At 36.8% G+C, this 72,089-nt stretch overlaps 1 protein-coding gene across 1 annotated transcript; it reads right to left on the minus strand.

Moving 5' to 3' along the window:
- Window positions 1–1,231: 1,231 nt before the first annotated feature.
- On the minus strand, window positions 1,232–48,447 carry LOC110457291. Its single transcript, XM_021508496.1, has 3 exons — window positions 48,217–48,447; window positions 41,389–41,424; window positions 1,232–6,710 (listed from the first exon to the last, which is right to left on the minus strand). Exon 3 carries the CDS (start codon window positions 6,519–6,521, stop codon window positions 2,787–2,789), a length of 3,735 nt encoding a protein of 1,244 aa, XP_021364171.1. The 5' UTR covers window positions 6,522–6,710; window positions 41,389–41,424; window positions 48,217–48,447; the 3' UTR covers window positions 1,232–2,786.
- Between the last annotated feature and the right edge of the window lie 23,642 nt (window positions 48,448–72,089).

The raw sequence follows: 72,089 nt of genomic DNA on the forward strand, positions 1-72,089 counted from the left end.
TTTACGACATAGAGTTGTCTCCTCTCTCAACACAATTTCTCCTCTTAGACAAAATATAAAATATTATTCGTTTAATCCGAAAGTTTTTCATTATTTCTGTTATAGGTTGTTTTAGCTGATGGAACCACAACTCCTAGGTCCAATCGATTTCAAATGATTTTAAAATTTTAAATCAATATTTTATTCTGAATTTTATTCTATCGGTCAGATAATAATGGATTTTTTTTTTTAAACTTTCGGACCTAGAAGCTACAGTTACCGCAACTAAGATTGTTTATTACATTTCAGATTATTTCCTTTATACTTTGTGAATATATGCACACAAAGTAATCATTGCAGAGAATACATTTAAAATTAACTTCACAAAAATTTAACAAAAAATCTCTGTTAAACAAAATCGAAAGTAAATATTTTACCTACATCGATTTCATATTGGATGGAATTCTGAAAAAAAATTATACAAAACCATTATTGTTTTTAATGGAAAAATTGAGGTCAAGAAATGTGAACCGTATAACCACATGTTCACATGATGCACCGAAATTAGTATCAAGTATGACATTAATATAATGTGCATGTGCAGCAAAAATTTGTATTAAAAAATCAACCATTAACTCATTCACCCCTGCAGACACATTTGGACCCTTCCAATTCAAAGGTTGGAATAGTCCATTATGAAACTTCAGGGGAGAATGAGTTAAGACTGCATTATATTTACATTTGTGTATCCTCCGTTCATGTATAAACGGAAAAATAACAAAACCAGAAACAAGAAAAAAATGACAAGAACTGCGATGGGAATGTATTAAGATTGATGACATATGGCACCTGTCTACTATAAAGTAATTCTGACATGATTTTGATTCCATTTGATTAGAAGGTATGTATGCCACACATGGTCGGCAAAGATAAAGGTTTAGAGGTGAGAGGGAGGCGAAAACCAGATGAGTACTTTTTTATTCAATTCTATAAATTGAATCATTGTGTTGCTAATTCTGGGTTAGTTGGTCAAATAGGTTGGGGGATGGAAGGAGGAGGAAGAGGAGGGGAAGGGGGAGAGATGAAGGAGAAGGAAGGAAAAGGAAAAGGAAGGAGAAGGGAGGGTTGGGTGGGGAAGGAGAGAGAGAGGGAGAGGATGTGGGGAAGTTGGACATATACTTATCATCACATACCTACAGAAGGAATGTAAAAACCAAACTAACTAATACTGGTACTTACTCCCAACATCTCGTTTTATTACTTACATGCATGATTAGATATTCTCATGACAGTCCATTTATGATAAAGATAGGACAAAAAAGGGGCACGGCTAGGAAGGGGCAGGGAGTCAGGAAGGGGCAGGGAGTTAGGAAGGGGCATGGCTAGGAAGAAAGAACCAGGTAGTTAGGAAGGGGCAGGGTAAGGCTATATTTGTATGTTACATGTATTAAGAAAGAAGACGGCATATTCAGTACTGCAGATAAACCAATCATGTTGTATTTTGCCTTGTTACATATTATGCATAAAGTAATACAGAATCCTTGCCACTTAGCATTGAGATTGATACTTGAACAGATCGGTTGATTAAAACAATTTTTTTTATTTTCCTTTTGGAGCTTCTTGAACTAATAAAAAAAATGCTAACTCACATCAAAGGAAAAAGAAATTAATTAATCAAAATGTCAGGAGATTACATCTGCATATGTTGCTATGGCAACCATTTCAGGTGATCTGTAATTAGATGTAACTGCAGGGGATTAATTACTGGCAGCCATGTTGGATTCTGTTTAGAAGCAAGTATTATTAGATGACCTGGTACCAGATCCCTCTCTGTTACGACTGTGAAGGTTCAGTCTATATAATACTTCTGTATAGTTAATGTTTGTTACGACACGACTTAAATGTAATTTAATGTACCAAATTATGAGAAATGACAATGAAAGAATTGATCGACTTTTTATGATGGCCTCTTGACCTGTTAATTAATCGATGGAATCTGAAACAAATGACGCCTATTCCCTCTCAAAGGTAGTCTGTCATCACTGTGATTATGGTCCTACATATACTTTATAATCATGATTAGATTTGAAAAATACTCTATCAACATTTGTTACACAAAATAATCATATTCAATATTGCAAAAAGGCCCCAATTATCAGCTTTGTAGATAATCTCAAGATCTGATCATAATTACAGAAATTATCAGTCAAACGTGTATCTACTTGAAGAAAACATTCTATAAATACCAATTTCTTCATCTTATTTTTTTTTTATCTGAATAAGCTTTCTTACTTTTTCATCAAAACAAAAAATTTAAAGTTTTAAATTGTAATAATTTCTCTGAATTTAAGAAGAAAAACATCAATATCATTGAATCACGAAAAATGTAATCCAACAAAACACTTATACCAGAGAAAGAAGTCACTTGAACATGCCCAGTACCCTAGGTTACCTGTAATAAGACCACGCTCAGTATAATCCATCCTTCCCCGTGTCCAACCAACTTAACAAATAACGGTGATTTCTGTTTTCATTCTGGATACAGAGCAGGATCTAGGATTAAGCCCAGTATACCCTGCCCACACTCAATTCATTCACCCCTGAAGACACATTTGAACTCTTCCAATTTAACGGTTGGAATAGTCCATTATGAAATTTCAGGGGTGAATGAGTTGACATCTTTCTAAGGACTAAGGCACCTGGCCTTACCACAGGTAAGAACGGTAATAAGCCTAGATTTCTTCCTCCATATGTTTGCCAAGAAGCTTTTTGATTGGATCAAGAGAATATCCACCGACTGTTTCGTGCTATGAAGTGTAAATATTGGCCTTAAATCGGTCTAAACAGTCTGAGTCTGTTGACGCATGTCTGCTCATACGTTTTTTTATCAAGGGTTTACGTGTGGGCGAGGTCGGAGAACGAGGAGCCTCAGGTGACGATGAAAGATTTGAGCTCATATCTAGTGAGACCTGATTCATATCAACTGGCAAACTGTCACGCCTTTGGTCTGATTGGTTGGCATACGAGTCATGACTAGGTGATTGGTTGACAAGAAGTCGGCTCTCGGCATTGCTTTCCAGTGGAGATAGTGGTACAACATTGGGAAGACTTTTAACACTACTTGTGTCACTTTCTACAAAACTACGTTCATACACTCTATCAAACTCCCACTCCATACTGGCAGCGAGATTGAGCGCAGACATGGGGCGCATCGTATCGGTGCCCGTGGTCCCTATACTGGTCCTTTCTAGGTCCATGCTGTTTTTGTACTGGTCATAACACTGACCACTGACCGATCCCTGATGTTTCTTATTATTGTTATTGTGAGCCTCGTTCTCAGTTCTGTAAAAACCACCATTGAGAACTCCTCGTGGAATCGCCCCATTTCCTAAAGCTTCCCCATTTAAGGCAGTACTCCTCATAGCACTTCCATTGACGAGGTCGGGAAGACTCGTTGCCAGTTCTGAATCACAATAATTCAATTCTTCCTCACTACGAAATCGTACCAGGCCATCTTCTATCACAAGGTGAGACGGAGTCTCTGAAACCTGTCGATGAAAGTGTCCGTTTAAGTGAGGAGCATATGTCACATGTGGTTTCAGCATTGTTTCTGATTTCACACCCTCGTCACCTTTATCATAATATTTCATGTTTTTCTGTAAATCTTTCTGGGTGTCTGACATTACATGCCCGTCGGAATTTGTTGAGGTTTCGGTATTATCGTTTGACCCCTGACCACCACAGCTACAAAAAATACGCTTTAAAGGCATCATTAACAACCAGCACGTGGTCTCCTTGTCCCGTCGCCGGTACTTCAGTGGCTGAGATGCCACATACACCATAGTGGCACACATAAGTAACTCCATAAGCCGAAGCAAGAACTTGTAGGTATACCAGGGCCAGGCTTCCGGAGTGTGGCCCGTCTTTAACAATTTAAACACACCAAAAATTCCATACAATTCCAAAGCAACACACATTAATCCAAAGATGGCCGCCACAAAGGTCACTTTAATGGAAAGACTGATTGTGTATTTTGATGACAGTTTCTTTTTCGTGCGTTCTGTGACAGATGAAGTGCTGGTGGACAGCGTCTGTTGAAGCATGTTTTTCTGTCGCTTGATTGCGGCACTATACAGCCGCCGGAATAGGTAGAAATATCCCACAAATAGTACGATGCCCCATACCACATAAAAGAACTGACACACCAATAGCAACACACGAGCTTCCGAGAATATTCCCACTATAACATCGGTGACCAGGGACAGGGCGAAATGAAACAATATAATTCCAATAAGCACTGATAGTTTCTGGATCTTGGGCGAAATCACCTGCATCTTTGTGGCGATCAGCAACGCATAAAACAGAATACTGAACGCGGATGTGAGGCATGGAAACGCTGTACTGTAGAGGAAGTAGTCCACAATATTGTGGAAAGTGTTATTGATATTGTGAGCATCCACCAGCAGGTACGATCCACGCAATGTACACTTGATGATGATTAGGATGTTGAGTGTGACAAAATAGTTCTTACTGAGGAGTTGGTTCATGCCCCAGAGCCGGATCACACTCAGGAGACTGAACAAGGCCAACACCAGAAACATGATCCCGAAGAAGTAGATGAAGAAATACCAGCCCCACTGCCACAATTCCATTGCAGCCTCCCAGTCTGGTCTGGGTTCAGAAAACACTGATGGCTCACCTTCTGGTTCACTTTCTGGTTCAGGCTCAGAAGTGGAGTTTGTAGGCTCTGAGCCTGGTTCAGCTGTTTCTGGCTCTACAGTGGCATTAGGTTCAGGAGAAGTAGAAGGCTCAGGTGAGGCAGAGGGTTCTGGTGTGACAGAGGGTTCAGGTGTGACAGAAGGTTCTGGTGAGGCAGAGGGTTCTGGTGTGACAGAGGGTTCTGGTGTGACAGAGGGTTCAGGTGTGACAGAGGGTTCAGGTGAGGCAGAGGGTTCTGGTGTAACAGGTTCAGATGTGACAGAGGGTTCAGGTGTAGCAGATGGTTCTGGTGTGGGAGAGGGTTCTGGTGAGGCAGGATAAAGAGTGATACTTGGTTCTGGAGTTGTGGTAGGTTCTGGAGTTGTGGTAGGTTCTGGAGTTGGGGTGCGTTCTGGGGTTGTGGTGGGTTCTGTAGTTGTGGGTTTTGGAGGTGTGGTGGGTTCTGGAGTTGTGGTAGGTTCTGGAGTTGGGGTGCGTTCTGGGGTTGTGGTGGGTTCTGTAGTTGTGGGTTCTGGAGTTGTGGTGGGTTCTGGAGTTGTGGTGGGTTCTGGAGTTGTGGTAGGTTCTGGAGCTGGGGTGGGGTCTGGAGTTGTGGTGGGGTCTGGAGGTGTAGTGGGGTCTGGGGTTGTGGGGGGTTCTGGGGTTGTGGTAGGTTCTGGAGTTGGGCTGCGTTCTGGGGTTGTGGTGGGTGCTGTAGTTGTGGGTTTTGGAGGGGTGGTGGGGTCTGGAGTTGTGGTGGGTTTTTGAGTTGTTGTGGGTTTTGGAGGGGTGGTGGGGTCTGGAGTTGGGGGGGGTTCTGGGGTTGTGGTAGGTTCTGGGGTTGTGGTGGGTTCTGTAGGTGTGGGTTTTTGAGGTGTGGTGGGTTCTGGAGTTGTGGTAGGTTCTGGAGTTGGGGTGGGTTCTGGAGTTGGGGTGGGTTCTGGAGTTGTAGTGGGTTCTGGAGTTGTGGTGGGTTTTTGAGTTGTTGTGGGTTTTGGAGTTGTGGGATTTGAGGTTATGATAGGTTTTGGAGTTGTTGTGGATGATGGAGATGTGAAGGGCTTTGCTGTTGTGGAGGACTGTGTTGATGTACTGGGGTCTGCAGTTATAGGCTGTGGTATTGTAGTAATCTCTAGTGTGGTTATAGGTTTCATTGAGGTTGTAAGACCTGACAATGATTCTGGGGTAGTGTTGATGACAGTACCTGAACCTTCTGAACCAATCAAATCATACGTCTCATTCACTGTCTGCTGATTGGTTGAACCACCAAAGCTGTTTGAAGTCATGTCCCCTAATACACTATCCAGTGTTGTAGCTTGTGGTTGATTTGGGACAATGTTAGATGGAGTTACCTCCCCTACGTCTCTAACCACACGTTTCTTTCTCTTATTAGCTTCCCTGGTGACCTGTTGACCCGTAAGTGAATCAATATGAGGCTCTGTCCCCAGAAATAATCTTAGGATGTCTATTTCCGCAGCTAATTGAGTTTTCGTCCCTGCCGTCTGCTGGGAGCTCTTCACTCCACTTACCGCCTCATCCATTACTTTAACGCCTTTTGATTTCTCAGTGTAATCTTTTTTCATCCATTTCAGCCTCCTCCAGGTATCCTTTCCAACGTTTTTCTTGTGTAACTTAGAAAACGACATTGGCTCTGAAGCTGATTTCTCCCGGATTAAATTATCACTCCCATCAAGCCACTGAAAATGGACTTGCGATGGTTGGTATGTCCAAGCATTTTCCTCTTCATATTTAAATTTGGTGGGCTGCCTTGATGACACTAGCACACACAAGATGGCTACGATCACGGCTTTGGTCACGTTTATCTGGATACAATGAAGTTCCATGATATTAAAATTAAAAGGCTCATATTTGAAACACAGGCGACATCAATGTGTTCTTCTATTACTGCAAAACATTCACATGATGCTGATCAGTCTGTCGTCCTGTCTGTGGATTGGTTTCCATTCTGGCTACATTTCTGGCTATTTCAAATTCGTCCTAAGTTGGTCGAAATTGTGTTCATCACTTAGAGCCTGTAAAACAAAAAGAAAAGAAATTAAAGAATCCATCATGATTATTGATTCTAACACAGTTTTCTTTATTACTTTCACACCTTATGTAAATGTCCAACTATGTAATAAAATTTGGAACAGACAATAATTTTGTGTATCAGTACATCCGAGAGCTACAGCGCAATCCGTTGAAAGTGAGAACAAATCCACCTGTCTGCCAAAAATTCAATTACTAGGTCAAGCTTGTAATCTTTCAATCAATACAACTTCCAAACCTTTCCTGAACAGAACTGAATCCTCTAAATGTTTTGATCCTGACCATAACAACTACTGGTCTACAAGCATCCAGACAGTGTTATATATAAACACTATTTTGACCATTACAAAGACTGTTTATTGGGGTGTCCCCTTATAAGAACAGGCTATACTCTTTATTTAGAATATAGTTTGCATCTTCCTATAGGAGTCCATCATCTCTAAACACGATATTTGTTGTATGTTAACGAGGTGTGCGACACCTGAGTTAACTTTATTACAGAAGTCATAACATCAGACGAAATCTTTCACAAAGTCCCACGACAATCAAACATACATGCATGAGTACATCTGTAACTTCTGATCCTGAAGATAAACAATGGTTCAGTGCAATCAGAAATTCGTGCCACACCCACACAACAGCGTAACATCTCTTTAAACATTGCAAAAGTTCTCATGACTAGAATTTCTAAATTGAATATTGGCGTCTTCAAAAACATGAAAACATATTATCAGAGTTCTGGATTTAAATGAAGAGCATCTTTAAGCATGCAATCGGAATTCATCAACTTCAAATAATTACAAGTTCAAAACGAGTTATTCCAGGTTCTATCCAATGAGGGGGAATTTATTACACAGTTCTCTTTGAAATATTTCATATAAAAATTGTGCATGATAATATATTTGGCTTCCCACATTGCAAATCACAGCAAGACTTCTATATTGATTTCTGAAGAAAGATAATGATTTAAAATGCTGCAGCTGTACATGTGCTTGCATTCCTATTTAATCTTTAATATCCAGCTACAATATCCAATCAAATGAAAATGGGTATAAAACTATAAATCACAATGTATCGCCTCTCTAAACCAAATGTTGCATCATCACGAAACCGGTATACCAAACACTGTATAATCTAGAAGATCATCTAAACCAGACCTTCACGTAGAAAACTATATATCTATGTAACCCTGTATAATCTGGACACCTGTATAAACCAGACCTTCACCTAGAAACTGTGTATATATGTAACCCTTTATAATCTGGACACCTGTATAAACTAGACTTTCACCTAGAACTGTGTATCTATGTAACCCTGTATAATCTGGACACCTGTATAAACCAGACCTTTACCTAGAAACTGTATCTATGTAACCCTGTATAATCTGGACACCTGTAAAAACCAGACCTTCACCTAGAAAACTATATATCTATGTAACCCTGTATAATTTGGACATCTGTATAAACTAGACCTTCACCTAGAAACTGTGTATCTATGTAACAACCAGACCTTCACCTAGAAACTGTGTATCTATGTAACCCTGTATAATCTGGACACCTGTATAAACCAGACCTTCACCTAGAACTGTGTATCTATGTAACCCTGTATAATCTGAACACCTGTATAAACCAGACCTTCACCTAGAAACTGTATCTATGTAACCCTGTATAATATGGACACCTGTATAAACCAGACCTTTACCTAGAATTGTGTATCTATGTAACCCTGTATAATCTGGACACCTGTATAAACTGACATTTATGTAGGTGCCATAGTATGTATGTTTGTGTTAAGAAATCTATTAATTTTAAACAAAAACATCACATTTTATATCCCCAAAACTCAAATTCGAAATCAGTTAGAACAGTCACATTAAAACTTCTTCAGAAATCAAAGAGAAACAAATCCATCAGTTTCTGTGTGTGTCTGCTGTCAGCATTGATCTTTTTAAGTTGAGGAGTACTACTGTATCAGTTATAATCGTGAAGAAGAGTTTGACTCGGAATTATTTTGGCTTATAGAGTAACTTCCCTGTAAAATTGTTCATATGCTCTGTGGTCGATATAGATTGTACAGACATTTTGATGCTGTGCTGGTAAACCATGACTCTGTCTGAACCTTAAAATCCTGGATTCATACATCAACAAAATCACCATCATTGCAGTCATGCAACCTCCAATCCCTGATTCATAGTTAATATGTACTAACCTCGAATCAATCGTTTGATACTGTTATAACGCTATGGATGTACAAACTTTAATTTCGTTCGGAAATTCCATGTTTAATAAAATCCTTGATTCACAAATCCATTAAAAACTTTGATTCACATAATTCAACACATTCATTCCAGTTGTGCCAATCCAAAGTCTTTGATTCACATATAGATCAATATCCTTGATTCACATATCACATTTAATACAGCTGTGATATTCAACAAATTCGTCCCAGTTGTAAATTCTCCAATCCTTTAGCAGCAATACTGACTAAAACAAGGGTTCTGTGAATAACAAATTGACTATTCCCCGAAAGTTGACAGCTGGAGAGAAATGTTACGCTGCATGCAATGTAAACAATTACACTTCAATGTCAAGCTGCTGTGGTGACCTTTCACCTCGACAGAATCATTGCAGCGGTACAAGGAAAGTGCATCCAGTACACCTAGAATGTAGGCTAAGCCAGTGAATGTTATTTTGAATACATTCCACAGAATGACACGGTGACCGACATCTGGACTACAACTGACCAGACACATGTACATAATGTTAATTACAGCTAGCTCCCTCCAGGCTAGGAAAGTATCAGCAGTGCTTACACTTGAGGTGGGTCTAGGGCCATGTAGTGGTATAGTGCCCTAAGTGATGAGATGGGTCCCTGGGGAGCCTAAAGGCTTGTAGGTAATGAATTTGTGTACTACATTTGTTTCACATCGATACACAATTGGTAAGATTTGTATACACTAACTTATCATTATAAAATGTTTTTTCGTGTCATTAGAATGCCGATCAGCACCTTTGTTTCATACAAAATACTTCTGCACTTTCCTTGGCAATATAGTAATGCATTCCCCAAATGTAAAACATACCTCCAACAAATAGGTAAAACATTCTTTGGGATTATTAACTTTTAAATATATATACAATATTACCTGTCTATAACACAACCTTGTATAATCCAGAAACCTATGTAATATGGAACCTTCGAAAACATGACATTAAAACAGATCACCTTGTATAGTTCTATTTACTGAATATGTGCAAACGTGTTTAACATGTTGAACATACTAGTTCCTGCTGTGGTCAGTTAAGACAGGTTTCATTGTTAAGATGTGTACTGGTTCTACAGTTGGTCAGTTTAAACAGGTTTCTTTGTTAGGAGAAATACTGGTTTCACTGGTCAGTTTTGATTGGTGTCATTTTTAAGAGAAATACTGGTTCAAATGGTGGTCAGTTTTGAACATGCAGGTTTCAACATGAATAGAAATGCTGATTCAAGTGATGGTCAGTTTAGACAGATATTGTTGTTTAGAGGTTGTCCCAGTGTATCTCAAAAATACAGTGAAACCTGACTTTACCGACATCACAGAAACCAAAAGTGATCAGATGTACATAAAACAGCACACTGTATTTGTGAAGTTTCTCTTTTTATAGAGGAAGACTAGATTTTTCACCCTCATTACTGACTATTGAAGTCAGCAGAATTTTGTAGGTTTTTGGTCAGTGTCTGCAGTAAAGCACCAAAGTCCATTATAGTCTCCACTACGCTGTTCCAACTGACCAGGAAGTTTTGTACAGGAAGGCTGAAGTGTATTGCCTCGTTCTGTTATAGTTATGTCTGTCTGTCAGCCATCACTGTCTGGTGCAGCGTTTATGGTGGTGATTTACGAGCAGGGAAAAAATACAAGATTTATGTGTGTACTGGTCATCTTTAATTAATCACAGTGCCCGTCTCATACCTATGTTCAGCAATGCTGAGAGTCACACAATGTATATACCTGATTGTGTTACCTTCGTCCTCTCTCCATCATAAAGTTTTTCCTTCCAAAATTGACATCAATGACATCATATGGGAGGGGTGGTAATTACAGAACGAGTTCTTGGCCTCATGAAAATAGTTTTTCTCAGAGAGGCAGAAGGATAGGGGATCAAATGTAGAGGTCAGTGAACAAAGGCTTCTAAAGAAGTCCCCACCCTTTTGTTGTCACCGACAGCCAGACAAAATATAGCAAAGACACTTCTTATTTTCAACAAGGCGACTATATAAACCTCACAGTATAAGGTATAAAGCATCATGTTGTTTCAAGGAAATGATTGCTCGCTCTGTGCTACTTTTCCTTTTCTGCAATCTTGATGTTTTAATGAAATTGCTAAAATGATCATCCTAGGCTATATAACAGTGATACATAACAAGCTGACAACACATAGCCCATTTTGTTACAACAGATCGTAGTACACATGCAATGTAAACAACTTTTTTTTCTTCTCATACATCTCACAAAATCTCCTAAACACATAAACCAATATTCAATCAAAATGAATACCTCACATAGATATTTACTGATATTTCACACAAATAAATTTCTTAACGAAATCTATGTGATTTAAAACCATGAGAGATCTATATGTCTCACTCAATGTAAGATGTAACCATCAACAATTCCACGATAGAAAAACATTGACATGCTGCCTGTCAACTCCAATACAAGGCTGGCGGTGATGGAGCATTGTTAACCAGATGTAAAAAGTAAGAAAAAAACTGCATGACACGCACAGTACTGCGAGTTTTCGTTAATGAAGAGGACTAGATAGAGACAGTAAACATCCAGCTACCTAATCTCGTCTGATGTGTCGAAACAGTGCCACATAATGTATCACAAAAGAAACTTCGATGAATAAAATCCATAAATTACAGCCTCTGTGTAACTCCTATTCTCCGAACTGTCTCCCTCGCTTACCATTAAAAGTTCTACCCAAGCATCGCTAGTTCTTCCTCCATTGTAAAACACACAAAACCTACAGCAACATTTCTATCAGAATATCAATATGTCTAAAGAAACTCAGAAACCTTTCTGCATTAGTAAACTGTTATTTCTCATAAAACCATAGAATTTGTTATGTTTTTAATCATGTTTAAAGTTCTAAATGATAAACAAATCGCTGGAATTTATAAATGCCTGTAATGACAGTTTTATAGAAGTTTTAGGGTGCTCTAATGCACGACAGCTTTTAATAAACGTTTCAAATGATCTAATCTTCGACAGTTTTAATGTACTAATGCTTTGAAATTAAGGTATGAATTCCATGATGAAAATTTGATGTCTTGTAGAATTTGAGATGCCTTGTAAAAACTCAATGCTCTGAGAACCGTTTAAACTATGAAAGTGTTCACTGTTTTGTGAAATCGGGATCTTTGTGAGAACTTAAAAGACGTTTTTAATTTTAAAACACGTGGCTTCCCTTAATGGAAAATTTGAAAGGATGTCAGCTGAAGTATAAGGAAACTGTAGAAGGAATGTTATCAGAAAACTTGTTGTAGCAAATTGGACCTTTTTGTTCAGGTGATGAAGAAAAAGGTGTCGTTTTTTGGGGTTTTTTTAAAGATGCAATGTCACATCTTTAGTGAATGATGTAAAATTGTCAGTACCAGTAGATGCATTTACACATGTCAAGTGAACCAGTCGTTAAGACTTTTAAAACATAAAATTTTACGGAATAGACACTTGTATATAGCTATCGTTATGGTACATAATTGATCAGGTATATGTAATGTTGTCATGGAGATTCTTAATTGACATGCACATGGTTTGTATTCCCTTGCCTCGTCAGTCAGAGCAGACGGTCGCCGCCGCAGGGGGAATTAGCTGTCTGAGAGTTAATCAGTAGGATTGGAACTAGAAACGGGATAACCATCTCCAAGGATTGCCGCGAAATATGTAACGTCACTGAATGTCCCTGAAACCGTAATTATGTGACAAGGTTTTTAATTCTGTACCCTTTAAGGTGTCAATACAGATAAGTCTTTTTATTTATTTATTTTTTTACAAATTTTCACAATTGCTGATATATCATGTTGTTCGGGGTATTTGCGAAAAATGTTGTTCAAGAGACTAGACAAATATTGATGTTGTTTTTTCCCTTTTTTTGAGACTGGTATTTTTAGCAAATACCCCTTAATTTACGTTGATTTACGGCTGATTTACGTTCTTGTATTCTGATCATTGCATGGGGTCTGAGGGGCACTGCCTAATTGGGCATGTGAGGAATATTTCAGCCATGTGACAGAGAAACAGACAGACGAAAAACGGCAAATACCCTATGAACGGCAACCATTGGAAATATTCAATGTTGCCTGCTTTACCAATCCAAGCTACTTGCTTATTATACCCAGTAAATAGTATTGAAACAGTAATATTCTTGTCCTAGTATCTTTTGACAAAATGTTTAACCCTGTGCTGAAACTGCCCTCTTAAAAAGGGAAAATTTCCCATTTTACATTGAGCACATCAACACTTATTTACAGGTTCAAGAGACATTGTTAATAAAAACATTGAAATTAGTGAAATGTAATACATGTACTTCATTTTTCTGATAGATGATTATTTCTACAGAATCTTCAATCTTCTTGCCTCAGCTTGTCAGCCTTTATCCTACACATTTCCCTTTTCGTTTTCCTGACCATAAGTGACTTAAATCCGACCAAAAATACCAGAACTGACATTGTATATATGAGCTAGTGTACAATATCAGAGAAAACTGGAGAAGTTTAAATTTCTCACCATTACGTCATTGCCAGTCATCAACAGGTAAGTTCACTCACCTGTGAAAAATGTACCTGTGGTACAAACGGCCCACCCAAACAACAACACCGGTATACCTATATCCTATTGCAATTAGCCATCCATCACGCCCATCAAATTTTCACTTTAAAAGATTTCAAATAAAAGATTAGAGTGTATATTTATACCTGTGAAAACACATAAAGTCATCAACACTCGATTTATCATCATCACACTCTACGAGACCTCGAAAACAGTTCTATTTTTACCAACACAGAACCATAAAATAGACAACTGTACAACTAAATGTCATTATCAAATCCTCTCCCCTAGTTTACCTGTATATCGCCCTGTACCTATAACCTTTCAAATATTTACCTGCAGAAAGATGTACCTGTAACACATTTTTAACAAAAGCTTAGATAATCCAATAACCAGCAAGGTTGATGTACATTTCACGCTTATATCTTCGTCAGTTTATAAAATTTTGAAGGAGCATGTCTACTACCTGTGTGCAATTTACCTGGTTATTCACCTCTCCAGTAGATTGAGTGTGAATTTTGTCATCACATGATTACTGTTAAAGGGATTAGAAATGTGCCATTAATTCACCTGTGACATTTTGATCAATTTGAGCCACACCATGGAGCTAAAGCCGTTACAATGAATCCTTTAGCTTGTCAAATTTGCAAAACCTAGACATGTGCACCTATCATTCCCCTTATCACTGCTATGCAATGATACTTGCATACTTGAACAACATCAACTGTTTACTAGCCGATCATCTCTCACAGAGTCGACTAATTTCAATGACCTGGTGGGTCTTCATGAGACTTATCAATATTACCAGTAAGATATATGATAAACACTCGCTTTATTATCCTCTGATATTTTTTTACATGTGAGCACAAGTACTATTACTAAAACTTATCTTTCACCAGCTTCACACAAAATTCACTAAAAAATTCAAAATGAAATATCTTGTTAAATATCAATGAACATAGAAATGTTTTCAGGTCTGTTTTCTTTCAAATAATATTTTGAAAATTAAAAAAAATGTCATTGATCAATTAAAATACTAGAGAAGTATTTAGGAGTTTAAATTTTCAAAAGTCTAGCTCTTATTTAAATCTGACCAGACATCAGACACAGGGGAAGGCACTTGCTATGGTAATTATGGAGTAATTACCGAACACAAATAGTTGATCCTTGTACATAATAAACCAGACAACCCTTCACAATATCTTCCATTAAACTAGGTCAAATTTGAATACATATACTTCACAAGGTATAAAGATTGTGTGATGGGTTCTATAAGTATAACTGTCCCTGATTGAACATGCCAGTATACCAGTTGCTAAGTTACTATAACTTACCTTATTAGAACTCCTTAAAAATTTACTATTTCTGTGTAAATTTGTAAATCCAAGTTTCCATAATAATTAAAGTCCAGCTGACTCACTTTTCCACACTCATTTATCTTCTTTTTAGTATTTAATCCAGAAAATGAAGTTCATACCCAGAGCAACCAATTCAGTGCCCAGACACCAGGAAATTCTGAATGTTGTGCTACGTATGTTGTTAATTCTTGTACAATTTCTGTCACTAAATGATAAAATTTACTCAATTTTATCACATAAACTAAATAATTGATCCTCACCTTTCAGGTAATCGGGTACCTTAACACTCTCACATACACATGTATAATCCACAGGTTATTTCAACTGTCAGTATCCCTTCAATCCGAACACTTATAATCCTGTTCTGATTTTGAACTCCTGATCTGTATATTTGCCTGTTTCTTCCTCCATCAGGTCACAAGTACACTGCCAGGTATTATTCACCTAATAAATAGGAGGAATCTCATAATTCTACACGATTTTCTCTATTATTACATATCCCACACAAAATATGTACACTCCCAAGAAAAACCGCTGTGAGATTGGTTAAGCGTGACCGTTATTGCACCTGAAGAGTTTATCAGTAACGCTGTGACTACTAGTGACGAATCCACTATCATACCTCAGGCCGCCTCTATAAACCACAGCGCGTAACACATATTCGTGAATCTCTTTGTTACACAGACATCGAAGGCTCGAGTTTCCATCTTAGTGCACACGTTCGCCTCTAAGTGCTCCTGTGTACCTCCGTGGTTGTCTACAGGGGCAGTTATCAATGTTTCAACACTCAGACAGTAGATACCAATCTGTCGACACTGTTAAATACTATTTAGTCACGACTGTAACTAACGGGGAAAGAATCACATTTGTAGAAACAAAATATCACTATGGTCTTTTACCATGACACAGGAGAATTTCAGTGACCACAATGACGAAGGAGATTTTAAATGACCTGACATAAATATTTACTTACACAGGATAAAGTTAAAATGACTGTTTAATTGTGTAGCAAAATACACAGCAATTTACACTTTACTGTTATTTCAGAAACACTCTGTTCACAGACTTAAGTGGTGGGAACAGACTTTAAAAGTGACCATCAGGTCCTTTGACTTATTTACAAAGCTGATCACTTTTGTAAACAAAAATATGTTGCTCTGAAAATCACTTAATTTGAGTTCATGTTAGGCTAGTCCTTTTCTGGTAACAATGTCATTTATCTTGAAATCCAGTTCTTTTGTGTGAGAAAGTGAAATATCATCTTAACTCAAAGTGGACAGAAATTATTTTATAAATAACAAACAGGAATCGAGGAGACAACGAAACAAAAGGAAAGACAATATAAACAATATACAAAACCTTGTAAGGATTTTAACATTTTAAATTTTGTTTTTCATTCAAGCTACCCAGTACAAACATCAGATCTAGGGTTGGAACTCTCCACTTAGAAGGTAAATAAATGACAATTAGATGAACCGGTAGATAACTTTGAAACATTTATTTACCAACAGTAATACGCATAATGGAGCTCGCTCCACTTTGAAGGTAAATATACAACAATTAGATGTAGCGCTGGATAACCTTGAAACTATCAACATTCCAACTGTTTTCAATCAATCTACAACCTAAGATCTGATACAACACTTGGCAGAAAACTGTTATCTAGTTCATTCAAACCCCCACACCTATCTCGTATTTTGACCTGTAAAACTCTTTGAACTAAGATATATTATCACAGTTTGGAGGGAAGATATTTCAGGATTTGATACAACCGTGGTCTAATTTTGGATTACCTGGTACTTAGAGGAACATGGATCCTGTGAACTTCAACAAGCGAAAGTGTTCTTTCCTGTGAGGATGTTATATATATATTAACTATTTCCTTCTATGCAGAGCTGAATTTCTCAGGAAATCATAAAACATATTTTGACACATTAAATAACACCTCCTCAAATGTGTAAACAAATTTATCAGTTGAACATTACAAGAATTGGGTTTTCTACAAAAAGTGATAAAATCCTTTGAAATAAGCCATCAACCTCCAAATCNGCAATTACCTCAACAATGAGATATAGCACCTGAAACTACTGACTTTAACATGAAACATCACATGACATTTCTGTTATCGCTTCTATATAATGATTTAAATCAATGAAGCGAGCTATATGAAACATTTCGAATCATGTGTAAGACGTCAATTACTGTATTCAGTCATGTAAAACTTACTACGATTATAAAATTTTAAACTATTATTCCTTATTACATGTACCAGTTTGAAGAAAAGTAATTACGGGGACAATACCTGTCAGTATGATAATTAAGGCCTTTAGGTTGTATATATAACTGTTTTCCAGACATCTGGTTTTGATAGATCTCACTGAAATGTCAATTTCACAGACAGACACTTGACTCTGACCTGGCCACTACCCCATACAAAACCTTGGCCCAGTTTGAAAGAAAACGGTGAAATCAGAAATAACATTCCTCCACTTCGTTTTTTCTTTTATTCCAGCTTGTTTGTTAATCATTGAAATTTTATCAGGGACAGTGAAGTGTTGTTATGCTGGTTGAGCAAAAGGCATAGTAGGCCTGCACATGGCAAACTGATAAAAAAGGTTGTTTTGTGCCAGATATAAACATCAATGGTAAATATGATCAGTGCAAACTAAATTAAATACAAATCACCTGAGAGAATATCTCCATACCTCCATACAATCCTGAGTTGATAGCATGTCAGATCAAGATATTGGAAGAAATTTCATTTAGTGATTATTGTAAACACCTATTCAATTTGGTAATAGGAAGTTGAGTAACTCTGCACCATACAGTCCTTTTGTCCTTCTAGAACTCATTGGTGATCGTAGAGGCCAAAAAGTTGGAAATCCAAATTGTTAAACATGATTAACACTAAAACACAGACTGAAGTCAAAGTTCGCGTTAGTTTTACTATGTCACTGAGATAAAGACTCGGAGATCACCATGCTTTGTCATATACATTTTTTCACTTCTTGCTTTTCTTCCTGAACAAATCTCATACTTGTATGTTGTATCTGGAGAGTAGTGTGTCTAGAAACACTTATACCATCTATTTCTGGAGTGCTACATGAAAAAAACACCTGTTTCTCCCAACATTTGACATGTATGGTGCAAGTAAGCCCGCCCCAGATTCCTACATCCCCTCGATCACCTACTCACAACAAGTAAACAGGTCATAAAAACAGGTGCACCCAAACTTACACACAGCAGGGGGTCTAAATCTATGTCACTGAAATGCTTGAGAGCGAACCGAACCCGGTGGATATGTTTTGATGGAAATCAGCAAATGTATGATGTAATAAATCTATTTTTAGCGATATACATGTTTGCTTCTTTCCTACATCAAAATTTAATTACAAGACTTCTTAGTGCAATTTTTACAAACATTCTCCAGCGTGCACCTTAAGCATACAACATTACATCACGCCACTTCATTACATATGTATTACATTTTGATAATGACATGCCAAGAGTCAATCAAACTCCTGGATATTTGTTAATGACATGCAGGGTTAGAGATTTTAAGAAAACAAACTGCTATTAATCTTCCTAGTCACATATCATACATGTATCATGTATGTTTAAACAGACGTCATATTGTGCATAAAACTGGGAAGAATTTATCATCTCAAAAGATATCTTCAGCTTTGTATAAGACCACTATATGGGTGTGGTGGTATCCTATAACAACGTGGCATGCTTCTCATTAATCTACAAGTCTGGGATGATTACACCAGTCTGATAATGGAACAGACTGATCTTGTTGAAAAATAGGTTGATGCAACCATGCAAGACTGCTTCAGGATGAAAAAGGAGTGTTTCCCATTAACTGGTTGAATTGGTTCTATCAAGGCCACTCCAAAATGGTTTGAAGACAGCAGAATCCCTGCCATTAAATTGTTCAAAGCATTAGGATCAGCCTATTTTTAACAACACTTTTCATGATTGTTTATTAACCCTTCAACATTACACAACTTTTATAATTTTGTAATTCTATTTTACCTTAAAAATGAAAGTACAGGGGTTTCAGCTGATTTCATTATCACTGGAAACAGATGAATTGAAAAAAATTAAAGTTCCTAAAGCAAAGAGAAGCCCAGGAAAGAACATGAAAAAAAGACTCTCCTTCTAAGAAACAGCAACTGTTGGCTCTCTGGCTGACATCTTATTCTTTTGGTTGCAATCAATGCTTTCTGAGAAATAGTGATAACAAATTATAAATGTCAAATCCAAGATGGCCTAGCTTCTATAAGCCATCTTATTCTTACGATCAGTCGCAAAATTAAACCTGCACAACTAAGTACCAAGTTGAATCTACATATGAAAATTGGGAAACATCCATCGCGATCCATGCTCCCATCTTAAGAAATAGGATAAACAATCTTTCATTGTGAAAATCCATGATGGCTGCCTGGCAGACATTTTATTTTAGCGTTCAGTCCAAAAATGACACCTCTCATATGTAAGCTCCCCATGGTATAGTTAATATATGTTTAATTTAGCGTCAGGTACGAAAAATCAAGATGAGAATTAAGATATTGTAACAACAAATAAACTCATTATATGATTTGGTATTCAGTAAAGCAGATAATATATTCTAACCCTTTCAACACTGTAGACCATAATGGACTCATCCGGATCAATTTATGGTAGAGTTCATTATAGTTACATAGGAGTGAAAGGGTTAAACCAAAAAATATAGATGTGCGTAAACAGTTTTCACATGCTGATTATGTACGACTTCTGGTCATATACGTTATTGTTTGTTCAGATTCGGATATCCCATTACCTCTCATACAAACGGCAGTTTTACACTTCCCCAATATCTTGTTACCTACCAAAATAACAGAACATCTGCATGTCAAATGTAATAATGACCAACCGATTCGTAGTCAACCAGGCTTAGATGTAAAATTCTGAAGTAGATAAAAACACCATAATGTCTGACGTTGCTTCCATTTTCATTCATGAATTCATTGTTCAGGGACCACACAACGATTAAATTTGGCACGCAGCCCTCAAGCATTCCAAACATACCACTGCGCTAAACTGAAATTAACACAACACTAGGAAAATCAACAAGTTTCCCACAATCAAACATTATAAAATTCTGAGTGGAAAGATAATATCTATTGCTGTACGTGGCCTGATAGATAAAATACTGTCAATTTTTCGTTATTCATGACACATCACAGTGCATGAAATTTCATGTCCCTATGAAATATTGATGTTTTTCAATAAAATGTGAATTAACTTGCACAGAAAACATGAAAATGAAAAACACATGTGCAGTAGGTCTTTAACTTTATGTGGAACATGTATCAATTTTTGATTTCATTTTTTTCTTGTATTCTGATCCTACAACAGTAAGGGGAAAAGAAAGGTACAGGGGTCTAAGGGTTATGAACAGGTCATGTACGGTAAATCATGGATAGGAACTGCTGTTATGTTTATATGAGTGTTAGCTGATGTTATATGTTGATTGTTATTGTACATGTTGTAATGACTTAGGTTGTTGTGTATATTATAAACTGTAACCAAACAGGTGAATTGGAGAAAAGTTACAGCCCAAACTTTCTCTTGTATTACCATTTTGTTTGAAACACTGACCAAATTGTTTTTGTCTCTCACCTTGCATCTCAAAACTGATCAAAGGTAGTGGTTGTTTTTCAATACAGGCCAATTTTTAGCATATCCAACAAGGTGTAACTCAAGACAGGTGGTCACTCACAACAAGTGGTCACTTAAGACAGGTATGTGTGCTATCTAACAGAGCATAACTCAAGACATATGTCACTCAAGGGTCAGTCAAGACAGGTGGTCATGCACTCATACAAGTGGTCACATACTTATACAGGTGGTCACTCATACAAGTGGTCAAACAAGACAGGTGGTCACCCAAGGGTCACTCACGACAGGTGGTCACTAATATAACTGGTCATACAAGACAGGTGGTCACTCAAGAGTCTCTCAAGACAGGTGGTCACTCAAGATATATGGGTTATCAAGACCTGTGGCCTATCATACCATACCAAGCATGCTCGATCTGTACAGACAGACTACATGTATTCTGGTTGCATGTGTGAATGTCATTGCTTATTTTGTCCATGTGTTTATCAACACACCTTCACCAGAATCAATGTACCACAAATTAATGAACCAGACGAAACCCTTCATTTGATTAAAAGGAACTCCGTTGGGGATAGACCACGACGTCAATAAATGCCAGCAACAAGTTACCAAATGTTGCAGCGGAACTGTTCTGGAAAGATCTTGAGGGTTTGTTTCAGGTTGATGTTTCGAGCCCCAGTGATGATGGCTCTATGACCAATTCTAGAAACATCATTGGCTGCTCGACCAGCAAATGATCGATCGTAAGGTCAGACTAATACTTGGGTGTCACAGAAGCTCTTTAACTAGTGGTCAAATACTGACCGTCGTGCAAAGCTTTTATAAGAACGCAATTAATTCATTTATTTCTCAGTCTGATGCATGCATGGCTTCTAGCAGTTGATGAATGAATCCCCATTGTGCTAAAAGTGTAGAAATGTAATATGGTAAGCCTAACATGGTGGCCTTACGACTGCCTGAAGATTTGACTCCAGTTATTTGTGGCACAGACTAGTCACACAAAATTTGCTTTAACATAACAGTATTATTCTTCCTACTCAAAGATTTGATTGTGCAGGCTCATGCAGTTGTATGTGTGCACGACACTTTATTTTATAGTTCTGAAGATATATATTCTGTTCATATGAATCCAGTTATCTTGTATTATGTTACTAAAGTAAATCATGCTGATAGCCCAAATCACTTTTTTCAGACATTTTATGAAATAACCTAGCTGACCCATAGTTTTGATATAGAACACATCCAGATGCATTTGGGTGGTCCTGTGCAATGAGAAAAACACAACAAGAGGCCCAGGAGCCTTAATAGCTCACCTGGTATTTTATTTTTCAATTTAAAACCTGCTGAGTACCATTCAGGTTTATCAAAGGAGTACAAGTAACAAAGTTGCATCTTCCATTTATAAATATTCAATTCCCTTTGCCCAAAGATTCTCTAAAACAAGTTTGGTTAGGTTAAAATCCCTTCAACGGTACAGAAGGAGAAGGATCTTTAATGTTTTCCTCTATTTCCCCTAATGGGCCCCACTAATCTGCCCCAAAGAAGGGGAATCCACACACCTCAGTTTAAACAAAATTGATTCTTTTCTCCCTAAGCATGCTTCAGACTGCATTTGGTTTAAATCCCTTCACTTGTATAGTAGGAGAAAAAAAATCCTCTATTTCCCCTATTGGGCCCCGCTCCTATGCCGCCAGAAGGCCCACACCCTCCGTTTATACAAACTTGAGTCTCCTTTGTCCAAAGATGCTCTAGGACAAATTTGGTCAAAATCCTTCAATTGGTTGAGGAGAAGATTTTTAAAGATTTACCTATTTTCCCCTATTTGGCCCCGTCCCTCTGCCCCCAGGGGGACCATACCCTCCGTTTATACAAAACTGAGAACCCTTTGGCCAATGATGCTCCTGACCAAGCTTCAGACTGCATTTGGTTTAAATCCCTTCACTTGTATAGTAGGAGAGAAAAAATCCTCTACTTCCCCTATTTGGCCCCGCCCCTCTGCCCCCAAAGAGGCCACACCCTCCGTTTATACAAACTTGAGTCTCCTTTGTCCAAAGATGCTCTAGGACAAATTTGGTCAAAATCCTTCTATTGGTTGAGAAGAAGAAGATTTTTAAAGATTTACCTATTTTCCCCCTATTTGGCCCCGCCCCTCTGCCCCCAGGGGGGGTTATACCCTCCGTTTATACAAAACTGAGAACCCTTTGGCCAATGATGCTCCTGACCAAATTTGGTCAAAATCCTCTGAGCCATTCAGGACAAGTAACATTTTAAAGGAAAAAGTTGACGGACGCCGGACACCGGACGCTGCACGCTGCACCATGGGATAAGCTCACCTGGCCCTTCGGGCCAGGTGAGCTAAAAATGATTGCTACTGACAGTACAGCTCTTAAGCCAAAAGAAGCATTCATGGAAGATGTTTAACTGCACAACTCTGTCTTGCAAATTATCACAAAGATATTTTCCTGACATTTGTCACATCAGTAAAACGGTCAAACCAACAATACCAATAAGTGAAATCCCTGATGTCCAACCATGATCATCATATGACATTTTTGACCTCAGTACATCATTGGATTATAGATATTCTAGATAGTCAGGGTCCTGACTGTAATACCTTACTCTTGATAAATGCAGTTTAACCCTTTCACCCCTATGTAACTTGAGTAGACTCTACCAAACATTCATCTGGGTGAGTCCATGATGGTCTACAGTGGGGAATTAAAAGAATGCTTACAGTGTGTTCTGAAGTCAGCTTACAATACATCAGACAGTTCCGAGGGCTACATGCCAGCTAGTCCGAATTATTCTGATGTTTTATCGACTTTTTTCATATCGGTCTGTCGGTCTTTCATATGCGGGAAATATGCGACCCGCACCCGGAGCGCACTTCAAACTGATATTTTAGACACAAATCGTCACTTTCACACATATGCCGCACATATTATAGAGGGCCGGAGTTCTGACGTTAATCGACGACAGACCGATATGAAAAAAGTCGATAAAACGTCAGAATAATACAGACTACATGCAAGCATGGCATTAAGTGATAGTTCTGTACAGTATATGTATAATTTATACAAAAATACCTTGATATGTAGCATCCTTGACAAAGCCAGTGTGCTTATGCAGTAAAACTACATACTAACAACCTCGTAAACAGTCCCACTGGATCAACTATAAAGCCAAATTTGAGTCCCCTCGCTCCTCCGAGAAAAAGGAGTAGGGGTTGTATTGATTCTGGTCATACAGAACCAGAAACGATCCAACGGTAAATTCAATAGACATCATTCACCCCTGAAATATCATAATGAACTATTCCAACCTTTGAATTGGAAGAGTTCAAATGTGTCTTCAGGGGTGAATGAGTTAAACATTTCCCTATTTTACCTTTGAAATTAGAATTACTTACTGAGTGAGTTGTCTTTCCTTTGTGGTATTTTGCACATTTTCTAGTTCTTTTTTTTTGTAGATCTTTTCAGGTATGTTATCTATATAACTCATATTAACAAGGTGACAGTAAACTAACATAATTAAATCACATTGCATGTGAATTTGTTTTGTTCCAATATATAAAACAAAAAAATAAAAAATGTGACCTCTTGACCTCTCTGAATTTGACCACATTTTTAAGACAAGAGGCCATGCAGGGGCCTTAATAGCTCACCTGGTATTTTATTTTTCAATTTAAAACCTGCTGAGTACCATTCAGGTTTATCAAAGGAGTACAAGTAACAAAGTTGCATCTTCCATTTATAAATATTCAATTCCCTTTGCCCAAAGATTCTCTAAAACAAGTTTGGTTAGGTTAAAATCCCTTCAACGGTACAGAAGGAGAAGGATCTTTAATGTTTTCCTCTATTTCCCCTAATGGGCCCCACTAATCTGCCCCAAAGAAGGGGAATCCACACACCTCAGTTTAAACAAAATTGATTCTTTTCTCCCTAAGCATGCTTCAGACTGCATTTGGTTTAAATCCCTTCACTTGTATAGTAGGAGAAAAAAAATCCTCTATTTCCCCTATTGGGCCCCGCTCCTATGCCGCCAGAAGGCCCACACCCTCCGTTTATACAAACTTGAGTCTCCTTTGTCCAAAGATGCTCTAGGACAAATTTGGTCAAAATCCTTCTATTGGTTGAGAAGAAGAAGATTTTTAAAGATTTACCTATTTTCCCCCTATTTGGCCCCGCCCCTCTGCCCCCAGGGGGGTTATACCCTCCGTTTATACAAACTGAGAACCCTTTGGCCAATGATGCTCCTGACCAAATTTGGTCAAAATCCTCTGAGCCGTTCAGGACAAGTAGCATTAGGAAAAAGTTGACGGACGCCGGACGCCGGACGACGGACGCTGCACCATGGGATAAGCTCACTTGGCCCTTCGGGCCAGGTGAGCTAATAAAAACACAACAGGAGCAGGTCTATCTATGCTGGAATATGAAAGCAGATGTTCCAAAGGATGTTTAACGATTTTTCAAACAAGGCATTTGATCCAATAATAAATATTTAACTACCAGTCAAACAAGGAAATAATGCAGGTTTCTCAATAATTACAAACGAGTTATGACAGTATCCCAGTTCTTTATAGAGCCAATTATTTGCATACACAATCAACGCAATCCTTTGAAGCAGTCAGTTTGTGAATTTGTCACATAAAAATAGTATTTTTATAGTGTAGTTTGAAAACATTACATTAAAAATAGAAATTCGCAGTAAAATGAAAAACAATGTAAACTATATTTCAAAGACAAGATGAATTATCTCCCCTGTTAGACGATAAAACGTTGCTGCACAGCAACTGATCGTGGGATAAACCTAAAAAGTGATTATTCTCGGGCGTGTCGTAAAAATATTCACACATGAACACCTTGATGTGGAGTGTTCTCTAAACAATATACTGAAACAAATTAATTCTACATGTAACTTTGAGGCATTCAATAAAGAAAATTGGCTTTTGTGCTGTGAGGTTCACGCGAGCAATGTTAAATATTGTAAATATGATTTTAAAAATATTCACCGCTAAAAAAAACAGTTTTCATTTTCATTACATATCCACATGATAGGTGATGTAATGTGATTGATAAAGATCATACCTTCCCTCTGATTCATCACAAGACTGATACCTGTCTGTCACGTCTGCATCGTCAACACAACATCATCACCTACTGAGATCTCACAGGTGTCATTACAGTTACAGGTATTACACCCAAACAGTTACAGGTAAGGTGAGTCACACTAGAGTAATTAACCTACTTAACGTGTATATCATGTGATGGGGTAATAATACGGTCGCTAGGCTGGACAGGAGAATCAAGCGTTTCTCTTGCACAAGAATGCACGGAACTCTTTTGATGGGAGGTAGAATTGATCCGTAACACCTCATCCTATCCAAATTTAATGACAGGATTATCATGAAAATACACTTGTTGAAAGTGTTAAAAAACAAGAGGCCCATGGGCCTTAACGGTCACCTGAGTCTATAGTATTTATTTTTGTTGTTGAAATATGTACCAATTTGAGTAAAAAATAGTATAATGTTAACTTAACTTTGTCAGGACCATGAGCTGATCATTCCTAGACCAATTTTAAGTGAGATCGGCCTATTAGAACTTAGTAGCAAAATAGCGGCCATGGCAGCCAAATTGTATTTCTGATTGACCCGAAAAATAACAACACTTTGTCAGGACCATGATTCGATCATTCCTACAAAGTTTCAGTTCAATCGGCCAAGTAGATCTTTACTTTAAGTTTGAAATAGTTTACCAAAATGGCAGCTGTGGTGGCCATATTGGATTTCTGATCGACCTGAAAAATAACAACACTTTGTCAGGACCATGAGTCAATCATTCCTACAAAGTTTCAGTTCAATCGGCCTAGCAGAACTTGACTTTAAGTTTGAAATATGTTTTCAAAATGGTGGCCGTGGCGGCCATATTGGATTTATGATTGACCTGAAAAATAACAACACTTTGTCAGGACCATGAGTCGATCATTCCTACAAACTTTCAGTTCAATCGGTCCAGCAGAACTTGACTTTAAGTTTGAAATAGGTTTTCAAAATGGCGGCCGTGGCGGCCATATTGGATTTCTGATCGACCCGAAAAATAACAACACTTTGTCAGGACCATGAGGCGATCATTCCTACCAACTTTCAGTTCAATCGGCCCAGCAGAACTTGACTTTAAGTTTGAAATGTAAAATGTTAACGGATAACGGACGACGGACGACGGACGACGGACGACGACGGACGAAAACGGATAGCAATAGGTCACTTGAGCTAAAGCTCAGGTGACCTAAAAACGTTAAAGGTAAATGAAGATTTGATTGTGTATTTAATTCCTGTTTGTGTTCAGTTTATCGGGCATTAAGTTTGAAGTTGGCCATCATGTACTAACAAATGAGGCAACGGTTATGTCATCACACAGTTCTGTTAAGAAGGGTCCATTCTGGTTTTTATATGGGTAATGTCATCTTGACCCGAACCATGATGGGGGACTCACTAGAGAGAGCCATGTTATTTTTACGGCAAATAGTCACTGTATAACCCTATGAATTATGAATGACAATGAACAAATTCATGTTCGTGCACATTGGAGAGTGTCGGTCACAGTATGGCAAAAGAAAATCAAAGAATCTAGAGCAATTGTACATACACATTTTGTGTTGCCTGAATTTCAAAATGGGGATGGACATTTTCTTTCAAAAATTCTGTAACAAAAATATTTCCAGTGTAAAAATGTGAGAAGAATCAGAGCTGTTGTGTTCAATTTCATTTGCAAAAAAAGCCCCAAGCTTTGAGAATCTTCATAAAAAAAAATCAGCGATACCTTTAAAGAAGCCAAGATTCAATGACCTTGACCTTTAAAACTTTTACTGTTCAACTTGAGCATTATAGACAAGATTTTCCTCAGCTAAACTTATTTTATTTTAGAAGGAAAAAGAACATTACCTAAACAGCAGGAGCTTTAATCTTGAAAATCTCTTAAGCCCCATTTTTCTTCCTCATTGTGCGACTCAATATAAATGACCTTGATCATTTGACCTTTCACTTCCTTCACCAATTACACGATAACAATAAGGGTCTAGCAACATTTCTAAACCTAACTGAAATGTCAAAAAAACCCACAAAAACCTGATCAGAAGACCATGAAAGCTGGTCAATAAAAATGTTAACGCTTCGTTGTCAGTACCAGACAAGAATGATTGAATATTTGCCACAGTAAATCTTGACATTGCCGTAATATTTTGTATGATTGCACATCCCAACTTGTGTGATTGAACACTTATGCAACGACAAAATCACGAGACAGTCATCTGCATATTGATCATTCCAATGCATGTTGGTACAATAAACAATTTATACTTATGAGAAATGGATCAGAATCGGATCATTCTTTCCACCTCTACAATCCTTATCTCCAATGCTGCCAATTCCAGACCCGTTAGTGAGAAAGCGACGTGACTTTATCAGATTTGCATTCAGTGACATTCAATATTTCCCCAGAATGTTTTTTTTTTAATCTTGAAATCTAGACTAAATCGCAATCAATGTCTGCTATCATGTTATATCACTGCTGAGCTGTTACCATGGTAACACATACAAAGTTTCATTAAAACATCGTAGACAGTTTGTTCTGTTAAAGGATACGGTTACAGTAAGGTACAGCACACAAAGCACAATTCATCAACCATTAAAAATTAGTGTAGGTTACAAATTGGGAATTAAGTTCCATGAATTATGTAGGAGATTGTTCTGGGGATAGGATCTAGCAAATGTCTAGAAGGCATTTCCCTAATTTTGTTGATACCGTATTGCTCTATGTGCTGTTGAATTCTAAACACAGTCAAGCATTTTTTCTGCCCTTTAATTGATGATTTCAAAACCAAACCTTAAGCATTATCTAAAGCAGTTTGATCGATCTTTCAACGTAATGTTAAATGTAAAAACAGAAAACTGAAATTAGATCTCTGTCTTTGAGCTTGATTTACTAGATCTTCACCGAATACTGTGTTTTATACACTAGTGAACAGCATCCTTAATGTATAGATAGACACAAAAACCTATACCCTAGTCTCAGAAGTCAGTGGCACTAACCACTAGCCCACTTCTCCTTAATGGCACTAACCACGATCCCACTTCTCCTTGATGGCACTAACCACGATCCCACTTCTCCTTGATGGCACTAACCACTACCCCACTTCTCCTTGATGGCACTAACCACAACCCCACTTCTCCTTGATGGCACTAACCACGACCCCACTTCTCCTTGATGGCACTAACCACTACCCCACTTCTCCTTGATGGCACTAACCACTACCCCACCTCTCCTTGATGGTACTTACCACTACTCCACTTCTCCTTGATGGCACTAACCACTCCCCCACTTCTCCTTGATGGCACTAACCACAACCCCACTTCTCCTTGATGGTACTATAACCACTACTCCACTTCTCCTTGATGGTACTAACCACTACTCCACTTCTCCTTGATGGTACTAACCACTACCTCACTTCTCCTTGATGGCACTAACCACTCCCCCACTTCTCCTTGATGGCACTTACCACTACCCCACTTCTCCTTGATGGTACTTACCACTACTCCACTTCTCCTTGATGGTACTAACCACTACCCCACTTCTCCTTGATGGCACTTACCACTACCCCACTTCTCCATGATGGCACTAACCACTACCCCACTTCTCCTTGATGGTACTATAACCACTACCCGACAACTTCTTGATTGTTTACTAACCACTAGCCCACCACTGCATGTAAAGAGTTCATTAAAACTAAGGTTGTGGTAAGCTATACCTTGACAGAAGATAGAAGGAGTTTCATGCGGATGTGATAAGAGGACTAATTCAGCACATCTTTCCACAGCCCTTAATCATTACTAGTATTGAAGGTTGATGACCTGGTTTGATTAGAAGCTTACTATCCAAACTTACAGATAATATCACTCTGCTGTAGTAAATACAGAACTTATCAACCTTAATTTATAGTACCATCTATAGCCACAGATTGATGGACAGACAGAGCTTACTTATATAATATCACATCTTCATTAATATAATACGCATACATACTATTGAACTGTAACGGGAGAAAGAGAAATGCACAGCCAGTCTGGGGTTTGAACAAGAGACCCTCCAAACTTCTAGACAGACGCTCGAACCAATTTAGCTACCTGGTCGCTGGCGATCGACCTAGTCCAGTTCTGCTACATAATGAAGGGTTGGCAGTCTTAGTCACATGTAAGTAAAGAATTGGTAAAATACAGTAAAGAATTGGTAAAATACATTGTGCAACAAACCAAATATCAAACTGGGAACACTCCAAACTTTATAGATCTACTACATGTACAGGAAAAGAAAAATTCAACAGCCGAACAAGGATTTGAACTTGGAACCTCCAAACTTTATACATAGCCCCTAACCAACTTAGCTACCTGGTTATCTGCAATCAACCAAGGTTTTCTCCAGGTGGTCACTAACAAGTAACTTGATGGTTCAGTGATGTGACAAAATCCTTCTCCTGGAAAGTTTCATCTTCGAGTCTTCAAGTCAATGATTTTGAGAGTAAGGTTAACTGGGCACCAATGAGAGTTTAACGTTGATTGTAAACAGTATTAAGCTCTAAGGCAACCTAAAATTCTTCCAAATTATTGACAAAATGTGATATATTTTGTTATTGATTTATCACCAGAACATGAAATTGAGCATTGAACAGTTTCATTACAGTTTTATGGGCAGATTGGTTGAGTGGTTAACCTTCTGGCCTTCCACGCAGGCGGCCGGGGTTCGATCCCCGAAGTCGTCATATGCATGGATATTCAGAGAAAGTGTTTTTCTCCTGCCAACACAACTCTAACAGCAAACTGGTGGAGTGTAAATTGGTCTGAGGTGGATGTTGCGGTATCTGTGCTGTAGCATTCAAGTGAGGTGGCACTATAAATGATGCCGTTGGAAGCAATGTCCCACTACAAAACAGAACACACTACATCTCCAGCACACACAGGCATACACACATAGGGAGATATGAGCCAGGTGGCATAGGACTAGTAGTAAGTGCCTGATAAGGCAGCTCCTGTGAATTCCTCAAAATTGTATTGATAAATGCATATGCTAATTGTATCAATTGTATATGTATATCCATGTACTTTAAAGCGCTTTAGAGTGGCTTATGTTAGATAGATAGGTCGCTTTATAAAATGCTGTTTATTATTATATTGTAAACACAGGCCCAGGTGGCCAATAAAGGTACGAAAATTAAATGTCTCCATTATCAATCATATTTACCACAGAACACACCAAACCACTTTATAATGCATAATTAAAAACTTATTTATCATTAATAAATTGTTTATATGCTGTTGTTAAGTCTGAGGTATGTGAAATAGACACACACCACAGAATTATTACTTGGCATATGACATCTGACAGGTCCTAAATTAATTTCTAGAAATAGAAATTTACAGTGGATGTGTGGGGTCACTATTTTCCCTGCTCCACAATACAAGAGCTATGGATATGAAACATGAAAAAGTAACAAACAATTTACTACTCACACAATAAATAACTATCAATGTCACAGATACAATTAGTTCCCCCTGCTTTCTCTTGTTAATAAGTCGTAACCATCACCAGGTGCAAAAAATCTACATAACAGAGCTACAAAACTTATAACATGAGGCGAAGTTTAACAGAGCAGGTTCACAATTTAACATCTGTAATGGTCATCATTTACATAAACCAGACTTAGTTTCAACTATTATAACAAAGGACATGTGTGATCTTATATACCTAAAAAACAGTGGCTAGATGATCATTAAGGTACCTTATAGAAAAAGCCATTTGTTATTCACTCACTTTAAAAATTTCACAAGGTTGTAAAAAAGTTTAATATCTAAAGTAATTTCAAGCACTTTTCATTTCATAAAAGTTTGTTAAGATAAGTACATGCACATGCAGTATTTTATGAGTAAATATAGATGGGAAACCACAGGTAATTAAAGATATGCAGACATGAACTTGTTAGTGCATGGTGAGAATAAAATTGGTATAGGCGACTTCCTTGTTTATATATGTATGTATGTATCAGTTATATTATTCCAGTAGTCCTGGTGTGACTGGCAGATGCCATGATATTTTGTGGGTGTTACATTGGCTAATATCTGCGATTCAGACAACACGGAACATAACTAAATTGTAAACAAATTATTATTACCTTTCTCGCACAGAGATTCTACTTCCAGCTCAGTCCTAAGTTTCATAGAAAATTTCTCATCCAGGAACACAAAATACCATTATGGAAATCCTCAAAGTTCATATCACGGACACAAAAGAAAACACACAAACATCCATCTGATCATAACCTCACGCGTCAGCAAGAACATTTACTTCACCATGCTCCTGTAGTTTATTATAAGCTTGGCCACTGCTGTCTACATGCTAATGAGAGGTAAATAGCCAAAGGATGTATTTTGGATGGTCAGTCTGTAAGCAGAGGTCATCCATGGTAAAGGACGGTCAGTCAATGCATGAGCAGAGGTCATCATGGTAAAAACTGGATGTCCTGAAAAGTGTCTGCCTTAGGCCTATATTATGGAGATAATTGTCTGCTTTCACCATTACCATCACACATAACGTCAAGTATGGTGTGTACAACCGCCTAATGACATGCAAGCATGGACAGTCCACCACTGTGACATGGCTCAGAGATCGGGATCCCCAATGGCACTATAGCAGACCTCCTATCTGATACTAAAGGTGCTGTTGAGAGGTGTAAGTCATCAAATTTTGTTTCAACATTGCTCAAGTAAACATGACAACATGAACATAAGATTGAAATCCTTGTGTGTCTATATTCTCATAATAAATTTAATGTATGATTTTGAGTATAAGGAATCTGCATGACCCCATTGACATTTCAAAAAGTTTTGGCAAGTATGAAAATTACATTTTTATGTAATACTTTATCTAACACAGTGTAATACAGCAGATTGAATCTGATCACAGATGATATCTTGGTCAGCCATTGTGTGTAAGACCGCTATTGTTTTGATGTTTTAGGTATCAGATGGGCTCTGTCAATCAGATCTAGTGCTGCCTTTGGCAGACTGCAGGCATCTGTCTATAACATCACTCAATGCAACAACCACCCTTCAGGTATAAACTATCAAATTTAAAACAAGTGTAATACATTAATAACCAAATTTAACAAAGACAATTATAGAAAGCTAAATCACTCTGGCTGTTTGTTTATATGCATTCAAAAGGTAAAGCAAGTCATAAATTAAATTATTCCAATTACGAAATTTGAAATAGAATTAGAGCACCTTGCCTCAATGTTCCATGTTTCCATTCTACCTACACAAACGTGTGTATTTTCTGTTCCACCCTGGCTTAGGTGAACCATCCATAGCATCGTAACATTCAGCGACAAAATCAGAACTCAGAAATAACACGGAAATACAACAACAGGAACAGATCTAGAGGAGACATCAAAACAAAAGGAAAGACAACATGTAACAATTTTAACCCTTTCACAACTGCAGACCAAAATGGACTCATCCAGATCAATGAATGGTAGAGTTTACTAAAGTTACATAGGGGTGAAAGTGTTAAAAGATGAAATAAGCAGAGCGATATTGGAGCACCTTGCCTATACCTGATCTAGGTTTGAAATATCTATGTGCTCCATTCTTTCTTCAAGCATAGATATTAGCTCATGTACTGAAATATACCTGAATTTCTTTTTTGATGGAGACAATAAATCTCCTAATAACTATGACAATTTTATTGCTCCATTGTAGGCCAATTGTAATAAATACAAAGTAAAATTCTTTCACACATGATAATGAAATATGACATCTCCGTTAGTGCGACTATGATAGCTAGGCCTTAGCATGTACTTCGGTCTCCATGTCTCCAAGACTAGTTGATATTCATGATCATTCGTATGTTATTCACAAATCACTAGTCATAAAACTTTCGATTACCAATCGTATTAATGGAAATTAGTGATAAAAATAAGATACAAATAAACCTGATGTTGCAAAGAAAATAAATTGTTTGTTTAAAGGCAACGAAAATAATACCAGGATATTCAAAATTTACATAAGCAATTCATCATTTCAATTAAATCATTAATATGTCTTTATATAAAATGACTTCATAAAAATTTCTAATGACCTAGTTGAATCCTTGTCATCTTCACTCTTATTAACTTGTTTTCTATTGACTAGACTCCGTAATTAATGACCTTCACTGTTTATTATGATTCGGTCCCGACATTTATGACCAGCTATCCTCATCGTCTTCATCTCATAATCAGAGAATCTTATCATTGTCAGTCATCATTGGACATATATCATGGGCATTTATCTCGCCCTGAGGTGAGACTTTTCATCAGCTAAGTGGCCATTTCTGTCTCCTGTGTCTGAAAACTTGTGTACTTTTGGTCTAGATCACAAGATGGCTGGGACTGATTACCACGTAAATGTTTTACTCTGTCAACATATTACATCATTGTACCATAAGGTCGGAGTCAACAGTAAACCCTGTGCTCAAGGCTGAACAGTTATCCCCAAAACCACTGATTTCGACATCAAAGTACATCATGGGCAAATACATGGTGTGGTTTCATAGGTTTCTATAAAACAATTTACCGAATAAAACTTATTGCAAAAAAAAACATTAATACGTTTTCTCAGCATTTGAACTTACAAATTGTACCTGCTCTAGTTATATGAATTCTCCACAATATGTATGAACTTTATGATAAGTTTAGTTTATGGGTCCATGAATGCAAAACAAAGATACTTTTTGTTTATTTTAAAACATATTACAACTAATATAAATCACTCTTGTTGGCCCTGATGTTAGTGTGCAAGGGGAAGGGGGGGGCTCTTAATGTAGGAGGAAACCGGAGTACCCAGAGAAAACCCACGTGGTCAGACAGGTGACCCCATACCTTTTCACTCCAATCGAGGGAATGAAACCCTAGTCGCCTTGTTGGAAAGCGAATGTGTCATCCACTGCGCCATCCAACCACCCTTATAGATATTTCTGATGTACTGCAAGTAATGTATGTCATGATATATGTTCACTGTATCACCCTTTGGTAAGATGCACATTCTCAATATAAGATATCTAGCCTGACTTTCCTGAACAGCAGCAAAATCTCACTTCAACCTTTTCTACCTCTGCTATAAATAAACTCTTCCAGATGTTATTAAATTTTGTTTTCCCCCCCAAATATACCTGTGGGTCACCTCAAAGTACAAATATACCACTGATACAAATAAACCTGTGGGTCACCTGAAAGTACAAATATACCACTGATACAAATATACCTGTTGGTCACCTCAAAGTACAAATCTACCACTGATACAATATACCTGTGGGTCACCTGAAAGTACAAATATACCACTGATACAAATATACCTGTTGGTCACCTCGAAGTAAAAACCTACCACTGATACAAATATACCTGTGGGTCACCTCAGAATACAAATATACCTGTGGGTCACCTAAGAATACAAATATACCTGTGGGTCACCTCAGAATATAAATATACCTGTGGGTCACCTCAGAATATAAATATACCTGTGGGTCACCTCAGAATACAAATATACCTGTGGGTCACCTCAGAATACAGATATACCTGTGGGTCACCTCAGAATATAAATATACCTGTGGGTCACCTCAGAATATAAATATACCTGTGGGTCACCTCAGAATACAAATATACCTGTGGGTCACCTCAGAATACAAATATACCTGTGGGTCACCTCAGAATACAAATATACCTGTGGGTCACCTCAGAATACAGATATACCTGTGGGTCACCTCAGAATACAAATATACCTGTGGGTCACCTCAGAATATAAATATACCTGTGGGTCACCTCAGAATACAAATATACCTGTGGGTCACCTCAGAATATAAATATACCTGTGGGTCACCTCAGAATACAAATATACCTGTGGGTCACCTCAGAATATAAATATACCTGTGGGTCACCTCAGAATACAAATATACCTGTGGGTCACCTCAGAATATAAATATACCGAGACAGAGAATCAAACTATTCTCAGCAAAGTCATAGATGTCAATTACAGGGAGCCTGAATGAGTTACCTGTATATTTTTACCTGCATGATTGACACTTTTGTTTCGCCTTTATTCCGTTTTGCCAAATCTGATTAGCATTCAATACCACATTTTACAACCGCCCAACCAGTCAGCTAATCTACTGGTGTATAGTTGTCCTAAAATGATAAATTAATCAATCACAGATATTAATTCATAATGGAAATTAATTACATCACATTTCTGACTTACCATTCACCGACAAAGACGGATAGATCTACTGCACTCTATGTCATTTCATATAATAAATGTTATTAAAATATTCTGAGGGTGTAAAGACCTTCAATGTGAACGGAACAAGAGAGTGAGGTGATATCTGTTTGTTAGAAGACGATTAAGTCCATCCTTCAAGATTCAATGCTTCAATTTTCAGACGACATCAAAACACCTAGACTTTTTGTTGCTAAAAAATCTCACATCACAAAATGCAATGCCTCTGTTTCAAAAACATTCCCATATATAATTTTTTGTTAGGTTTAAAATTAATTCAATAACACAGACTCCGTAAGAGTAACCTAATTTTCATTAAATAATATAAATTTCATCATGTAATAGCAACTCTGACATCTATAGATTACAAATTACCGATCTGTTTCTTTTCAACTAGTTTTCGTGATTTTGAAACGGGGCGATTTCAGATTATAAACATGTGGTTAGAGATTACAAACACGTGGGTTCGAGATTACAAGCATCGGCCAGGGTTCGAGATTACAAGCATCAGCCAGGGTTTGAAATGATAGAACGTCTGCACCTGCCTTTTCCTTAAATGGAAACATTGTCTTAGAGACACCAATTGAAATCAAGCAAAGGTTATGGTAGGCTATGCACCATGTAATTTGATTTCGGAAGGAAATGAGTTGGAGCAGCTGTTTTGTAGGTGTCAGCACACCAAGTTCACATTCAAGGTATCGTAATCTGTATCAGATATAAAGTTCAGGCACAAAATGTCTTTTCCTGATGACCAGTTTGATATATATTATTGTTGTAGAGTGTGAGGTATCTCAGCTGCTTGAGGGAACCTGATACTGTATATAAGTTTGCTTGAGGGAACCTGATACTGTATATAAGCTTGCTTGAGGGAACCTAGCTGATACCCTATATAAGTTTGCTTGAGGCAACCTGATACTGTATATAAGTTTGCTTGAGGGACCCTGATACTGTATATAAGTTTGCTTGAGGGACCCTGATACTGTATATAAGTTTGCTTGAGGGACCCTGATACTGTATATAAGTTTGCTTGAGGGACCCTGATACTGTATATAAGTTTGCTTGAGGGACCCTGATACTGTATATAAGTTTGCTTGAGGCACCCTGATACTGTATATACGTTTGCTTGAGGGAACCTGATACTGTATATAAGCTTGCTTGAGGGAACCTAGCTGATACCCTATATAAGTTTGCTTGAGGTAACCTGATACTGTATATAAGTTTGCTTGAACGAACCTGATACTGTATATAAGTTTGGAAATCAACAACTGCCAGCATCATTTCGTGTTTCCAAGAGTGGGTTTTTTTTGGGGGGGGGGGGGGGTTATTTGGGGAATTTTTTGGGAATGTTGGGTCAAAAACTTGATGAGTATCTTGCCTAGATATCTGGTGTTCTTTTCAGCCAGTAGAATGTCGTTCTATAGTCAATGGAGAAAGATTGCACTCTAAGTCAAATTCAGATTACTTTTCACATCCCTCCATGTGTATACTTTCATTGTTTATGTTTACTTGTGAAGCAGTATTTACTTTAGTTTCAATCCAAATTCAACAGATTTTGAAAAGTCCTTGAGGAGTAAATACTACACAGTAAATAGATCTAGGCTATCAATGACAACAAATATTCTGCTGTACACTTCTGAAGGAATTCTGAACATATACACTGTATATATATATTCATCAAATGTGTGTATAGATAAAGACACTTCGTTTATTTTGATGACGTGTTTGTAAACATGTTTCAATTTCAATTTAGTTAAGATGATAAGGGGGGCTTTCACAATTTACTGGGTGTGCAACACAAACAAGATCCTTCACCATTGATTCGGAGGCAGACTATAGCTATCTAAGGCAGGTTTAAAGGCCTTACTAAACACACTCCACATGCCCGATCAATTCAAGGGCTATAGAACTCATTTAAAGCTCTATTCGATGGACAAATTGAATTTTCGTCTTCCTTATGTCCATTCTGCCATGAAATATTTATAGTACAAAAGGGGAGTTCAAGGTTTACTGCTAGCCCCTTCCCAGGTCAAGTGTCCCAAACAAATCTTATTGAAGAATATCTTTTGATGTGATATGATTTTGAAAGATAGAAATCAGAAAATGGGACAAAGTTTTGATGAGATTTGTTAAACTTCCAATGAACCACAGTATCACAAAACAACAATATGTATGCTAGCCGGGAGTTTGAAAGCCCCGTCTGTTAGAGATGAAAGATGTCCTTGCGTTGACGTTTCATCAAATCAATCGTAAATGGCATTCCCGACAGTATTCTACAAACTCACAAACAATGACTGTCACTATAGTTTGACCTTATGGAACGTAAGTATCTATTTGAAAACAAGACCAGGAAACTCATTACCATATCTTACTATTACATCATAGATCTATGATGATGAGGAGTAATAGTACCACCTTACTATTACACCATGGTTCTGTGATGATGAGGAGTAAAAGTACCACCTTAATATTACCTCATGGTTCCGTGACGATGAGGAGTAAAAGTACCACCTTAATATTACCTCATGGTTCCGTGACGATGAGGAGTAAAAGTACCACCTTTGCTTTACCGATGACGTCAACAGAAATTGGAATGAAAGGACTCTAACGATTGTCTAACTCATGGCTGCCAGTATCCAATCTCCTGAATGTGCTTGTTTTTATTTGAAATTGATTGCCAATAGTTTATTTTGGTCACGACTAGTTATCAAATTTGAATCATGTTTCGAGTGAATGGCTGTTTAATAATGGTACACACACACTGGTTTCTTTGTTATCAGTGACCATTGAGAATTGAATTGCCATTGTTGTCAAAATTGTTCGTCCTGTCCCATTTCTTTGGTTTGGTCTCATAACTCTTATCGCAGGTAAGGTAAGAGGTACAAAAGAATCAATCATGAACTGACCCCATATAGGTAACAGATCACCTGGCCACACCTGTAATCAGGGTACCTGTCTCACCTGGTCACAGGTGACGTTACAAACTAGCCCTCAGTATCTATAGAGGTCTCTCTGAAAGATATTAATCTACAGAAATATTTATCCTAAACATGTAGACTTTATACCAGACAAAAAACATTATTTTTACAATTGTTTGTACATACATTTATACTTGTGTAAAAGGGGAGAGAGAAAAGTGTGCTTCCACCGGGGATCAAACCTGCGATCCCTAGGTTCTTAGTCAAACACTCTACCACTGAGCTAAAGGGAAATTCCCTCTAGCTGGAAGCTAGTAGGCGACCGTATATTCCTGTGTACAGTTAAAATCTTCCACACTTGTAATAACATCATCAGCTGAGGTAAGCTTAAGGCTATATGCTACTTTACTATGAAATTAATTTCCTTTCCAAAAGAGTTCATAACTAAGTAACCTGCAAAGTATCCTAACCAATGTTCAGTTAATTCACCGAAAAACAAATTTGAAATGTAAAAAACTGTTCAAGGGAGATAACTCTAAAAACAAATAAGAAATACTATGCCAGGGCTTAAACTTTCATCTGTAACATCTGTGTGACAAGGAGATGGGCTTATTACTGAACAATGTTTTGTTCGCCGTGTTTATAACTCTCCACTAGAATGAATAGTGCGTTCATTTTGAGGCTGTATCTGATGTCACGCGTACCAGGTAAGATGAAAGATTGATATGATATCAGCTTCATCTACAACATGACACATACCACAGGTAACATCATGTGCAAATAAATCACGCAGGTATGTGTACCTGAAAAATGTTGGAATGTGTAAATATACCCAGGGAAAAAAAACCACTACTCTTTTCTTCCCTTGAAAGTACCGACATCAGGAAAAAGCTGTCACGGATTTTTTCGGTATCAACTTTAGGTGTACAGAAACCTAACACACATCATACCCAACACAGACAGCTTGAAGAGTCCAAATGTAGAAATGTCCACATGGGAAAATTTCTAATTTTACAATTATTTTATGATTTAAATAATAAAGATAGAGGCCATATGTCCTTATCTTCAGGTAAAACTCATAAAATTCTGATGGTACAAAAGGTTGTTAGGGTAAAAGTCCTCACACCATAGAATTCGGTCGCCATGACTCCCCTGAGGCGCACTGACCCAACATAATATACAGGTAGGTATTACGGGACCCAGGTAGGTGTTACGAGACCCCAGTAGCGGGCACCAAATTCATCAATATTACACCTGTATGTCAACATTCCTCAAATTCCCTGGTTTGAGAACTAGATGGATGGATGGACTTCCTAGTGACATTTGACACACATTTTTAACTTCAAATAAAAACATTTGGCTCAAATAGCTGGCTTTTAAGCTCATGCTGATAATTTTTAAGTCATTTTTGCATTTTCTGAAAGACAACGTCTTACAAATATCTTAATAACAAATATTGACTATTTTAATTGCATTCAAGAATATCATAAAGCTATGTTTTTATAAACATTATGGTTAATAAAAAGAATTCTGCAGCTGGCATAGCTCAAAGAGAGACAAATTCCACCCCAAACGCCATAAACATGCATGTCAGTTATTTTTAAGATGCAAAATATAACTGAGATTACAACTGATTAAATTCACGTCCTCATCAAAGCTTAGCCTCCAAACATCGTGACATAAAATTTTGAAAATATCAACAATTTTTAAGGATAAGATTTTTTTCACATGTTTCAAATTTGAGATGGTTACTTTCACTTCTCAACCTTTGCTGATATGCTGTCGACTTTAAAGAATTTGACTTGGATAATTAAAGATTTCAGATAAAAATTATCTCATCACATTTCAGTGAATCTATGAAGAAATAATTAAATAAGATAGGAAGAGATAACGTATGCATGTTCTGTTCTGAGGTTTAAAATGGGACAAATATTTCTTGAAAACACATCGGAATAATCATGTCAAAACTAGCATGTTGATTTTGAACTCTTCACTGAACATCAAACATCTATCATTTATCAACAAAAACCGGTCCAACTATATACCGAAGGACACCACAGTGACACATACTCGCTCCGTGTCTACATATTTTGTACAATTTCATGCTTATAACTTGCACTAGACATATTGAATTCATGAATAATATATAACAGACATAAATTGAAAGGTACAGACTGCCTTTTGACAGGGAAGTTGTAGTTGCAAACCATGCACAGCATTTAGATAATGTAACTGTGTCCTTGAACAAGAAATATAACCCCAAATGTACCAATCTACCTAGCTGTATTCATGAGTACCATCATTTTGGGAAGTAAACCTGCAATGGACTGGAATACTAACAAGAGGGAAATTAGCATCTAGGCTCTGATAGACTGGCATGTAGAAATAAGTTTCTTTGATATGGCTCTACAGAATGCAAATCGGATTATTTCTCATGATAGAGAAGAAATAACACAATCAATTGGAGAGTCTATGTGTGTGTCAAGGAGTTTAAGTGGCCCTGTCATTGTTAGGTACATATATAAACACTGAGATAAAAACTATACTTACAATTTAAGTGTTACATCCCTAGGCAAAAACTGCTATCTGTGAAATATAAAGTGTCATACATTGTATTCATAAACAACCAAAGCTTCATTAATCGCAAACTCTTTTATATTTTCTTCCGGGAATATTTACACGCCCAGTTAACGGTTTTAAGAGTCAAGGTCAATGACAGCTAATATTGATTACAATGAGATTTATTCAAATCAGTCTTCAAATATTCATTAATACATGTATGTCTGTACACGATTTTAAACAATCAAACCTTCTTATTCATGACGTACAGCAAAGACAGCATTTGTAACCTACCATTCATCCGATTAACTGATACGAAATCACGTCACAATAACACGCCTATAATAAAGTTTCTCGGTTATAGGAGAATCATGATCTTTTATCATTATATTTTACTTTGAAATCAGTAATTGCATTACAACTTGGAGTTATATTTCTTGGAGTTTTTAAATTCATTTTTCAAAATTAAACGGGTTTTGTAAGTATTTTTTAAACACGTTAAGATTTCACTACAAGGTTTCCCCCCCATGAAAAATATGAGAAGTTGATAAGAATGCATTTAAAAAAAATCGATTTTGTAAATATTTTGTGAATGATTGACAGTTAATTTGACGCATCTTATTGATTAGGATCTCAATGACTGAAATGAGCTCATGAATATTCAACATATACAAAAAGAGCCACTTGATATTCAACAAATTCAGTATTTACAATGAGAAACACTTAAGTTAATGTACGCTGATACATGATAACTTAACTCTGATTAAGAACTTTCTATATATTACTTTTTTATTGAGTCATTGTTTATAACAGACACATTAAGTATTCAGCATTATCTCCCTTAGATCTAGTTTCATGCATATGTAAAGACTAATGAGTGTGACCTTGACTTCGAAATGAAGGTCATGATGGTCTTGAGCATGTCACATACAGAAATGAAATCAATTAATGATAAATTCAATTTCAACTTAAGGATCCCTGTCCCACTGCAATCTGGGCTTTTTTGTTTATACAGTAACTTCCCCTTAATTTCAATTTAGATATTTACTGTAGCACAGTTGGAGCAGGACACTTCCGTACCTAGGTAGTTCAGTCGTTTGGAGTGGAAGCGTAACAATATGAGGTCCAGAGTTTGACTATCGGTCTGGCCATTGAATTTTTTTTTATGACAGAACACCATTTTATTTATTTTACTTTTATGATTTTTTTCATAAAGGTTTAGCAAGGTATGGGTTTCTTTTTAAAACTGATTTATCAAAGCTAGATTCATGCTGTAAAAAACAAGGTTCCAATTTGTAGTTACAGTTTTTGGGAGTGGTACATGGATCCTTAAACTACAAATTGAAAATAACATACAATAACACAATGACATCATTAATTACATAGAGGTCATTGGAAAATGTATACATATCATTGACCAAAACCTGCATGAAGTTTCACCCAGTCAATCCCCTGCCTATAGATCTAAATATCATTCACAAATGACTTTCACATGACAGAGACACAGAAATTTCTACTTCTTCCATTAACTCTTTCCATTTCATCTTTCAGCACTCTAGCTAGTGTTTATCTTCTCAAGGATCCCCAGAAAACACATGTTTATATTCTTATCATGTCCAAACTTTTGGGGATCCTTTTATAAATGTGACATTGCTATCTCCAGTAGAGGAGATGCCTTATCAGACCAGTGTTTGTAGTTTAACCCCTTAATCTGTTACAACCTGTTGATGAGGCAGATCTATCGGTGTAATCAGAGCCCCCTGACTGTGTAAACATTTGTTCTCAATTTCCCCCTACACAGATAGAGGCAGTGGCTGAATAATCTCTCAACAATATTACAGTAGAAAGAGGAAATGCTGAAGGTCTGGTTCCCTTTAAGATATTTTAGAACAAGTTGATATGCTGCAAATTTATCATTAATGATCCATAAGTTCCAAAAAATGTGCAACTTAAGTTTTTTAATTTCTTTGCATTATCCTTTCCTTTTTTTGCATTGAAACAGGTGTTTTTTTTATCAAATAGTTCAAAAAATTGTTTTTCATTTCATTCTTAGAGGTAAATTGTAGTCTTAAAAAAACAAAGCAATTAGGATGTTACAATTATGAATAAGCTTATGTTGTCCTTCAGGCAGGTGAGCTTAATATGTTTCTTTTAGAAAGTGAAATCATTTCATTGCAAAATTTATTTTCAAAGTCCAATCATCCAATTTGATTCACAGTTATATATATTGTAACATTACACAAATGTTCATATCTCCAATGAAAATCTAATTTTTCAATAGACAGAATTCAGTCACATGTATCAAACTTTAATTCTGCTATTCTCCTCACAATGTGGTGGAATTGTCGATATCTCAAACAGTCGTAAATATCACTGACTCTTAAAACATTAATGTTCAAATCTGAAGTGAGGCTTACTATATATAATGATGTCATAGATATTATACCCGCTGATATTTGGTTATATCTTGCAACTAACTCACTAAGAACATTTTCACTGAGAAAATCAATTACTTCTATACAAAGAAATTACCACATAACAACTTTCGTAAATATATATATATATATATACAAAATGGTGATATTTACCATAATTAGTTAAAACAACTTGTATGCACACACAAAACAGTGGTATTTACCGTAACAAAAAAAACATATGTTAACAACCTGTATACATACACAACTTACTAACAGCCGTGAAATAGACATGAAATAATAGTACACAGATTCAAAGTTCACTGGAGATATTACTCTGGAACATGGCCGAGTGCAGGGGGTTAGATAAGTATGACTCACAAACAAAATAATACAGAAATTACCCAAAAATATTACAGAGATGAGCCACAAAGATAATGACCTCTAAAGGGCAAAGGATGCCACAGAGGTCCAATTACCATAGTAACGCATGTGTTACTAGGAATTAAGAGAGATATTTATGACATCACATCTATCTCAAATGTACACAAATTGGCAATGTGTACTTGTTGATAAGCCACAATTCAGTTGTTAGGTCATAAACAAGAGAGAGAAGTATTTTGATCATCCCAGAAGTAACACATAATGAGGGCATTGTCTCTGAAACTCGGCAAACAAAACATTAACTTGATGTACTGTATGTAGTGCAGTTCACATACCAAATTACCTCCAATGATAACACAGTGTTTTACACGAACCTGTGTTTTCGTCAATGAGAATGATTGACATTGTGCTACTTTCTAACACTAAAGGATACTTGAGTCCATCACAGCTATACTTCCTCCCAAACTAGTGGCCATTTGTACAGCTGGGTAGACTTCTATGATAATGAGACTGTTATTTACAAACATTAAAAGTATTAATTCTATAGTACAGGTTTGAACTCTGCACTAAACATCAAGAACAAAAGACATCAAATTCACAAACACTTAATCAGAATCAGAATATTCTATCTTTGAAATAAATCACACCCTCTCAGACCTTTTACTCCTCCCTTTTCTTCCCTGACATCACAACACAACCATTTCAGCATTTGATTGATTTCTTAAGATATCCTGAAATCATGTTTTACTCATTATTTTCCAGTATAAAGATAGCATTTCAAAACCAGATGTTTTAAATAAGTTGTCACACAGACTGCAACTGACGTCCTGTCAATCAAAATGTAATTTTTTAAATTTCTGTAAAGTGTTGAGTGACTTAAATGTTCTTAACCAGACATTTAAAATAAACTGCCCACAGGCTGCAATCGACATCCTGTCCAACACAAGATAATTTGTTTAATTTCTTCAAAGTGTTAAGTGACTTCGATAATTAAAATGAACCAATTATAAGGTCTAGTCTTTGCGTCTGGGCACAGAAGTCCTTTAGTGCACCACCTACCAAGGTTTGAATGTGACATACTATTTCGCTATCTTATCAGTTAAATATATCTAGGCCCAGAATTTTGTGGAAAGTTAAAAAACCATACCACCACATTTCGTTACGTAATCAGAGGGTTGGGCACTCTAGCATTTATTTCAGAAACACCATAAAAGATATTTTCTGAAAAGCGCCTAAGACCAAGTTTTTTTTAAGCTTTGAAAGCTTATAATTCAAATTTCAAATATATGTGTGTATATATATATATATATATGAAAATTCTATGTAGACATATTAAGGTTTCACAAATGTCTTCTTTAGACAGCGATTCTTAACCAAACAAGCTAGACTGGCCCCCGTCTCTAGAATATTATATAGGTATTAAATTAATAAAAAAAAAAAAAACTCTAATAATTTTAATCACTTCTGATGTCTGATCCAAGTTCTAAACTAGGGGGAGATAAGCTAGTAGTAAAATTCAATTGAGAAATTCTTCATAAAAATTTAGGGGCTGGTAGCCAGTCTACATACAGACAAGCATACTTCTACAGTTCTAGAAGAAGAAAGCTGTGCATGTTTTAAAGAGAAAAAATCTAAATAAATTTGTCTTACTGTAGTATTTGAAATTGTACTGTCTTGTCACCATGTTCAATACAAATAAATCTTCTTGTATCAGGTATCATATGTTTTACTTCCCAGCATATACACATAAACAGCTTTGTGGACTACAGTATTACATCAACAAATTCTGACTCCATGCAGATACTTCATAGACACTGTTTTCTTCTAAAACATTTCAAAACATTTTCCCTGAATGAGGAATTTGTTACAGAAAAAATAGCATTTCGCATATCAACACAAGGTTTTTTATTCTTAGTTTGATGAACATGTTTACTTTTCCATCATCCCTGACCCTGATGCGTGAAATATGTAAGATATACCCACACAACAGGTGTTTATAACGCCACTTTCAATATTGTTCCAAGATTTTATCAGATCTGTTATTTAGTTTTTCTAATGAAAGAGAGCTTGTAGAATCTCCAAGATTACATACAAACCAGGAAATGGACTACGATATCATCTGTAACCTTTGGGGAGAAAAATCCAGAAAAAAAACAAACACCTCTTGAGAAAAATCTCTGGTACTGTGTAAGGCCATGACAGTCAAAGTGTTGGTAACAAATTACAGAAACAGAGTAAGCAGCCCAGATATTACTTCGTCTTTTAGAAATTGTTACCTTTACAATTGTTTATGGGGAAATCTTTCATATTGAAGCCCAGTTTGCTCCTGTTTTCCTCTGTAGTTTTTTCTCTTATATAGAAATGGCTTTGTCAATGTGTTCAAAGCAGTGGACATCAATTACAAATCTATGCTTCCACTCAGGCATTGGTGGAAATGGGACTATTAACTGCAAAGTCTACCCAATCTTTTGTTTTTTTGAATTTTCACATTGTTCTTTATAAAACTGAGTGAAAAAATAGTCTAAAAACTCACAGGCAATGGGCCCCAAATTTATAATAAGGACCAATCCTGAAATCCTTTACAATCAGGAAACCTGTGCTTGTTACATAATTAGTATGTAATTAGTATGTATACTGTATAAAATATCCATGTAACAATGTTTTGTCCACTTTAGACAGGTACAACTGTATACATGTGGTTATGGGATGCAATTACTTTGTTGGCGATTCAAATCTCCAAAACAGAAAAAATCTGTGCAAGTGTCACGTACAGGAGAAATACAATGGCCAGACCAAGGTTTGAACTCCGGACCTTCTGAACTCCAGACGGCCGCTCTACCAATTGAGCTACTTGGTCGCCGACAATCGACCCAATCCAGTTCTGCTACACAAGAATCTTGTTTTAAAGGGGACAGAAAGGCTCTGGCAGTTTCGTTTCCAGGGGGTTTCCTGAAGCCCATGAAATCCCTTGGAGTCTGGAACTGCTCAAGTACAGATTGAAAAGTATATACCCGGTAGCATGATTACATGAACACAATTCTTATAATCCTTACTCCAAAGTATAAGAACTTACCCTTTCCTTGATGTAGGCCTGCTTTAATCGCCATACAGATCAACCATTAAGAAACAGACTTACAATCAATGAAGTGTGTAACTTGTTGATCTAACAAACACCTGTCTACATACCTTCAGCATACCTTGACTAACGAGAAAGAATCTCCAGCCAGGTATTATGCGGGTTACAGGTATTGATTACAAATTAAGGCAGCAAGAAGCTAGTGTTTGATTGACGGGACAAAATACCTGCCAAGGTAATCAAATATTAATCAACCTGTTTGGCCTTTAGAGCTGGTATGATTTTGTGGGTCACTGAATATATTTTATTTGAGCAATGCAAAGTGATTAATGAAATATAACTATTTATATAACTAATTATTTTAAATGGTCTGGAAAACTTTAGGGTCAGCTAAAACTAATAAGTAGCTGTTAGAAGAAAATGGGAGTTATAAGAAGGGGTCAGAAGAAAATGAATTATAGAATATGAGTCTGTTTGAAAACAAGAGGATCAGAAAAGATGGTGGGGAAAGGGGGGTTGTACAGGACCATGGACTTTGGGTTAAAGGATGGGAGATATGTGCAATTGGAAATTGAAAGGATGGGCATTAGTGGGGAAGGGGGGATTAAGGTGAAGTGGTTGGTTATCTATATAGGAGAGGATGTGGTTGAGGGTTGGAAATGTTGAGATAAAGGATCACGAGAGGGAACAAACCAAGTGATGGAATGAATCAATATGGACAATTGGGATAGACATGGGACCTGAAATATATAGTCTCATTCGAATTCCATGACAGATGCTGAAGAGATCTATCAATATTTTAAATCTCTCTAAGAAAGATTTTCCGAAAAGAATGATAATTGAAGATTAGTTACAGATGAAAATTAACTCTATAAAATCTGTCTTGTCCCATTATTCTGCTGTATACTTACTAGAATACAGTGTCTTATACACAAGTATACTTACCCTCTTGGCAAACACCAGCTAAAATACACATCCCTCCACTGTAGGCCTGACCACACAATAGACCAAGTGTAACTATTAGACATCTGGTAATTCACTTTTTCCTTTGGTTTTCACACTGGCCAATAAATTATAAAGGACCCTGTTCCCACCAGGAAATACTTTCATTATGTGTATACGTATGTACTGCAGTCTGAGTAAGACCCTAAACCCACCACTACTATCAGATTTCCTCAATCACTGTGAAGTGAGTGATTGAAATCATATATTATACTCCCCAGGAAGACAAATCGTGCTGGTTTGAAAAATCACTGGTTTTGACATATCAGTTTCTAAATAAGTACAAGTGTAAACTTTCCTGACCAAGTAACAAATCATGTTTACTAAAACTAACCAACCGTTATATAGCCGTCCATTCTGACATATAAGTAAAGGTCAGTTCACGAAATGGACACGTGTAAAACTGTAACTCTATCTAGAATCTTAATTCAGAGAGATTCAATTTAAATACTGGAGTTTCCATTTCAAATATTTGAGATTTGAGTCTAAAATACTTTCATTTAGTGAGACCTAGTCAAGATTTGGACTCACCCTGACGCAGATCTAGGTGAAATCCTACCTTTGAAACAGAAACAATAAACCCCAAAATGTTTTAATCATATAAGAACGCACATGACTATTGAAAAAAAAAGTTATGCAAAAAATACGACATGCGTATATATAAAATACACAACACAATAGCCACAAGATAAATCAACAATAAAATATGTTTATGAATCAGTGTCGGTATATATAACTACCAATCTACTCTATGTAGATCAGTTATATAGCTGTGATTTATAGACATTTAATATTAAACCCAATGCAGCATCAATTTGAGTCAAAAATAATTTTCCCAGCTGGTGTACATATATATGTAAGATAATATAAACCCTGATGAATATTTATGTACATACCTTGCATAAATGTAAATGCATCAATATTGATTTATTCCAGTAGAATTGAAACAGAAATTCTGTTTAAAATGATGTAAATCCCGAGGTTGATTTTAATGTTGAGGAATATTTCAGGATGAAATGCAAGAGTACATATATAGCTATATGTTGTTATAAACCCAAGTCTTCATTCACTAACATCATCACCAGTGACCCTGTGGGATGATATATACACCCTGAGAGGAGTACTCTACTGGTGTCACGTCCATTGCAATGAAATCAACAAGTACATGAAACTGACAAGCGTAACCATCCCCAACTATGACATCACACTCAGTATTACCCCAGGCCCCCATACACACAGCTGTCACGACCCTTCACCATAACAAAGAAACGTTATATACCCCTATCATAGCGCAAGGTAAACAAATGCACTTTTACTGCTTCAGTTGTTATTGTCGAGAGCAAAAGATAGCAGATCAGGCAGTTGTTGGATTACATATTTATGTCAAGAGTCTTAATTCATTTTAAATCAGATTAGGGAAAGTGTTATTTATTTTTATACAAATGACATGATCAGAGATATTTCTATTGCTACAAATTAAAAAGGGAAAATGTTTATTCATATCCGATGAGGATAAACAAGCTACAGGTGGTTTTCCATAAACAGTAATATTTTCTCACCTGTAACAGATAGTCTATTACAAATTAACCTATTTCTCACCTGCAGAAGATCTTCAAGTTCAACAGTCTTGGAACGGAACCTCTTTATACTTTCCAGTTATCAAATAAAAAACTGTGGTTTCACGAAGCAGTGTTGCTAACACATCCTAAATCCACAAGGAATACAAACAATTTGAAATCCAGGTAAAGTACAAATTTAAAGGATTTCATCTATTATCCTATATGAAACAAACATTTCCTTTGGACTTGCTGGAGTCAATCTTCCTGATGGAAACTAAAACACTGAAAGTTGGACACAAAGGATCTATTAAAATGTCACATTCATCTCAGCAATACTCCCTGTTGATTACAACAAAAACAGGAACAAGTAAATAATCCTTCAATCTGAAACCTATCTTACTGTACTCAATACAAGATAGGAGGGAAGGAATCAAATGAAACACTGCTCTGAGGCTGAGAAGCTGCTACGCTGAAGTTACACAGCCACTGTGTTGAGAGATGAGGTGGCTTCAATGTGTTTAGCACTGTATCATCAGCCCCCAAGTTTCAGTCTCAGCAGCTATGAACCATACCTACATTACAAGCCTATACATGTTAGCCTTCCGCTTACAGTTAACTCATTGTGTTCTGTTCAACATTCTTAACATTTTACAGAATTAAGGAAAAAAATTATTATGACGAAGAAGCGTCTTTAACTTATCAATACATGCATTTTTTTAAAATATTTTACCAAATATCAATTTTCTCACTATTTTTTTTAAAGACGTGTGGTAAATGCCTTAAAATGCTTACCCAACAGTACCTTATTTTTCCTTTGTCAAAAACCTGTTCTACTGGGGTTTTGTTTAGAGGTATGTTTCTTTTAATACATAAATATAAAATAAACCCAAAATAAAAATATTTAAGATTTAAATAAACATTTCCCACATGTTTTTACATTTTCACAAAGGTTTATACAACATCGTCAACTTAAAACTCACTGTAGAAAATATTTTGCGCCAATATAAATCGGTAAATAACATTTTTGGTTGGAGCAGGAGAACAAATTATAGCAGGTAGTTTTAAAACACAATAAACAATTCTTTTGCAGCCGAGCTGTAGCTTTTTAACAAACGCCTACTATGAATCTATATAATATCAGGCACATGCACAACAAACAACCACTATGCCCGTCACAAACAAACACATCAAACAATGGGGCTTTATAACAGAAGTGTCTGCTCCGACAATGATATATACATAAATATTAAACACCACAATAGAGCAATGAATAAAACAAATAAACATTGACAGACAAACAGGGACAAAGGAGAGGAAACATATCATTTCTGATGCCAAGAACAGATCAAAAGTTAAGAGAAATAAAACAAACAATTTGGCAGACAAGCTATTGTGTGTAGACTGACCCTACCATATTTTACTGGCTTTAAACACTAATGAGTTCTAGAGGCCAATTTACTTCAGATTTCTTTTTTATGTTTGTTACTGCAGGTGACAATTGCTGTTTGGGACAAATTGCTTTGTAACTCTTTATTACAAATTTAATCAATAATACGGATTCAAAAATCAGTAAACGAGTTTAAGATTTTTATCTAGAATACCCATTCGATGCCCCTGGGCTTATAAGACGAAATATATGTCGGCTTATATCGAGGAGATCCAATAATTGATGACCGATAATGCTTTATATCCATTTGAGTGATTACGAATTCCAAAGCGAGTTGGTTACGTAAACTGAAGTATTTACCTACAAGAATGGAAATAAAGAGTTGAACATTCTCTTTCTCCCATAACCTGGAAATAAAATTGCATAAAGTTACTTCACTTCACACTTTGAAATTATCCAAAAATAAATTGAGGACTGAAAGTGATGAATCCTGTAGCCGTTATTGGAGAAATGTATCTATTTCCATGGTTTTTAGTGGTTTATTTACATGCAATTAATTCTATCCATTTGCAGTTGTACCTGTTATACAGTAGAACACTCATCAGTTTATATACTTATACACGTGTAATCATTTCAGGAGTATAATTATTTCCAGACAAACTTACGCCTCCTTGGATCCCAGACGTTTTGATTTGTCTATACAGATGAACCTTGTTACTTCGGGCACTACATCTCAAACGAAAAATCTGGCAGATATATTTTTTGGAATTAATGAAGTATAATTATTGCTTAACATGGGAACTGGGAACAATTTTCAAGATTGCAGATACATCTTTAGAAATTATTAAAGCATAATAATTCTTATACATGAATATACATGGGAAACTGGTTTCAAACTTGGAGATTTTAATAATGGAGAGTCCAAGCCAATTTGAACGAAACTACATGTAAGTGATCATTAATTGTTGATATATTTTACCTGCCCTGTCGGCAGACTTCCGTTTTTTTCACTTTCAGTTTTCACATTTAAAATTAGCAGAATTCACTTCTTTTTGCTTTTTAATTGCTTTATTTCAATGAATTCACTTTATAGAACATCTTCCACTATGTCAACTTCCACTATTATTTTGTCAAATAAGGACCATTTATACATGTCAACTGACCAGATTTCACATAAGATATTTCCACTGATAATTTTGTTTTCTGGTTTTTACATTCAAAATCATTGAAGTTTAGCACCCGGCAAAGACTAAGGCAAACTTTAGAAATATTTCCCTCGGGTTGATATTTCTGTCGTCATCACACAGGAATGATTGATTATTTTATGAAACAAAATTGATTACCTTACCTGGGTTATACGTTGCATACAGTGATGACGTTGCATACAGTGATGACGTTGCATACAGTGATGACGTTGCATACAGTGATGACGTTGCATACAGTGATGACGTTGCATACAGTGATGACGTTGCATACAGTGATGACGTTGCATACAGTGATGACGTTGCATACAGTGATGACGTTGCATACAGTGATGACGTTGCATACAGTGATGACGTTGCATACAGTGATGACGTTGCATACAGTGATGACGTTGCATACAGTGATGACGTGATGGTGAGCACGGTTTCAGAACAATAGCCTGTGTGAGCTGTCTTACCTAGGTAGGTAAAGACAGGTTTATCTTTTACCTAGCAAAAATGGGAATGCACCTGTTTAGGTGTGGGAGAAAGTCCAACGCAGCACCAAGAGAAACACATTTCTGCTGTCTCACGTGACAACAACACTAGCTGTTTTGACTAGCAAAGATATATTTGGAGTTCTAATGATGTAAAGTCACAGTAAGACATTAAGTTCTTCTTGTTTGGATTCACAAAATGTTATTCCCACCATGATCAGATATTACAATGTCAATATCTGAGCCATGACCTGTATTTGTGGGTTCAGTGTTCAGATTTAACTAGTTGCAGCTCACTTAAGTCATGTGATACAGCCAAAAAGTCAAATGTTAACACTCCCAAATTATAAACATCATGGGGAAAATGAGATTTGTGATTAATCTATCATTGGAACAAGAAAATGGACTTAAGCACAAAAACTGAGTTTGATCATGAGAACTGTTTCGTGAATACAAGCTCTGATGTGGGACTTTCAGGGGTAATTGACTGGTATGATCATTGTGAGTGCTATTCAGAAAGATTCAAATTTTGCTGTTTAATTTCTCTCTTATGAAAAATATGAAACACTGGCTACTAGCTAGGATGTCAAATACCTAGTTGTTTGCTCATAGAAATACTTCATTTTCCCCAGCAATTCGAAAAAGGTTATCAGAAACACTGGCTTCGACCACGCATGACTTTAAATCAACATTAACTCACTGTTTACAATTCTACAGAAAATTCTAAGAAATCATATGGTTTGAATATCAAATATATCGTCATTTTTTTTACAAAGGTTACAAGATCTATACAATATCCCTTCAGTGCCGATCACATTGCAAGTTGTCTGTCATGTCGGGTGTTAAACATGCACCTACCACACCACTTGAAGCTGTAGATTACCTAGCAGACTTCATTGGGCTGTTTCACATCCTCCATGATAGATCATTGTTCTTAATCTTCTGTGTTATATAACCTCTATATGATAATATAAGCTTTACAATGACTTATGGAGGCGGTTGTACAAATTTTGTCCGACATTTCCTCCTGAACCATTAGTTTTCTCCCTATCTTGTACCAACATTTCCTAGTATTCATTTATCATCAAAGCCACTGACTGCACCTCATTTTCACCTGGGGGTTAATTACATTACCTGTTGGTCCATCACCTTACCTGACAGGTATGTTAATGACTTCCTACCTGACATAAGCACCTATCCGCCACCATGACTGGCAGATATTGACGCTGCCTGGTCACACAAGTATATCATGAACTTTTATCCAATTAAAAAGAATCTTCCTTAATTTCAAGAGTTTTTCCAAATTAGATACCCTAGTCACATATTTTAGACGGGTGCATTTTTTTCATGTTTTGAAATTAAATGCAATAGTCACATGTGACTTCTGATACGAAGTCATACACATGTCACAAAACCTGTAATGAACAATATGCAACATGATAATAATGTTCATATATATAATTACATTACATGGAGGATATTAGCCTGAGTATGAACTCATTGTGATTTAAGCCAAATGAGTGAGTGGGACCTCAAATATTAGTCAAGGAAATTTCTTTTCGTAAAACTTTTCACCCTGATCCATGCCAGTGAGGTACTGGCTAAAAATTTTCACACATGGCCTTAAGGTTCTTTAGAAGAAGATTCCTTGTAACCTTAAACATGGGCCAATGAAATTTCTGTTAGCACATTTTGAAGCATTCAATGCCAGCAAGCTTTTGGCCAAATATCGATGACAATAGGCTTTTCAGTTTTCAGAAGAAATAGTTAATGTAGAGATGGAAACAAGTGAGCGATACTTGTGTTTTGATAAATAAATGATTTGGAGGAATGATAGGAAATATCCATTGTTTCAATTTTTAGCAAAATTTATGGCTCAACATTTTGTGTTTTTTTACATTTTATCTTACAAATAGAATTATACAATGTACAATATTTTGTATCCAATTTTTCATTTCAGAGTTATTTTATATATTATAGCAGAAAGAAACAGAAGTTGGAGTTAGGAAGATAGAAATAACTTTACAACAAAAACTGGTTTGGCCTTAATGTGATCATATTTGAAATTTCAATGTAGTTCTTAAAATAAGGACCACAGTTTAAAAAAAAACAAAAAAATATTTAACTTCTGTATTTCAATCTCCTACAAATATCAAATCATTGCCCTAAATCTTTTATCAGACTTCAACATTACATGAAATTTATTTTAATTTCCGGTTTCCATCTTTATTTAGGTCAAACCTATATAATTTTTATAAGTATCAGTATTATCAACGAGTAGTAAAAATGCTATCAAGTATATCAGATTCTTTCAGTAATTGCATATGAAATTTAACCTGGAAGTTTCATCAAATTCCTACCTTAAACAGCATCTGTTTGTAATTAAATATGAACCACTATGTGAATAAAAGTACATCTGTGATACAAACAGTTAAAGGAAATAAATACAGTCAATGATAAATATTTAACGGTTAAAACGTAGTCAATTGTAAATACTTTATGGTTTATATGTAGTCTATGGTAAAATCTTAATGATAGGTATATTGTCAATGTTAAATACTTACTGGTTTAAACATGGTCAATCGTTGATCATTACCAATAGATGATAAATAGTCAATGGTAAAATATGGTAAAGAGATGGGACTCTCCGAAAAGCAAAAGGAATCGATACCTGTTATAGACTGGGAATTTTAATTTCTAGGTCACACACGGTAAGCAATGAAAAGAACCTCCTTTCAATTAATTCAATTGACTGCGTTTATTTTATGAGCTCTAAATTCAGAATACTAAATACACTTCCTAATAATGATTTTATCTTTGTAATTAGCTCATTACCAATTTAATTCACACCTGTTGACCTGTAAACCTGTCAAAGGTAAAGCATACTTAACATTAAAGCAGATCTTTGCCAATCAGAGATGACAACCCAACACTTACTGACAGCCAATTGTGTTTTATCCCAAAATCCCTTCAAATATTTCCAATTTGGAATGAACTTCCTTCTGGTCAGTAAAAACAACAGCCCCTAGCATCAACAAACAGAGGTTAATTCAGTGCATGTAACTGTAATGTTATGTAAATATGTAAATAAGATAGGTGTAAATAAGGTGTATGATTTCCTGTACTGGTACTTGTTATGTAATGTAACCCCCATTAAGCTGACATGTTTGCATGTGTACACAAACAACAAATTTGCTCTCTCTGTATACATGCTTTACAAAGCCTGGTTATTTTTTTTGTCATTTTTGGAATAATATTTATCTAATGTTATATCATCAAAACTGACTCGGATGCTGTCAGGATCACATTTTTGTTCTCACCTTGTTTGGTAGATTTTTAAACAGAATTTAAATACTTCAAAGATTGTAAAAGGTCAAGGATCATGTATAATATCAAATAGTTTTAGGGGAAAACATTGTTGACTCAATCAAGTAAACTCCACTGTTTGTTTCTAGTGAAACAAATCAGTTGTGTTTCAACTTGGATATACACATTTTGTTTATGAGTTTCATTGATTCAAGCAAAAAACTACTCGATTCAAGTGCAAAACTACTTTCACGTTTTACAGATTTCTTTATGGCAATGACAGAAATTCAGATTTGAAATTTTGAGCTTCATCTACAATGAAGTGTAAACAATACAAGGGAATCTTCTGTAAACTATTTATATCCACTTTAGTTTACAGAAGATTATTCCTAAAATATAACTTTCAACTTTTGTATATATACAACTTACCAAATTGATTGGCATGGTGCTGCATGCAATGACATTTTAGATAATTCTCATTCTGTTTGCTTACGACAGCTAAGACGTCCTAAGAATGCATTTCAATGATATGGTAACAGTGTTTGTAAATATTTCACACATGTCAAGGATCAGAGGAGTACCTGCATGTCGGACTCAAGGAGACACTTGTTACGGAGCATGTGTATTGCGTGTGCTAGTTACGGGGTGATGTAATAACTACAGAAACTGTTTACATAAGTTCTGTCAATACATCGGAGATGCTTATACCCCTTCAAGGTTAAAAATTGTAAACAAGTGTTTTTTTCACCCTGCTTGGTTTTTGCCTTGAGGCGTTTCAAAATTTATTTTAAGTCAACTTTCCTTTAAGGAGTTTCCACCCTTCGTAATACACATGTTTTTCTTGTCGTATTTTCGTGTCGTCATTTCCGTATTGCGTATCGGGCATTCCATTACCGTAGTGTAAATTATAGTAACACCGGGTAAACAATAGTACACGTGCGTGACGTGATATGTCAACACCCGATATCTAGACTTAACTTGGAAATGTGTAATCACACGTACTTCAGAAATAAAGCTTATGATACAAAGACATTAATTAACTCACGGGAAAACACTGACATACGATCAGACGACTTCAAGAAGGTCGTATATGAGGCGCCTGGAATGCAGACTGATGTGTTTTGTTTACCGACCTCACCTGTACGTATCACGTGCTAACAGTAGTTCACAAGCGCTTGGTCGCTACGACTTTTGTTGTCGAGCGAGTTACGCTCTGTCAGATAAATCGGTTCACAAATGCAATTACAATAACTCTGTGAAAATAGTGGTTTGTAAAATATCAAGATCCCTATAAAATGCAAGTGCATATGTGCGTGCACGTAATAACGGCATACCATGCGATAGCCTATGGTTACATATGTACCTGACATGTTAATATATCATGCGTAAGCAGGCTATGGAATGATGTCCAAAGTGTACATGATTGAGAGTAATTTTGTTCCATAAAAGAACAGTAAATTGACAAATAAATATAGTAATTTAATTTATTTCCGTCGTTTTTGGTATATTAAATAAAATAAGTGTCATTGTATAAATTCTATCCCTCTGCAAAAAGTTCCCATTTTTTTCAAGTTAGACAACTCTCATCAGGATCAATTAATTGTATAATGTAAAATAAATTAATTATAAAGACTTTGTGTGTATTTGGTTCAATTTTTCACTCTTTTTGTATGTAACTATGTGTCCTGTTTGATTTTGGTTTGTATTTAGTAACTTTTATCCATATGGTTTCAATAAAAAAACGCTTTTGTAACATGTTGTAGATATTTTATGATAATAAAATATTTGTAGGGTTGATTAGCAATGTTTCTTTTCATTATTTTATTGTTGTAATAGTTTTGAACAATGCCACACGCTCAAAAAATGTGAAAGTGTTGAATTTGTCAAAAAATCAATTTTTCGGTATTTTTTACAAATAAATCCCCAGTTTATCGGAATGCTTAGATTTTCATAAAATCATCTCTCCATAGTGACATAACCATCATGTGAAACTTTCATTGAATTCTGCTGGCTAATTGCGAAAGGGTGGAGCCTCCTTAAGTTGGCAAATGCATTTCTTCGGCAGATATGTTTAGAAAGACTTCATGATAAAAAACAAGGTGAATCTGTCAACTTATTGTACAGTTTACTTACATTACATCCTACTACCCCACAAACTGTTTTCTCTTACGCTAAATTGGCAAAGAGTAAAAGGGTAAAATATGGCAAACATTTTTTTCATTTACTGTATATTAATTAAAGGTTTCAAAGCAAGTCGACTGTGATTTCCATATTTTTCACTGACATGATTATATTTTTATCACTTTTGACTTGTCCAATTCCAGTTCTGGATGTCATTTTGAATTAATGTTTCTTCCTGACTAAGCAATTTCACCAGATTTTGTCACAATTCGAATGACAAGTCAGTCACAAACACTTCAGGCAATGAAACCCATCATTGGTTACCTTGTTCATAATCTAGAATTATTGGTCAATATTTTGGTCATGTCACTGAGCTTTAAACCTGCTCGGTCTCCATGTGAGGGGAGAAAAACAACAAAAAACGGCTTCCACAAGAATTATTTTTCGATAAATTAAATGTCTAGCCTTTTGGCACATATTTGAGAGAGGGATTCACTCCAGTATGTGGTCTGATAAAGAGATGATCTTGGCTAGAAGTCATACTACATCCATGTAGTGTAAACTAGCAGTCAACTGTGAATGGTAAAATCGTTTTATGTATTTCTTTCCAAAGAAAGTCAGCCTCGTTTGTACTGAAGCTGTAGTCATTCAAGACTATTGTTCTTAGTTCAGTGAAAACAGAAGTTCCCACACAGAATTAACTGATAAACATTTATCTGTGTATACAGAGTCAAACGTCTAATACAGACAAATCTGCCAATATACCTCTTTGCAGGAATCAGCATTTCTTGGACTTTGTACTATATAAATATATATTTCATCCATATTCATGTTCTGATCCATAGTTATGTAACAGAGTTTGGAAAAATTGTAAATGATTGCAGAACAGGATTCAAACATGCATTGCTACAATTAGCTGCACGGATGCTCTACCAATTAATTATATAAGTGATCTGCATCCCTAGCCTGTCAACCTGGAGTCAATTTATACCTCAGTCCCCTTTCAATCAATATTTACCTGAAGACACCTGAGATGCCATAACACTGTCTGTGGGTGTGGCATCAAATTAATGTGATGGAGAGGAAAACTGAACTTGACCACACAGGAATATTACGCTGGGACAAAACGAAGACTAACGCATCGCCAACTAGGGGTGTTTGTTTAGGCACCTAGGCACTTTTACTTGCACATCTTCAATTTTGAAGCAACCTCTACACTATTTTAACCCACAATTGCATGCAATGAACAGCCATTACCTGTTGATCAAGACTCTAACTAGTAAACATTAACGCTCGGTATACACCTGGAATGACGCATGGTTTTCTCACCTGTAACGATTAAATAACTACAAGTTGTTGACCTTAACCTTGAGGCTGCAACTGAATGACCTTGGCTGGCTCACTATCAAAGAAATGTTGTCTATCAATGATTCTGTTAGAGTGCCAGATTGGTCTCCTGACGTCAACGATTCCGATAAAACATTGCAGGTTTCGGTCTTACAGATCTATTGGCTATTAATTCACACAGACTGGCTACAATGAGCAAACCGGACAGAACAACAAGATATGAGTGTGTTAACTGATAGAACAGACACACTCTGCCGACCTTCCGTGTTCAGGAGGAACTGTGTTGCAAACTGGAGGAAAAAATACTTTGAAATGCTACATTTTTTACAGTTCTCACAACGAAGGAGGAAGTAAAACCTATATATGAAATTTGAGAAAAATTGTGTAGAAAAATATAACTATATCAAACCTAAACTGTCAACATTCAAGATGGCCATCTTTCGGCCATTTTGTATTTTTATCAGTCTTAAAATAAAACATGTGCAAATAGGGAGCAAATGAAACCTATGAAATTTGAGAAAGATTTGTACAGTACTTTTTGCAAAATAGCGATGACAAACTTGAACAATCAAAATCCAAGACACTGTCAAATGCAGGGGAGCATTGACAAAAGTGATATCTTTACACCTAAATCTCCCACGAGTGGGGTTCAGCATAAGAATTAAATTTGGATAGAGCTTAAATTACTGAATAGATAACCTTTATATCAACAACATCAGAACCCCATAACATTTCGGAAACAAACAAGTTTGCTGCGTGTGTGTATAAACACGGAGCACTTACATTTAGGACGTGGAGCAATGTCTTGAAGTCGAGTAGTTGAAGCAGTTATAAGTGATGGGACTTAACAGTCTTGTTGTTGTATATGCTATCCACTTCCTGCAGGCTGACAGGGATAGACATCTCTGTCTATTACACCCCCTTCAACCCCCTTAAAGGGACAGGGTCGAAACATGAGTTTCGTTGATAGGCAACAAAGTAATTTTACAACATGGAAAACTATGAGATAAATGTGTATTCAACTTTATTCTAAGCATAGAAAATAATTTGTGAAAGAAACATATATCTATAATATGCTTGTTACTGCCATCATCTTCCAGTAGAACTTTGGCATTATAAAGTGGTTTGGTGATATATCACTGGAGGCTTACAGGGGCTCCCCTATTATGAATACTAACACTGATGTTAGACTCAAGTCTTATAGCGGTGATCTTGTTCTATTTTAATTCATCTCGACAAATAGATGGTGTATTCCTTATAAAACTTTACATGTCTCTCCTTGTCTACACCCATCTGCTTGCCAACATCCATGTCACAGTCTACAACCATAAACGTACATGGTCTACATCCATCCCATGGTCTATACCCATCTGATGACCTATACCTGTCCCATGGTTTATACCCATCTGATGACCTATACCTGTCCCCTGGTCTATATCCATCTGATGACCTATACCTGTCCCATGGTCTACATCCATCACATGGTCACTACACATCTGATGACCTATACCTGTCCCATGGTCTACATCCATCACATGGTCAATACCAATCTGATGACCTATACCTGTCCCATGGTCTACATCCATCACATGGTAAATACCCATCTGATGACCTATACCTGTCCCATGGTTTATACCCATCTGATGACCTATACCTGTCCCCTGGTCTATATCCATCTGATGACCTATACCTGTCCCATGGTCTACATCCATCACATGGTAAATACCCATCTGATGACCTATACCTGTCCCATCGGTCTATACCCATCTGATGCCCTATACCTGTCCCATGGTCTATACCCATCTGATGATAAACGTACATGGTCTACATCCATCCCATGGTCTATACCCATCTGATGACCTATCCCTGTCCCATGGTCTATACCCATCTGATGACATATACCTGTCCTATGGTCTATACCCATCTGATGACCTATACCTTGTCCCATGGTCTATACCCATCTGATGGTCTATACCCGTCCCATGGTCTATACCCATCTGACGACCTATACCTGTCCCATGGTCTATTCCCATCTGATGACCTATACCTGTCCCATAGTATATACCCATCTGATGACCTATACCTGTCCCATGGTTTGTACCCATCTGATGACCTATGCCTGTCCCCTGGTCTATACCCATCTGATGGTCTATACCTGTCCCCTGGTCTATACCCATCTGATGACCTATACTGTCCCCTGGTCTATACCCATCTGATGACCTATACTGTCCCCTGGTCTATACCCATCTGATGACCTATACTTGTCCCATGGTCTATACCCATCTGACGACCTATACCTGTCCCATGGTCTATTCCCATCTGATGACCTATACCTGTCCCATGGTCTAAATACATCACATGGTCAATACCCATCTGATGACCTATACCTGTCCCATCGGTCTATACCCATCTGATGCCCTATACCTGTCCCATGGTCTATACCCATCTGATGATAAACGTACATGGTCTACATCCATCCCATGGTCTATACCCATCTGATGACCTATATCTGTCCCATAGTCTATACCCATATGACGACCTATACCTGTCCCATCTGATAACTACTAGAATCCAATGGTCTACATCATGTCATGGTCTTATGACGACACCTTTCTCATTGTCTATACTCATTCCATGAAGTGGAGACATGATTCTAACTGTCCCATAGTCTATACCCATCTGATGACCTATACCCGTCCCATGGTCTATACCCAGCTGATGACCTATACCTGTCCCATAGTCTATACCCATATGACGACCTATACCTGTCCCATGGTCTATACCCATATGACGACCTATACCTGTCCCATGGTCTATACCTATCTGATGACCTATACCTGTCCCATGGTCTACATCCATCACATGGTCAATACCAATCTGATGACCTATACCTGTCCCATGGTCTACATCCATCACATGGTAAATACCCATCTGATGACCTATACCTGTCCCATATTCTATACCCATCTGATGACCTATACCTGTCCTATGGTCTATACCCATCTGATGACCTATACCTGGCCCCTGGTCTATACCCATCTGATGACCTATACTTGTCCCATGGTCTATACCCATCTGACGACCTATACCTGTCCCATGGACTATACCTATCTGATGACCTATACCTGTCCCATGGTCTACATCCATCCCATGGTCTATACCCATCTGATGACCTATCCCTGTCCCATAGTCTATACCCATCTGATGACCTATACCTATCCCATAGTCTATACCCATCTGGTGACCTATACCTGTCCCATGGTCTATACCCATATGACGACCTATACCTGTCCCATCTGATAACTACTAGAATCCAATGGTCTACATCATGTCATGGTCTTATGACGACACCTTTCTCATTGTCTATACTCATTCCATGAAGTGGAGACATGATTCTAACTGTCCCATAGTCTATACCCATCTGATGACCTATACCTATCCCATAGTCTATACCCATCTGGTGACCTATACCTGTCCCATGGTCTATACCCATATGATGACCTATACCTGTCCCATGGTCTATACCTATCTGATGACCTATACCTGTCCCATGGTCTACATCCATCACATGGTCAATACCCATCTGATGACCTATACCTGTCCCATCGGTCTATACCCATCTGATGCCCTATACCTGTCCCATGGTCTATACACATCTGACCACCTATACCTGTCCCATGGCCTATACCCATCTGATGACCTATACCTGCACCATGGTCTATACCCATCTGATGACCTATACCTTGTCCCATGGTCTATACCCATCTGATGACCTGTACCTGTCCCATAGTCTATACCCATCTGACGACCTATACCTGTCCCATAGTCTATACCCATATGACGACCTATACCTGTCCCATCTGATAACTACTAGAATCCAATGGTCTACATCATGTCATGGTCTTATGACGACACCTTTCTCATTGTCTATACTCATTCCATGAAGTGGAGACATGATTCTAAAAAATTCAAAGGGCTGATAAAACAAGGTTTCTAGAACTTCAACACTTCAAAGGGCAAGGCTGTTGGAAACAAATTTGATGGACACTAGTTTGGAATGGGATTTATAGAAACCTCAAATATCCAGTGCTAACCATTCATCTTCTACAAAGCTCTACTTAATTTAGCCCTATCCATTACACTTATAAATTAGTAGATTAAATATGTTTGATTCTTATTGAAGTAGAGATAATAATTCCCACATCCTTTCCTGGTAAACAATAAGATATCATAACAGCTAGGATGGTTTGGCCTGGTTTGTTTGTGTTTTACGTCCTATTAACAGCTATGGTCATTTAAGGACGTGCCAGGTTTTGGTGGTGGATGAAAGCCCGGGAGTTCCTGGGAGAAAAACCACTGACTTATGGCCAGTACCCAACGACTGCCCCACTTAGGTCTCGAATCCGTGAACCAGTGGTGCTAGTGGTAGCAGAGTGTTAGACACCATAACCACTTGGACACCGGGGCCCGTAATCTTGGATGGGAATACTTTCACATAGACAAGTAATAATGAAAAGTCAAGACCCTTTCCAAGATAACTTTAAATCTTTCCAATTTATTTTAAGACTTTTGTTTTGAGGTGGGAAAAATAAGTTAAACTAAACGCTGAGAGTCAAACTAACACCTATAGGCTAGCTACTTATATATACCAGGTTCAAACATTGTAAAATGCCTTCAACTTCACTGTCAACAAGGAATATAATGTAATAGCAATACCTATAACTACGTTCCTGTCCGATTCCCAAATAACATCCACTGGCGGGAAATTATCCATCGGTTCAATCTTAAGGGAGTGTTATGTCTTATTTGAAGCCTCCTCCATCACTTATTTGAACTGAAGACACCATTTCCGAAAGAACATCAAATGATAACAGAACAGAGGCGGTTTAACAGATGGCAACAGAAGTGTCTCTTGGGCTCGCAAAAAAAACCAACAACAGTTTCAGAGGCTCCATCTCTACTGGTATATATGATGAAGTTTAGTTATGTCAATATTAAATTACTGACACAAATGATCTCATAATTACCAATAAGACAAGCCAGTGTTCACCATATATCCATCAAACTCCTCTGGTACAAACCAGTAATTCAATCCATTATTTCACAAAACAGTTCCAATTTCCTGACAGACATGGTGGAAAACCATTCAATGATTGAAATACAGAAGATTGTGACAAAAAACGAGATTCTAGGGCCATTATACCATTGATGTGTTTCTGTTCTTAAAGAAATCTAAATATTAGCTGAACTGGCAGCGGAGAACAATATCGACAAAACATTAAATTTGTCTGTTCTTTGTGCTACAGAGCACTGTTATGTCATAGATTAACAGAAAAGTCTACTTCCTGTTTATAATATTTGTTATCTGAAATGTCAGCCATGGTGCAGCTGTGAAATTACATGCATATTGTGTCTTTAAATAGAAAATATTACAAAATTCAATGTGTGATGTAAGGACATTTAATTTAGCAAATATAGACATAGAGAATCCAACTATTCATTACAGCTATAGATATATACAAATATAGCTGGAATTTACCAGGAATTGTTTTACTGCAGATTTTCAAGACATCAGCCTAAGATTACCCATTGACATTGATATTGACATTTATGGGCAGATCGGTCGAGTGGTTAACACTCTGGCCTTCCATGCAGGCGGCCGGGGTTCGATCCCCGAAGTGGTTGTACGCATAGATATTCAGAGAGAATGTTTTCTCCTGCCCACACAACTCCAACAACCCAGGTGGAGTATAAAATGGTCTGGGGTGGATGTTGCAGTATCTGTGCTGTAGTATTCAAGTGAGGTGGCACTATAAATGAAGCTGTTGAAAGCACGGCCCCACTACAAACAGAACACATTACATCTCCAGCACACACACAAAGGCATACAAAAATATGGAGATATTAGCCAGGTGGCATAGGACTAGTAGTTAGCACCTGATAAGGCAGCTCCTGCGAATTCCTCAAAGTTGTATTGATTATTGTATATGCTAATTGTGATGGTTGTATATCTATGTACTGTTAAGCTCTTCAGAGTGGCTTTTTCTAGCTAGATAGGGCACTATATAAAATGTTGTTGTATATTTTATTATTGTATTGTTGAAGATTTATCCATTGACATTGTTATATTGACGATTACCCATTGACATTGAAATTATATTACCCATTGATAGTGCATTGTTGATGATTTTCCATTGACATTGTGTTTTTCAAGATTTCCCATTGACATTGTATTGACATGGCACATTAGAATACCCAATGACATTGTGCCCAGTGACACTGCAGTAATGATATTACTTTTTATTTTTGCATTGTTGAAAATTTCCCTCTGACAATGTTCTGAGATTATCCAATAACTCTGTATTGTTGAAGATTTCCATTAAACTTTTTGTATAATGCTCAAGATTTCCCAATAATAATGTAACTCTTCATATTTCCATCAGATGTTTCAGATTTTGTAAACAAGTATGACCTGGTCTCTTATCTGGCCAGACTCGGTGAGCACAGGTCTGGTAACCAGTGGCCTTTATACTGATTACGGTGAGCACAGGTCTGGTAACCAGTGGCCTTTATACTGATTACAATGTATGGACAACATCACTATGACAGGATACACCTGACATGGTTGTTTAACATCTAGATCCATTTCTGCGAGTCTGCTCCATTCATCAAAATAATCTTCGAAACTGTCGTCTGCCACGCTATATGACATACAATCATCCAATTCAGGACAAGTTTGCAGAATAAATAATTTCGTAAATGTCATCTGTTTTTAAACAAATGTTTCGTATTATGAAATGAGTTATGTGTTCCGCAGTAGTGTTAAAATGGTACTGGCTTGTTTACTAGGCCACATTGAAAAACACAGCCAATGTATATAAGATGGGCTTACATATTTACTTATACTTTTGTTTTGCATCTTTTAAGAGAGCTTTTATTTTGCAAAATACAGAATATTATTGAAACTAATAAATCTACATGACACAACAGCTTATCTTCAGGTAGATTTCATGTCAAGCTTAAGGTTCTGCTCATCAAACATTGATATGAACTAATGTCTATGGCATGATTGCCCAAGGGCCAAGACACAATGTAAAGTATCGCGAGCAATCCATAATCACCCACAAAATCATCTAAAATTAAGAAAGGGCCATAACTCTATATAAGATTGGGCAAACAACCTGGTTTCAATATGCAATACTCCACCATCCCAAAATGTACTCACATACAAAATTTGGCAATATGCCATGGAAAATTAAAGTAATACATGGTAAACAAAGAGCCATAACCATTTATGTGGTAGTACTAGACCCAATTTTAGTATGTGTCACTCTCTACAACCCCAATTAAAAGCGGTTCTCACATTGGAAATTTGGCAATTTGAGATGACAGATTTTATTCCTGGACACAGTAACTCACTGTCTGTCTGATGACAGTGTGTAGTTCCCTCCGTTTTTACAAGTAAGGGGCTAATTGTTTAAACTTGAGGACATTACAAGGTTATACTATTGATCCTATTATGACATCTCTAGTTGTCTGCCCTTAGTCTTCAATGAGATTCTCTTGGTAGCCTATAGAATGAACGTGTTTTGAAACATGGATCCAATGTACAAACAAAATTGTGTATCAACTAAAAGCGTGGAGAACACAAACAGTACTAAATTGGATGACGGATGGATGGATGGATGGACATGCAGGCACAAAAAGATAAAGAATGAAAAAACAGGTAAGCAGACAGGTGCAAATTATTCCTACTGATAAATGTAAGGGGGGGGGGGGGGGGGGGGGTGGGGGGATTGTACCAACATGATTAGAACAACAAAACCAGAAATGGAATGTCCAGAATTACCAGAACTCAAGCAGGACATTCCAGCTCAAAGAAAGTCTGCTCCTGAAATCAATCGGTGGAGTATTGTGTGGAACTAGCTGAGGTGAGGCCTGATAGGAAAAATCAACTGTTAAGTACCAGCACCAAAGCTTATCTAAGCTATACCAGAGGAAACGGTACCCAGACAAGATGTGCAGTCTCCCAGTAAAAGTTTATGGCATCAGTACACATGTTTATGTTGTGGAAGAACCTCGAGTAAATGTGAAGGCGAAATCCTCATAGAAAATAACAGATTCTGTGAGTAATGGACAAAACCGTGGAGGAATAAAACCTGTATACCATATACATCCTATAATAAAACTGATCGGTGACCTGCATACCATATACATCCTATAATAAAACTGATCGGTGACCAGAAACAGCCTACAACGTGGAAACCAGGAAAAGGATCTTTTTAGTTTTAGGATGACAAATCTACCACATTTTTCTGTGTTACTTTAGAAGTGAAGTTTCATGATTATATTCCTACAGGTTGAGGTATAACTTGTGAAGATTCATTATTTTAATTTTTATAAATTGAATTTCTCAAGAACAATTCTATTGCAGTATAATTGCAAAATGATGTATTCTTTAAATTTAAAGGGATATTTGCCCTGAAAACTCAATTATGTGGTAATTCTTGTAAATGAGGTTTATTATTTTTTTCAATGCCTCCACTATAGTGCCAGGGGTTGAACCAGCCTGGTTTACCAGCTAGTTTGACGCTCTGCTAAATCAGGACACAAAGCTTCAGAGAAATTCTCCCTTGGCGAGTTGGTAGGATGCGGCTAGTATGTTGTACCAAGGTGACATTTTCTTTAATATTATGCTTCATTATCATGGATCATCTTTATGATAATCACCATTTTAATCCATTTATTTTTAAGCAGTGTCTCACAAATGAACACTTCATAAATACTCAGGTGCATTTAAAACAACTTGTTAGTTCCCAGAAGGAAGTAGCATTATAAATTGACTCTATCTGGAACACACGTTGATATACAAGTAGTATTTCTCTGTCCACTCGTCAAAACTCAATTTGTCACTTCTGAAAAACCAGACCAACCAAGACCCATGACTACCTGTCCAGGATGTGACACCCCTTGACTGTCAACACAAATGAGTTAGTATACAGTTAAAGTATGGGGATGAGGGATATAGCAAGTTTCTGGTGTCCCAAGACCAGGTCTATTTCTCCAAGCGAAGCCGATGGGAAATAGGCATGGTCAAGGGACACCAGAAACTTCCTTTATCCCTCAACCCCATACTTTAACCATTTTATTATACCGATACACACTGGAGAGATAGTTTTAACTAGAAATAAAATATTTGTAAACCATACGCTGTATAGCTTCACGTCCCAACTACCCTTTTGATGGCAATGGAGCCAAATGCAAAGTGTAACTATAGTGAATTGAAATATATCGGCTATTCTAAGTTCAGTAGCTAGCTCCACCCACCTCTCGCCTGATTGGCTTGGCGGAAACACCCGAGTGTAGGTGTGTTTTAGTTCAGAAGGTGTGTTTTAGTTCCCAGACTAACATCCAGGACTAAAACAAAGTCAGGCAAAAGTGGGGATATATTCGATTTAACCAATTACTTTTATATAGAGTAAATAAAGTAGAGGTATATTAATGTTAAATAAACCTAAGATGACCATAATTTATACCTGTATTTTCTCACCCTTATACCACCATTTGATCTTGGTGTGAATCTGTTCAACTCTCATATATTCCTACCTTTTCACATTTTCTCTGACCCACAGTGTATAGTGATGTATTAGTAATGTGCTTTAAAACAACAGGGTCATGTAACCAACCTTTGGCGAGTTCTGTTGAAAATCCCAGGGACAAAAAGTTGTCAGGGTAAAATATTATGATCAACAGTCACTATACTATACTTTTTTTAGATTTTTTCCGACTCAGGCAGAGTATAAAATAATCATCTGATGCAAAGTGCAATGCTTAAAGCTCAATAGTGATGACGAATGGTTGTACGATATTTGCATTATTATATGACTGAGTCAAGACATTGACAAATTACATTTTTTCAGATGATGAAAAAAATGATATAAACATGAAGAGCCCAGTTTTTCCCATTACTTTTCAAGCTTCTCTGTACCCAAGGTGCTTAGTTATATAAGACAGTCTTTGAAAAGTGGGAGATACAACCAAAAGTTTGGGGTTAAAAAATATGAGGGAGGGGGAGGGGGGAGGAGCCCCATGAAAGCTTGAAACAAAATTGTTTTTCTTTCCCTACAAAATAAATATTCTTTTCCAATTTTGTGTACCTGTACAATGGAAATATAATCCCAGCATTCTATCTGTTTCGTATAATACTAGCAACGCTTTAACCTATTTGTCTGACACATCAATCCAATTGGCCAATACATTATATTGTTCACATTTACAACCCCCAAATAACTAAGAGGGTGGAAATGCATAGATAAAGAGATACTTAGACACCAAAAGACTCGTTTTATTGGCCTCTGAATATAGCCAAACACTACATATTAATTAATCAGCAATGTTGTCCATTTCTCGGACAAAACAGACGTCAATAAATGTCAGTCATAAAGATGTCCACTTCCGTGACCCTGAAAGGTCAACATCCGATTATGGAGCGGATAATGGGCCCTGGAGCTACTATACTAAAACACCAGTAAAACTATAGTGACTAATACGGGGGATGGTCTATAATTATTCACTTTTCTTATTTTATTTTTCTATTTTTACCGCATGAAATATGTTTATAGTTTGGTCTGGTCATAAGGTATAGGAGCCATGTCAAATAGTATGTCTGTACAACTGGACTTAACGCAAAAGCATAGAATATTATAAATACCAAAAGTACGACAGAACGACTGAATAGGTCAAATGCTGGATCCTTCAAGCTCTTAGTAAGTGTAGGGTTGAACTTCTAAACCATTTTGTATTCAAAACACCTTTCTCCATTTGTTATAGGAGCTATAGCACTTTAACCAAGCTTTACATATAGACAAGCAGTGCCAGCTCCTGTTCCATACCCAGAGCAGTTCAGATCTATTTTCTATCATAATTCATCCAAGGTATTTTCATTGAACTTTGTATGAAGTTAAAAATCAGCTAAACAATGAAATGTCTAGAACAATGAAATGGTGATAATACTTACATGGTAGCCATCTTAAAAACCCAATTGATTGGCATCAATCTGGAATTGGTGGCACCTTAAAGATTGAAAGCTAAAGTGATGTAAGTACATTTATTCCGTGAAAAAGTTGGTCCCTGAATATCCTTGTTAAGTCACCAGACTAGTACAAAATGGACCCTTAATCCAACTTTGTATTTGTTAAATTTATGTGCAAAAATATGGAAAACTCATTTCAGCATTTAAACCGATGAAAATATTTCCAGAACAGTATTGAACAGACATGGAATGACATACAAGGGATGCACAAAATGTAAGTTTTGGGATGGAAGAGGTGGGAAAATAGTGACCTACTTATGGTGTGTGTAAAACAACATGTAGGTCAATGACCATAATTTCACCCATTGATGACAAACATGCGATGTTTGGTGTGAATCTCCATAAAAAGCAAGGAAATATCATAGCCCAGAAATCATTTACTGTTCAGTGGAGAGAAATATATGTCACTATGACCACCAAATTTGGTATGTACCGGTAACAGTCTTCACTCCTTGATTACAAGGGAACAATGGCGTGACAGCAAGTATCACAAATGGATGTAGAAAACCTGGATACTTGAATCCCCCATTTTTCAAGCAGAAATGTACAAAACAAAACAAATATGAACCATAGTATACAATGTATACCTGTTGAAATAAAAGTATTATAAAAATGTTCCGAAACATACTTAAAGTCCTAAAACTTTAAATCAATTGTGTAAGAAAATTACTAGGTTTGTTAGTAAATAAACACATCTGAATCATTAAAAAAGTAGGCGAGAAATCAGTTGAGGTTATAAAATACTACAGATCTAAGTGATAAATAAGACATTGAGTTAATGCTGTTTATACAAAAAACAAATCTTATCACCATTTAATCTTCCGTCTATTTTTTCTCCTGTTTCTGATATCCTGTTTTAATGATGAAAGTCGAGTGAGGGAGGGGAGACATAAAACGGTGTTCCAGACTACCCAGACACTCAGCGTGACACAGAAATACGTTACATAATGTGTTGCTGGAGAATCGGAGATTTGTGGAGATTGATTACCTTATCCTAGACTTGAGAGATATAGAAGACATTGACAGTCAGGTTTTATTATCATAATACAGTTATCTCCCCCTGGTGTGAAAGGAAATCTTTTGCTCATCACCCCTGGTTGATTATCGTGGGGCTCCCGACACCTATTACATGTGTTTATCGTACTGAGGGTGCCACTTTTTTGTAATCCAGGTCCATATCTATTCGTTAAAAAAGGGCGTTTCCTAGTAAATGATCACCCCCTTATCTCAAACAGTAGACAAAGGTTGACAGGCAAGTAGTTTTAAAAGGTAAAAGCTTACGAACCTTACATCTGTGAGATCTATACCACTGTAATTATTTGACAG

This window comes from Mizuhopecten yessoensis, unplaced genomic scaffold, assembly GCF_002113885.1.
Source record: "Mizuhopecten yessoensis strain PY_sf001 unplaced genomic scaffold, ASM211388v2 scaffold9073, whole genome shotgun sequence".
Taxonomy (NCBI): domain Eukaryota; kingdom Metazoa; phylum Mollusca; class Bivalvia; order Pectinida; family Pectinidae; genus Mizuhopecten; species Mizuhopecten yessoensis.

What these genes read in the sequence shown, in the direction of transcription:
- LOC110457291 (XM_021508496.1), bottom strand. Translation starts at nt 6,521, where the DNA reads ATGGAACTTCATTGTATCCAGATAAACGTGACCAAAGCCGTGATCGTA.